At 40.3% G+C, this 72089-nt stretch overlaps 2 protein-coding genes across 2 annotated transcripts in view; both read right to left on the bottom strand.

Annotated features, from left to right (window-relative positions):
* Window positions 1–20313, bottom strand: part of GOLPH3 (golgi phosphoprotein 3) — a 32841-nt gene extending 12528 nt beyond the window's left edge. Inside the window, exons 1-2 of the mRNA XM_042028563.1 lie at window positions 19950–20313; window positions 399–530 (exon numbers count right to left, since the gene is read on the bottom strand). Coding sequence (XP_041884497.1) covers window positions 399–530; window positions 19950–20168 — 351 coding nt within the window. The 5' untranslated portion in view covers window positions 20169–20313. The remainder of the gene's footprint in view (window positions 1–398; window positions 531–19949) is intronic.
* A 17954-nt stretch (window positions 20314–38267) lies between these two features.
* On the bottom strand, window positions 38268–71636 carry MTMR12 (myotubularin related protein 12). Its single transcript, XM_042028561.1, has 16 exons — window positions 71475–71636; window positions 63584–63638; window positions 62316–62455; window positions 60462–60534; window positions 59142–59272; window positions 58419–58512; window positions 55859–55982; window positions 54652–54727; window positions 51606–51712; window positions 49354–49478; window positions 46690–46768; window positions 45018–45088; window positions 43850–44022; window positions 42956–43123; window positions 41976–42137; window positions 38268–40985 (listed from the first exon to the last, which is right to left on the bottom strand). Exons 1-16 carry the CDS (start codon window positions 71628–71630, stop codon window positions 40410–40412), a joined length of 2310 nt encoding a protein of 769 aa, XP_041884495.1. The 5' UTR covers window positions 71631–71636; the 3' UTR covers window positions 38268–40409.
* Window positions 71637–72089: the final 453 nt, after the last annotated feature.

The raw sequence follows: 72089 nt of genomic DNA, 5'->3' as shown, positions 1-72089 counted from the left end.
CATCTGGCATCTGGCAGTTATCCATTCCTTTTAGCCTCAGCCCACATCCCACTGGCATTGCAAAAGCCAGTTCCTTTGGCAGATTACAGCTGGTGCCACTGGCAGTAACTGCTGCCACTGCATCCTGGCCAGAGCCACTGCCAACGGTTGGTGCAAGGCTCCCAACAGTACCAGCAAAACATCCAAAGAACAAACAGAACAAGTACCAGAGATCTTCCAAGGCACTTCATCTCACGACTGAAACACTTTTTACCTTTGCACATCCACTTTATGTCATTACTCAGAATCATCACATAAAGAAAAAAAACCCCATTCCTTTTCTTAGAAGCAGTTGTAATTTACAGCTCCTATATTGTGTGGAGCATGACAAGTAAAGGTGATCATTTTCCTGCACTTACCTTTCTTGTTAGCAGACTTTTGCGCCTCATTCCACAGGCCTCCAGCTGGAGACGCCCCCGCAATGCCAATTCAATTAACATACAGCCACGCAACCCCGAGGAGATGCAATCGTTCCAGAACGATGTGTAACCCTGTGAAGAATGGAAGACAGTAAGATATGTCCATCTCCGTCTGAAAGTGAACAGAAAAAAGGCCTTGCCACATTCTCTAAGCAGTTCTCCTGCTTTCATACTTTTGAAGTGGCATCACTAGTCACTATCATTCCTGCCCTGAAAACATGAAAGAGAAACAGTATCGTCCTCTATTAGTTTTGACACTCAGTCTCTGCCTTTTGAAGAACGGGGAATCCTCAGGAAAATGATACAGAGTGAAAGCAGGATACACCAAGAATGGTGAGGTATAAAGTGTAGTTTTATACATAGTCAAAATAAACATACGACATTTTTAAGACATCAAGCTTTTGGCATTGCTGACATCACACAGCCTTCTGAGTGACTGAGAAACATTAACATGATTTTACATGCATAAACAGCATGGCACTGATAAAGCAATAATAACCTGAAAACGGATATTAAGTTAACTATGGAGTATACTGGAAAACACGAATGTGGCAATCAGCACAAATCACAGAACAGATTATTTTGACTCAGACATTGTAAACTAAAAGACAAAAGCTTTCAAAAATATTTGGAACAGCTACCATTTTGCCATTTAAATCCTTTGAAAACATATATTTTTACAGCTTGAAGCATCTAGCTCTTATACAAACTGCAAAGCTGCAAACCACATTTATTTTACAAACCACACCACACCTACCATGATTTATCTCTATTTCTGCATTGATAGCTGTCTGCTTAAATGGCAGAACAGATCACTTGACCCAACACATTTACTCATCAGTATCTAGAAACACAACTATTGGCTTCTGTACTCCATTGTTCAAAAGTTAGGATCAAAAAAACCTTACAAAAAGAATTCTCTTTTATCTATGGAGTAGCCAGTGTTCTTGCATACTTTAAAATGTTTGAGTATCTAAGACAAAGCAAAATCATTGAGAAATATTCCGTCTTTTGAGAAATGTCCGCAGAAATGTTTGATATGATTCATAAAGATCTTTCTAAATTCCTCTAATGAAGCACTTCTGAAAATACTGACTTTGGGATACTTTACAGAAAGGTGCTCTACACAGGACAAGGCAGGGTGGAAGAGAGCTCTGCTTCTCATAAATTTGTCTTAACCAATAACCAAGACTAGCTTAAATCAAGAGCAAGTCAATTTTACTCTTTTTGCAGACAAAAGCTGCCAATATATAAAGATACAATGCCCATATCCTAAGTCCACTAAATTTAAAAACCAGTCTCTAACTAACGCCATCAAGTACAGATTTCCAGGAATGTGAGACTATTTGCTTCAATTTTGCACTTAGCTATTTTCAAGAGCTGTGTTATATAGATGACCAATACTTCCAAAAAGTCTACAAAAGCCCTGAATCTCTAAGGCAATTACCAAAATAGGTCCCATATATTTATTTAAAACACCATAAATATAAGTTTGGAAAGGCATTTGAGAAGTTATCTAATCAGCCTTCTACTCTAGAGTTGACACTTTGCAAGTATCAGCTACTCTTAGAATGCCATTCGGTAGTTAGGATTATGGTTGGCACCAGCTTTTCTTTGTCAAATAACAGACATGATAAGGTTCAGTATTTGCTTGAGCAGGAAGAGATATGACTACCATATTCTATCTCCAATCAGTCTCTTTACATAATAATTTCTGAAGTCAGACAATATATACACAAACTAAAAATCTACTGCACAAGCTCACAGGCACAATGTATTTGCACTTCTTTATATTCACAGAAAGTTCCATATTATTACACAAACAATTAAAGTGCTGATGCTTTTTCCCCTTCTCAGTAATGAAAGCTGAATTTATTTTTTATATTACTATTTTTCAGTGAAGTGACATTAACTACACCACTCCCAGCACCAATTACCAGATGTAAATTCCTCTGTTCCAGTAGTTAACATGGATGGCCATAGGCTGAGGATTGCAGAGAAATAAGGGCTCCTAAGATAATTCAGGTCGAAAGTGACCACTGGAGTCTCTAGTCCAACCTCCTGCTGCAAGCAGACTCAGTTACAAAGTCAGGTCAAATTGCTCAGGGTTCTATTCAAGCATGTCTCAAAAACCTCCAAGGAGGGAGACTGCACACCCACCTAACAGCTTTTAACCAAGTGATCCTGAAAGACAGCTCAAAAAGATTATATCCTTCATAAATGGAGCTGCTTGCTCTGGTGGGTCAGAAGACATTAAAATCATGAGACTGTGCACTGTGTCACAATCTTCTTGTTTTTTTTCTGCCCCCCAGGCTCAGAGTTCATAGGCAATCCTCTAGAGAAGGAATATTATATTTCCATACACAGAAAGTGCACAGCTATTAACAGTTAAGAAAGAGATTCTTTTCAATCCATTAAACTGATCTTTCCTGATTATTCAGGTAGATGAACTAGCTGATTTTGACACCTACTGCAAAGATACCAGACAATCGAAGGAACCTTCACAGAATATTGGTTTAGCACACAACAGTCTAACTAAATCATCCTTTAAATTAACTCAAACTTCCTGGAGTAACTAAAACTGAACGGAAGACACTTATCTTCGACACTCCAAACACCCTCTTGAGACCTACTTTAAATGGCATACAGCATAACTAGAAAAGGTGCACAGAAGAGAAACAAAGGGGTGGACATTAATAATATACAGAGAGGTGGAATGGCAATATAGAATAATACACTATTTATAAAGGAAACAAGGGCTAAAAGGTGATAAACAAAGCTAGCTGATCGGTTAGGAGTCAGTAGCCAACTTCTTTTCTGTTTTTCCATTAAGTTGTTTTAACAGGAAGGCAAAAGTTTTTTAACAATCCTTTAAAAAACAAGATTAATAATGAAGTTTGACAGACAGCAATGGATCTGTAAACCACATGTGGACCAGGATGAAGTCAATGTACACTGGGGGAATTGTCATCCTGAGCCCACCCTCTCCCTGAATGTGCACTGGCCACTGCTCATTACAGCACATGGGAATGAGACAGGCAAATGGTTCTAAAAACTGTTCAGTTATTCCAAATTCCTAGCAGTCTGAAAACCCTTGACTGAAGATCAAACACCACTATTTAGAAATGCAACTAACTGCACTATTTAATGCTCTTAAACAGCACTAATTTTCTCACAAATACAACACCAAGTATTTTTACATCACCTGTCCTCCTGCAAGTCTTATAGTTTTATAAACTTTCTAACTCAAAGAAATACTTATTTCATTAAAGTTGCTAAGCAGCAGGGGGGAAGACATACAAAGCAGGAGATTATTTTTATCTGACAGCAATCACACTAGAATAGCACTTTAAGCTATGAATAGCTTGCAAGACAAAATTTTAAATCTACAATGACTCAAAGATCAAAAAACTGTTTACAACTGTCATGTTTATTTACACAAACACAGCACAAAAGCATTTTTCATCAGATGTGACCTAGAAACTTTCAGCTAAAAACTAGTTTTGCTAGACAAGCATAAAGGGAAATAAGAATAAAGTTTACACCAAATACTTGTTACCATATTAACTTTGAAAGCTCAGACTTTCCACCCAGGTATGGCAAAGCAAAGACCTAAGATTCTCTTTCCACTTTAAGAATAAGTTATTCAAAATCCATGTTCATTAGGCCATTTCTTTCCCACCAGCTATGGGATTTATTCACTTTCTCTTATTCCCTTCCCTTTTACCTGACTTCCAGCTCACACAGGTATTCCTGTTCAGTTATTCATTAATCACCTGAAACTCCCTATTAAATAGTCCATTGTATAACAAAGGCCAATTACGTAAACTACCCTACTTTCCACTTCCTGCTTCTACTTAGTCTCTTTAGAGCCACAAATTTACTTGAGAGATTTTAAAATTCAAAAGGTTGTTTGTAAATTTTTTTTTTCTTTAAAAGGCTAACACCTTATCTCTGATCCAACAGGGCACTGCAGCCATGACCACTGTAACTTCACAAGTATGTCAAAAAATCAGTGTGAGAAGACTAACGTGATCAGATGTGCCTGAAGGTATTTGGTGCCAAGTATGTTAGTGACTTCTACATAATAAAGGCTGCTTTAAGACTTGCAAAAAACTTCAAAATCATTTCACTTAAGCACGAAACAGCCGGACTTCACAGAGCAGTGACTCACCGTTACATCTCACATTGCTACTACTCAGCTTCCAGGCTTACTGTCACACTAGCTCTATTTGAAACAAACAAACAAAAAATAACTAAAAAAATCTAACAAACAGAAAGACCACACTGAACGAACATCACTATTTTCTGTATCCCAAGTGCAATTTAGAGGTACCCAGCAGTAACAGTGCAAAAAATGCAATTAAGTTGTAGATGTAATTTTACGTTTATACATACAGAGAAGTAACCCCTAATGGATTGCAAAGTTGAATAAAAAAAAAAAGGGGAAAAAAACCCAACAACTTTCTAAATAAAATATAGAACAAAAGACTCACAAAAGACAGGGTAACCTTTTACTCAAGAATACTTTGTTTCATATGTCAGAGTTGCTAACAGTTGCTCTTCCCACTACAGAAATACACATTCTCTCTCCACTTCTTCAGTTAACTCAGAATAGGTGAACAGCAGTTCTACTACACCTGGCACAGACAAGAAAGGAGAAGGCAGAGTAAAAAAATCCATTAAAATTACCTCAGATTCAAGAGAAAGGAAAGAAAAATGCTTGCAGAGTTACAGCCCTGAGGCGTCAAAATACAAACACGGTAATATAAATAAATATGATGTGTTTAACTCACATGGTTAAGGGCACCTGTTTACAGAACACAGACTGTAGCTGCCAATGCATTATAATCCAAAGAGTCTCAAGCTACTGCAATTACTCTGCAGACCACAGAGCCATTGCAAATGGCAATCAGCTTCATGCATCTTTTAAAAAAGCATCATAAACTCATGTAATGGTCTGCAAAGATAACTCATGGGTTACAGCTGCCTACTCACCAAAAAATTTCAGTGTTTTTTTATTTTAGCACAACAGGCCCCTCAGGCCCATCCTGAGATCCACACAGACTCATATTCAGTATCACAGGTCAGTGTTAGGTCAAAGTTTTGGCCGACTCAGACTCAATTTACATTTATGAAGAACCACAACAGAAGTTTCTCTGGGATAATGCACATAACACTGCCCAGTCTATGCTTCACTTAGTAAAAGCCTTTTCATTTTACATTCAAACTTAATAGTACTCCTTAGACCCTCACCTAGCAACCTCTACTTAAACATAAAACTAAAACATCCATGGTAAACAAATAAACCGAACAACTGAAGGGAACCTTCTAAAGGAGAAACATCATTGCAGCTACCCAAACCCCTGAATTCCTGTTCTCAGGAAATTCCAAATTTTTCTTTTATGAAAGACACAAAAAAAGGACTTTGAAATTTGGTAAATTTCTGAAACTTTGTGTACAGACAAATAAATAAAATGTTGGTTAAACTCTTTCCAGACATGGCAGCTCAATCAGAAGGGAAGATGGCCAACTAACAGAAAGCAGAAATGAACAATTACAGCTTCTGAGGAGTTCAGAAGTCCCAGCTCCAAGGTATTACACCTTACAGTCTAGTCAGAAGACATCAAATCCTTAGTTTCAGGGTTTATCAGCTAGGAGGTACAATCCAGGTTCAAGAAAGCTTTCACATTAGCAAACAGTAAATTCTGAATTTACAGCTACCCTGTTCTCTATCAGAATAGTATTTCAGACAAAAAAAATGCAACAAGTTCTACCTGGATGATGAAAGATAAGAAAAATTAGACTTCCCAAACTCACTGGAGTTTGCTGTTACTTTCATTACTTCTGCATAGATGGCCTTCAAACATTCTGTTGAGCAATATAAAAGCTCTGAGACACAAGAGCTACTGGTTTGTTTATATACAAACAAGTGTTGAGCTTTCCCAAACAGGGGTTTCTTCCTTGCTATCTATTCTTTCCAACATATGGCAGACTATTTTCATGGTATGTTCTCTGAGATCACAGATGACAAACATACTGGAAAATATCCCATGCTTGCTGGGATCAGGGGAAGTTACTGAGGACAATTATCTCCAGGTCCACTTAGGGACCCTCACCAAATACACACGCCAGAATAATAAATATACAGTTTGGAGACACATAGAACACACGACGTTCAGTTCTACTCCTCAGATGAGGATAAGAGGAAACAGTTGTCAAGACATGTAAGTCTGAGATACACTAACTAAAATGGAATTTGAACTAGGAAAAAAAAACTTTTCAAAGTCAGTTCAGGTCATCTGTAGGACTGGACAAGGTAAATTGAGTTATCAGCTGGTATAAATTTTATATGAGCTGCTTTTCATGTTGAATAGCACAGTTAGCAAAGAGTCTACCTACATCTAGCATTTACACAGCAGTGTCATGGAGGGAAAATGTACCTGCATGCTCACTGTGTGTAGTTAATTCTGAGAAAGACTCATGTTCTATACATACATAAACTCAGATTTCTTTTCTTAGAGGCACTAAAAGTGGCAAAGAGGAACACCAAGGGAAAAACAGCAGGAAAAGAAACAGGACAAAATGATACCCTAGTGTTCAACTACCTTCCCAGCACAAGCAACTCTTGTGAATCACTACTTTTTATCTTGGAGAGATTCATTTCAGTTTTACTGACCCTTCAAGTCAGTATCACCACATCTCATTTTAACCTTGCACAAAACCTTGCAATTTGGAACTGGAGATGGTATGTCCTCCAACATATCTTCACTTTTAGCTGTTTGAGGACTAAACCCAAGGAAGTAGTCCAAAGCCTGAACTGCTGCTGAAGACAAAGTATTTCTTCAGTCCAGGAAAGCACATTGCTGTTCTCTCTCCTGAGCCCACAGCAGCATTTGTGAAGTCATCCAGATGAGAAAGTGGTCTTTCTGAGAGCTAATGGCCAGTTTACTCACCTGATTCACCATGCAGGTGAACAAATTTCAGAGACAGCACGGGAAAGGGAAGGAATGTGCTTGGGACAGACAGCAACATGTAACAGCATCTCATTCAGTGACAACCCACACTTCCATAGATAAACTGCATGAAAATCCTGAACAGTTTTTATAACCTGAATAGTTTCAGTTAGAACTTAGTCTTCGGGACAAAGAACACTATCAGGATACGTGTGCTAAAGCCATTCATGACTAAAATCTGCTCAGAAAATACAAAAAGCATAAAGCTTAAGGTATCACGCACTATTCATCATTACCTTCAGCTCCCCGTTTTGGACTTCAGCAATGACTACCCTGATTATCATGAATTGGAAGTTATATTATTTAAATATGACAAGACAGCAATAGCATCCCTTTTCAATTCTCTGAAGCAACAGCAAGTTCTTTCAGAGGCACCTACTAGCCTATTATTAGCCAACACAAAGCACAGAGAGAACATAATAATATAAAATCATCATCTGTCACCCATTTAAAACCTACTGCAAAAGACAAGCAGAGACAATTTATCTTGAAATACAGGCTGTAGAAAGTTGTATTTCATAACGGACTGAATCACAATTGTGACAGAAATGTCACTTTTTTAGTCAAGGAGTTCCTCCCTGAAGTAGTAGTTTTGTGATCACAGAAAGACAGCTGGGGAGAACAGAAAGTAAAGGATTAACAGCATACACTGTCCAGGTGCTCTGCAGCAGGTGAAAAGTTATTAGGAACTTTGGTCTGCCACAGTTTTCATGTCAGAGATGACTGCTTCCTTCCCCCTGTACCCTATCTCGAATGTGAGAATTGGTCACAAGAAACTTTACAACTTTAATCTGCTTCACAGATACGACTGCTCATGAAACAATCACTGCCTGAAAGTATTTTGATTTTAATGAAGAGTACTAGTGGAGTGAAAAGCATAGGGCTTTTTATTCCCCCAAAAGACAGCAACCATCTTAATACCTTTACGTAGTCTCTCTACAACTACTAATATTACTGTGAGTTTTTGAAAGCACTTACCTAAAGAACTTCTACAACACATCTTAAAACTGCTCCCAAATTCAAATAAGTGAAGTACAAAATATAAGCAGAACATATAGAGAAAGGGTAACAAAACTACTTGGTTTATTATAAATAACGTTTTAGCATAGAATTTAAATTCATTCTGTTGACCCAAAAGCCTAATTTTAAGAATTTCAAATGCATCTATTACCAGCACTCTTCTACAACAGAAACACTGCATCCTCTTGGATTAAACGGAGATACCAGCTGACAGCACTAGGAGAGGACAAGGAACAGTATGGAACATTGTCTCCTAACACCTGCACATGATTCTGTTGTTCCTGTCCTTCCTAGCTGAAGGTGAAACTGCTGATTGGAACTGCTGATTGCAGAAACAGAAACTGTCTGATATTGTTGCACGTAAGAAACCTCTTCTTCATGATAACACAACTACAAGCAGTAATCTCAGGCAAATCAAAGTCAGTAACTGAGCTACTGGGAAATAAAATTAAGCATTAAGTTTACGGATTCTTTAGATATGAAAACTCTTAAAAGTTAGTAATTTATTTAGGAACATCATCGTTCTACAAGGAACAACTAATACACTTTTGCATGGGGTAGGAGTCAGCAAGAGTGATGCCATAGATGCTTGATTTAACGCTTAGCGTGTTTTATAAAGCATTTGTACAACAAATCTGACACCGGACTTTTTCAGTCAAAAAATTCAATTACATTATTTTTAGATTATCCCTTAGAAATAATGAACTCCAAAAAAAAAAAAAAAAAAAAAGTAAAAAAGGAAGTATTTTCTTCCAGCATGCTGTTACAAGAAGCTTCACAACGTAATAGCAGGCAAACTGGTCTTGGAAGAATGAACACAAAATTCAAGAAAGTCCACAAACTTTTCCAAGTTCCCAATGACAAACAGAAATGCTGGTCAATACTAGAACTTCTCTTCTGCAGCCAGCCAGCATTTGTTCCACCTCAGCTAGATCCTTATACAGACTTCTGTGACTCTCTGATTCAGCTTCAGTAGCCTTGGACAGACTAAACAAATAAAGCACCTTGAAGTCTAGTGAGAACCAACTAAAAAGTCTTTCTGCCAGCCTAAGTAAACATATTTATAACAATGTGGGAAAAATGCAAACAACAGAAAACAATTACAGAAGACAAGAAAAAGGAAAACCTATTGCAACATTTATTGAAGACAGGCTGGAATGTCCAAAATTACTTTAATTCTCAAGGTAAAAGTAGACTGCTCTCACCATAGGTATCCCATATGAACTGATCCATTTTCATCTTCAGGGAACCAAAAAGATCTGTTCTTTTCTTTCCAGTGCAGGTTATTGTAATTCATATCAACCTGAACGTAAGCATAGTAACAGCACAGAAGCTGCAGCTGACAGTAGGCCTCAAACAAGACAAGTTGACATAGTCAAATTATGCATGTGCTTTAACGACCCAGAGATTCTCACTTTCTAATATACATTAAATATATGTATTTCATTTTACTAACTCTAATAGCTATCAACTTACTACCTTTAAGAAAATCTCATACTTCACAACGCTACAGTACTGCACAAAGCCAGATTTAAACATAAAACCAAATTCAGCTTCTCTGGCAGCATTCTTTGGCAAGTCCCAAATCAACTTCTTTTGGCAAGGAACTGTGTGGTTTTAGCCCAAATTGAAAATAAAATGTTCAGGGTTAGGGTGTCTTGCTTGAATAACTCTTCAATAATAGTTTCAATCTTTTTCCTTCTCAATGGACTTATCAGACAAGAGAGACAAAAAACCTCCACAATTCTGGAATACGAGCATGATGGTTAAGCTGAGAACACATTCAATTACTTTTCTTCATGCTTAGATTCCAAGACAACAAGCAATCCTGAAACACAAAACTGAATTTTGGTTCAGACAGCAACATGATTCAATAAAATTCATAATTATTAGCAAATTACTAAAAGACAAACCATCTACTGTCTATCATACATTGATTTTCACTGCTTCTACAGATCAACTTGTTTTAAAACATTTGGTTAAACACATGACCCAGCTTCACTTGACATGAATGCATTCAGAGAAGGCTATTTTTTATGTATTATACAGACAAACAATGTATTTAATAACCAAAAGCAACAGTTTCACTTTTCAGATATCTCTAAAATGGATAACAAAGAAATTTCAGATCCAGTAAAAGAAATAGCTGGAAAAAACATTTTGAGGACATTATAAAGACAAAATAATTTTAGGAGACATTCATCCCTTTTACCAGTCATCAGTCAGAAATCACAGAATTGTATCCCATGATATCCTGTACCCATAACCTCAGGTGGAAGGGAATCACAAGGATCATCAAGCCCAGCTTCTGGCCCTGCACAGGACACCCCCAACAATCTCACCATGTGCCCAAGACATTTCCAGAATCTCACTCCCCCCTACATCCAGTGTTGCCCCAACCCAACTGCAGAATCTGGCACTTGCCCTTGTTAAACCTCATGCAGTTAATGAAACCCAATCCCCTGATTTGTCAAGGTCTCTCTGCTGGGCTTCTATGACTTCCAGGGAGTCAACAGCTCCTCTCAAGTTGGAAACTCAATAATAACACTAAAAAGATAAAAACAAGATGCCCAAAACTTCCCTTTTTTTTAGCATTTACTTTAGTAAATGCTAAAAAAATATTCAAGTAAAACACTGCTATAGAAATACTCTGGATTTTCTCATGTGTCAAAGGAAAAATATTCAAACTTCAAGTCATGTGCAATTTAAATAAACTGGATTCCTCTCCACATTAGACTAGGTCTTTTTCAACCTACACCTAGCTAGCTCTTTCCTGCAGATCTGACTTTTCAAGTAAGCCACCACCTTCTCAACCCAGAAACTTGCAGGACATCTAATAATACATCCTAACCTATGAAACTTTTGAAAATTAAGAAGAAAAAGGCAAGTCAGACTGCAGGGGTGTTTATTACTGGAATACTACAAGGCAAAGACTTTGATGTTTGACTCCAGTCCCTCCTGATTTCCTCTTTTCATGCAAATGAAATCATTAGTCATTTTACTGGAACATAAATTGTACTCTAGTTATAAATAGAAGGTAAGTTAGTGGGGGAAATCTCTGAAACGTTCTGACAGTCAAACACAGAAATACTTTAGGAAAGCACGCATACATATTCTACAAAGCGCAGTATTCTTGACAAGCAACTTGTCAGGTATTTGATTAACCTGCCACTGCATTTAGGAATAAGAAACACATAGCAACTGCTGTCAGGCGCTGAAAGCACTAAAGCCAAATGTTATTGCCCACGTTTTCAAGCATGTACACAGGCAAATGTTACACAGGCAAATCTCTCATTAAAATGAAGATAATAAACCTAAATTTGCTAAGGAGGAAGCAACTAGCACACACATACTGCTGAACCCTTATGAGGCCTCTGATTAAATCAACATTTAAGAGTCTGACTGATCACTTAGAAATGACAAGACAAACTCAGAAGCCCAACTTTCCTCATGATTAAGTGTATACACAAGCAGATAACGACTTCAAATATTTGTATGACTCTTGCAAAGCCACTTTCCATCAGGGTCCAATCTCTATTCTGCATATTGGTGCAAAATTAAGACGTAATTAATTAGTTTGTTCAATAACCTTTGATTTCAACAAACAGATTTCTACTCTACCTCCTAAAGGCACTTAATGTAAAATCTGGTATTTATATGAAATAAATGTTTAATTAGAATTTAGTGTCTCCTAGTGCTGGGCTGAGCCTGGGTGGCAGCTGAGTCCCACATAACTGTTGCCCCAGTCACTTTGGCATGGGGGGAGAGAATGGGAAGACCTAAGTGAAAAAAACAAAAGTAAGTGATGCTAAACGCTTAGTACCTCCCACAAGCAGACTGATGCCCAGGCAGTCCCCAAGCTATGACCATCTACCCTGCTCTCTCTACTCTCTTTTTATTGCTGACCATAGCACTGCACAGCCGGGGGTATCCCTCTGGTTAGTTGGGGTCTGCCATCATGGCTGTCCCCCCTCCCAGCCTCTTGCACACCCTACTGAGGGGGTGGCAGAGTGACAAACAGAGATGGCCTTGATGCTGTGCAAACACTGCTCAGCAACAGAAAACACAGGGTGCGTGTTATCACCACTGTTCTGTTATCAACATTGTTTTGGCCAAAAATAAAAAACATGGCACCATACTGGCTGCTATGACGAAAATCAACTCTACCCCAGACAGGTCCAATACATTTCTCTTAAAAACAGTAGGAAAAACTGAATCTGGTATGTCTTTCTAGTACAGACAAAGCAGGTCCCTTATTGGCTAAATAAGAGATAGAGGTTTCACTAACTTTGACTAACTAGGCCACACTGATTAAAATATAATTCCCTCCTCCAGTCTTATAAATACAGTGTATCTGCCCCCAAATAAAACATCTACCCTCCTCTCTTCTACCTTTTCTTTTACAGCAGTCACAACTAAAAACACTGTAAAAGAAATAATACAGGTAAAATGCTGTATTATTTCAAACTGGGGAGATGCACAATGCTTAATTTTGAGTAATCTGCATCTGGTCGTTAATATGGATGGCATTCTAGAGTCATATTTTGGGTCTTCAAAAAACAGGGTACATAAGGGAGAGAGATTCCTCTTTTCTTTGTCAAATCTCACCCATCCTTCTTTCAGATTTTTTCAGAACAAGCTTCTAGTTTGTCACTTGTTTCACTTGTCCAGGTGCAAACAATTTTCAAGAAACAGAGTATTCCATAATAATGCCATGTCAACATCTTTGTTGTGAGATTAAATGAAAGTCCACCCACTGCACTCTTCTCACATTAAAAGGAACAAGTTCCTCCATTTAGTATTTAACATATACTAACTCCAAACTGAAAGTCTCAGCCATAGAAGCTGCTAAAGCAGGAATTCCATTTAAATACCCAGCTCAGGCAAAGTTGTTGCAGTTAGCCCTTCCTGAGCGATCAGTACAGACAGAACATCCACCTGACATTCACCTCAAGCTACACAATGAGTATCATATACCTGCCTGGGTCACTGTGCACTGCAGAAGACAGAACACTGAAATTACAACACAATATGTACAGAATGCTTCTCTCGTGGTAGAAACTGCCCAGTGTGGAAGCACCACGGTAAAACCAAGTGTCTATTGAAATAAAACAAATGAAAGTGCAATGTGCTGTGCTATACAAGAATGACAAGCTAATACAAACCTTCTTCTAAAACCATGTACAAAAGACAGCCTAGCAGCTAAGGACTCCAAATAACATAATTACATGATGCTATCTAGTAAGACCATAAAGGCAGATGACTAGAAAGCATAGAGCAAAAAGCAGCTCACAAGTGCTTAAAAGAGTATCAGCAAGAGAAAGATATGCAAAAAGCCTGACAGCTAATTTCCTAGTGTGATGAATAAATCATGTAACATCCACAAATAAAAAAAGAGCTTTGAATGTAACACCTTTCCCATTACAAAGATCTACTAGCTTACAGGGTGTATTATCTCAATGGCTCATCACAAACAGGGAAGGAAAAAGAGAAAAAAAAAGAAAAAAGGGTGAAATGCAGTAGTTTAGTATATGTTGTACTGGGAGAGATGGGAAAGACTTGGCATGCACAACGCTGGTTCACATAGACTAGCAGCTTAGCGATAGTACCACACACCTTTGTGCTCCTATTCATCCAGGCTTACATGCAGTGCACCTGGAGGAAGAGAGCAGTTGAGAACTGTGCAATCTCATAATTTTTATGTCTGAAAAGCACATGAGAAATCCTTCCGCAGTAAGATTTTATCAATAATTCTGAGAGAAAGCAAGTTACAAAATTTATCTAAGACCTCTTTGCAAGCTAGAAAAAAAACTAGTTAAAAGTGGCACATGGCTAGTTATTTTCTTCTTTTACTAAAAGTTATGAAAAAACCGACTGAGAATGTTGTCTGTGCAGCAGAACTCAAGCCACACATTTCCTCCAGACTAGCTTCCCCTCTTCCCAGTAATGCAACACAGGGATGAGTACGTGCTGTAGAAATTATTTGACCTGTAAGAAAGTAATTCTTGAATATACTGTCTGCAACACTTAGTCTGGTCATTTTTTACCCTTGCAAAAAAGTCCCACTACATGGACCTTGACTAACTGAAATAAGTGCTGTAATACTTTGTCCACATTAGGATCAAAGAACACCCGAAAAAATACCACTACTTCTTTAATACAAAGTATTATTTCCAGTGTCATGGTTATTTCCCTTCTAGCAGTAAAGAGCAAAACTTTCTTATATATACTTCATGCAAAATTTTTAATAAAAGCAGCTTCCTATAGGGAGAGGAGGAAGAGTTATGGTGTGTTTTTATGAGCACTCAAGTTAAAGCTTTGTTTAAGAGCACTTAAAAAAGTGGAAATCACGACTAAAAACGCTCTGACAATGTTTTTGTCTTTGCCCTACTCTAGACAGCTTGCCATAAAAAAGGGACTTTGCCACCCTCAAACTTATCCATAGAAAAACAATATAGATTTCAGATCAACCATGCTATGAGAGCAGGGATAACCACACCAACTGCATGCAAATGATTCAAAATCAGCATATCCTCCAAAGAGCCCAAAAGCAGGATTTATTCAGCAGCATGGTAAAGAGGCACTTCACTCATCTTGTAGCAAAGAGAATTGGGGTACTCCTCCTCTCACACCTCCTATCTTCTCCTAGTAATTTATCTACGTAATTTCTCCTGTAATTTATCTATGGACATGAGATAAAAAAATTAAAAAGACCAAAAAGGTAGGCAACTATGAGAGAAAGAATTTTTCACCACAGACATTACACACTTTGTTGTTACTAGGCCCTGAACATTTGAGAAAAAGCATGTCTTTGTCCAGGTTTCAACACATTCATACATCACTCTTCAACTGCAATGCGAATGAATTCCCAGTAGACGCCTCTTCAACTTACACTTGTTTGCCTCAGAAATTTTCCACCAAAACTTGGGCGCTTCTAAGTTGACATTCAGCCTCTTGCTAAAACTTTTTTTAATGAGAGGAAAAAAATACTAAAAAGGATACAAAGAAGACTTTTCAAAATCTGTTAAGGCAAATCCCCTCAGACTTCTGCATCATACTATCAGTTTCAGTAAGTCAAATCTTAAGAGCAGGAAAAACACCACCCACACTTCAAATGTTTTCAAAATTCCTATGTCACCTTTCACAGAAGTACCTTTAGGACTAAAATATAACATTCAGAAACCAAGTCAGACACTCATATTTGTAAGAATAATAAAGAAACTACATTTTAGTACTAATCTGATCAATACAGAATACCCCATCTGAAGCAGGCACACTAGTTCCCTAGTAGCTTATTTCAATACAATGAAAAATATCATAAGCTGGAAACCTTCATGTGACCTCTGTGGACACAACGCTATGCTGCAAAACCAAATCTTCAGTAATAAACGAAATTTTTGAAGGCCAAACATGAGCAACAAAGATCCAAGATAATTTCTGTACCTAATAAAGTGATTTAACACTACCTCACTTCCACAAATGACATCTAAGTCTTCAGCTAAGAAAGGGTAAAAAATCCAAGAAATATTTAACATTGTGGTAGACTGCAGTAGCCAGATATTTTTCAGCATACTTTACATGAGTATTCTTTCAGCAAGTAAGGAATTAGTTACAGATCAAATAAATATTTTATCTTAGTGTGCCAGGTCTCTCTAGCTGCTTCAATTTGTTTAGCTGTGGCAATTGCATAGACGATAAAAGCAGGTGAGTGCACTGCTGTATTTGAATAGATTCCCAACAAGTACCAAGAGAAAATTTCAAAAACGTGGGGGAAAAAACCCCAAACCCACAAGCAAAAGAAACCCTACAAGGATGAAATTCAATGGAGCAACAGTTACACAGCAGGGCCACCTCACAACCTCTCAATTTTTATGGGATTGAATTACAGGATGTCTGGAGGACCTGTAATGAACTGCCTACCATGTACTCATCCCTTAGCTATCATTTTTAAGTAAGTTAGAATATAACTTCTAATATTCATCACTCCCTTCTGTTGCTTCAGTAGTTCTACACTGTAACTCCCTTTTCCTGTGGCTTTGACCTATCCTGTCACAATACTGGTTTTTTACCTAATACTGGTTTACTTCAGTGCATGCTTTTTATTCCTACAGCAACTGGCTATTGCTCTGCTTTAAATGGATGAACCTGACTCTCTTTTCCAGACACATTTCTAAAGGGTTTCCAAATACATGCAGGTAATTGTGATGGTTCCCTGAAAAACTTTAGTAATGTATTTTCTTCCAGTTTATTACCTGCTCCTCCAAGGACACCGCATCTGTCACGTTATGCAACCATGCAAATATTTCAGCACATATCCCTTATAACCTGTCTTGACTCTGGAACACAGAAATAGTTAGGTGTACACAGAAAGAAGATAGCGATGTGAGAAGAACTGTTGGTGGAAAAGAGCAACCAGAACAGACACGTTATGTACAATTGAATTAGGCCAACCTGGTGGGGGACACAACATTAACAAACAAAAAGGCCATGTCCAAGAAGCATGTTCAAACGCATTTAATTGTGTTCACACATAAGGAATCGGATTGAGGGGCAGTGTGTTTGTTTTACAGCTGCCAGAAATTCCCATGGCTGAATCCATACTGCAGCAGCAACCAGACAACAACTCAAGAGTCTTGCCGTGGTTGTTTATGACCATTGCACGACCCTGAAAGCAGGATTCACATGAATATCTAACAATCTCCTGGAAACACTGAACTCATCAATACATCACTAAATGGATCTTCCTGAAAAACTGTTTCCTAATAGCAAAGACTCCTCCATGTACACTTAGAAATTATACAGGTAGCTCCATATATGTGAGGTATTTTGTATACGATTTACATGAAGTTAAGCCATATTCACTAGTGTTTAATTTCATTTAAAAAATCACCTGAAAATCTGAAAGCTATGTTATCAATGCATTATCACTGACTTTTCTGAGAAAGCAGCTTTTTTTAGGGAAACATGTTCTTTGGCAAAAACAGAGTCCTTGATTGGCCAAAGAATGCTCTTTGGCCAATCCAGTCTACTTTTTGTATTTTTTTCTTACATTAAACATTAAATTGCTCTATCCTGTTGGAATAAACAGGAAGGATGTTCTCAGCTTTAAATTTACAGGCTTTCAATTGAACTTGCATCTCAAAAACCTGCCTTTGCCTGTCCCTTAGACTTTGTATAGTTTCACAACTACACTTTACAGACCCTATATTCCTCTCCTCTGCTTGCTCTCTTGAGAAAGTCTCACTCAAATGTTACGGTAAATCAGTTCTACTGGAAGTAAATACTTTGTAAAAAACATTTCCATATGTGTAAAGTAAGTTAGTTCTGCTTACTTAACATTAGAACAACAGAGAACAAAAAATACTCATCTTGGAAAACGAGCCTATAGTTTTACTTCCAGTTTTGGAAGGAAAACACATGACAAGTGCTTTGAATAGTGTAGCCTGTACATAGGGGCACAAGCAGACCCAGAACCAAAGCCCAAATCCCCATGCTTCTTGTCTAACAAAGCTCACAAACAGGATATGCTACAGTCCCAGCATTTAAGCCCCCTGTCCTAGAGATGACATTTTCATTCTTTTTGTCCGATGTCTCCACTGCAAAATCCCAAGGGAGTTATGGATATCCATGCCACTGTAAGCATTCAGTTCCTTCTTCTATACAAAGGAATATTAGGTCAATGTATGTCACTGCTGTACTCAGCAAAGTCAGATAATTCATAACTTTGATGCCCACCATTGCAAAGCTAGACTTTTAGACCCAATGTTAACTATTGCCTTTTGATACACCACGAAGACTTGTGCCACATACTCCTCCTAGGCAGACACAACGCTCCCTACCATGAAATCTTTACAGCATAATGCCCACAGATTCAGCAAATTTAACACACAGTCCTGGTTAAAAAACAAAGAGCTGTAAGATCACCCAGTTTATACCACCTTCCCAAGGTAAGGCATCCCAAGGCAATCCTGACAGCAATTGCTCTTGCCACTCCTAGCTTACTTTCCCCCAACTACTCAGGCGTGTAGAAAGAGAAATGCTCATATGCACAAGCCTTCAATTTCACAGGTAGAAGAGATCACTGTCTACTGAGGTTATCAGGATGCCACGGCAAGGTCCACCTGAAAAAATGGGACTACAAGAATATGCCCTGAAACACACAGCCTGAGAGAGAAAAAAAATGGTATTGCAGCAGGTACACACAGGTCACAGAATAAGCTGGGTTGGAAGGGACCCACAAGGATCGAGTCCAGCTCCTGGCCCTACACAGCACCATTCCCAAGAGTCACACCATGCACCCAAGAGTACTGTCCAAACACTGCTTGAACTCAGTCAGGCTTGGTGCTGTGACGTGTTAAAAAAGCAAATTTTAATCAAGAAAGCCACTCTTTATTCACTATCAACCAGTAAATTTTAGATGCAATGCCCTATCAAAGAACATATAACTTATCAGCTTCCCTCCCCCATTATTTTGTCTTCCTGAACATGGAGAGTTTCAAGAGACTTCCATTCAAATCAACGAACTGGATTAATTTACTCGTCACGCAAAAAAGAAAAGCACGTTGCTTAATCAAATCCATACTATATTTCATATCTAAAACAAAGGTGTATTACACTTTGTTATACACCACGTCAAATTAAACTGCTTCCCTGACAGAACCGACATTCTGCAGTGTGTGTGCTTTCTATATTAATTGCCTCTTTCAAACGAAAAAAAAATCCAACACACCGGTGGAAGTACACGCTCCCCAATGACTTAGTCACAGTATCATGGTAAACTTTTAGGCTACTAAATCAGTAAAAACACAGAATTATTTAATAATGCCATTTCTTCATTTTGACACACTTCTCATTACTCACGGCCCATTTTTGTCATATAACCCTCCCCCCAATTTTATGGTATTTTTCACATGCATTACTCTGCAAAGTCTTAGTAGAAAAGGGCTGCTCAGCATCCTAGAGCACCGGAGGACCTCGTAAGTACCAGAGTCCTGTCTGACAAAACCCACAGGAGTAGAGGGATCTCCCACATTAGAGCTATGGGTAACCTGAACGAGGATAAATGTGCCAGGTTCACCCAGGCCTTCATGCCCAACGCTGGCCTGAAGCCCCGGCTCCCATATCCAGGTCCCTATCTTGCCCCAGGCTCTCTGTATTCCCTCCCATATGTATTTATATGACAGCTCCTCTGCGAACCCCGCAACCGAAGGGCAGCGCTACAAACTCTGCCGGGTTCCCCCTCCCCAAAATCCGTGCACCTTTTCCCTACCTTCTCCAAAACACCGAGCTTATTACAGCCATATCACGTCCCCCGTCCCCTCCGTCCCCAAGCCCGCAGCCACACTCACCTGCAGCGCCCTTGACCCCATCCCACCATCAGGCTCCTCTTCCCCAAAGCACCCCCCAAAAACCGGTGTCCCCTCGGGCACCCCCTGTACAGCGTCCCCGGCCGCACCTCACGGTCCTTGAGGCCCAGCAGCAGCACCTCCTCCATGAGGGTGAGCCGCGTTTCCTTAGAATCGCCCTTCTCGTCGTCGCCGGACTCGTCCCGGCGCCCTTCATCCTCGGGGCCTCCACCGGCGCCCCGCTCCTTATCGGCGGCGGCGGCCGCGCTGCGGGAGGCCTCGGTCCGGCGCTGCACCAGCCCGGAGCTGCGCTGGGTCAGGGAAGTCATGGCTGCGGGGACAGAGCGGGGCTCGGCGGCGGCTCGGGAGGGGACGGGCCGGGCTGGGAGCCGCTCCGCCCTACGCGCGCCGGCCGGGGGCAGTCATGGGGAGCGGGCCGGTCCCGGGGCGGCCGCGCTGGCGGCGGCGGCGGCTCAATATGGCGGCGCGGGCTGATGTCAGCGGAGGATGTGGCAGCGCCGGGCGGGGCGGCGCCGGAAAGGGACCCGCGGCTGAGGGAGTGCGGCCGTGACCCGGGGCGGGCATTGCGCTGCCTTCGGGCATTGGCGTGGGCTTGCACAAGTGCCTCGTTTACACAGCCGCAAGTCCGCTTGGTTTCATACGATCATGAAAGTTGGAAGAGACCTTCAAGACAATCCAGTACAACCGTGTGCCCAGAACTGCCCCTGTATCCCTTAAGCCACATCACCCAGAGCCGGATCCAGACGGCACTTGACCTTCAGGGATAGTGACTCCAGCACGTCCCGGGACAGCCTGTTCCAATGACTGACCATTCGAGTTTAGCCACAAAACCGTGTCCGATTGCTGGCACAGCCCCTACCCAGCCCCTTTCCCTCCACATGGAAAGCGTTCAAGGCCGGGTGGATGTGGCGATAAGCAGCCTGGGCTGGTGGAAGGTGTGTGGCCGCAGGACCAGGGTAGTGACCATACCCTTGGGTTCGGCACTGCTGAGGCCACACCTCGAGTGTTCCGTGTCCGGTCCGGGGCCCCTCACAAGACGCTGAGGAGCGGGTCCAGAGAAGGCAACGGAGCTTGGGAAGGGTCTGGAGCGCAAGTCCTGTGAGGAGCAGCTGACGGAGCTTGGGGTGTTTATCCTGGAGAAGAGGAGGCTCAAGGCGGGGCCTTATCACTCTCTGCAACTCCCTGACAGGAGGGTGTAGCCAGGTGCAGGTCGGTCTCTTCTCCCATCCAACAACTGACAGGACAAGACGACACAGCCTTGAGGCTGTGCCAAAGAAGGTTCAGGTTGGACATTGGGAAGCATTTCTTCACAGAACGGGTGATTCAGCATAGGACTGGATTGCCCAGGAGGTGGTGGAGTCACCATCCCTGGAGGCGTCTAAGGAAAGACTGGATGTGGCACTCAGCGCCATGGTCTGGTAGACATGATGGTGTTCTGTCATAGGTTGGACTGAAAGATCTCAGAGGTCTTTTCCAGCCTGATTTATTCTGTGATTCTGTGCCCCTGCCCATGGCAGAGGGTTGGAACGAGATGATCTTTAAGGTCTCTTCCAACCTAAATTCTGTTATTCCATGATTCTATGTATGTATATATGTACCTGTCAGGTGAACTCAGTTGAGCTCTCAACAGTTTTTACTTCAGATTCTGGAGATGGAGTCCCTCGGCTCTGCTGTTGATGAGCACCTTTTCAAACCTTGAGCCCTTTTGTAAGTGGCACGCCAAAAACTCAAAAAAATTCTTATCAAGGCTAAATCCCATGTAAGTTTCCAGGCAGTGTAATTTATTGCAGAATAAAGGTGTTTATGGTGCAGGGATGCCCTGCACTTTTCAGTTCACAGTTAGAATATTGCATTTAACCGTACTGAGATACATAAATACGAACATATGTAAAATAGGTATTTAATACATAAATAAAATACATGAATAAATAGAGGGTTGTTTTTAGTGTCTGAGGGTTTTATTTGTTTTTTTTTTTTAACGGGACCCTGTTTACCAAGAGCTCTGAGTCACTCTGGAAGTGACTTTACCTTTCATCATTTTCCATGCCCCCAGTCCTTGCATCCCCTGCTATTGTGACTTGGTGACAATTTGATGCAGCATAAGACAGAATAGCAGATGGACAGTCCTGATCCCCAGAGGATCTGGACTGCTCACACAAGGGATTGCTGATTGTTCCTCTTCTGGTTTTTGAGGCCTGCTGATTATTCACAGTCCACTTACTGTGCGACATTCCGATTTTTTTTTTTAATCTTTCTGGGTTTTTAGTTAATTAAAATGTCCTACTGTACCAGCTCAAATGCCAAACCAAAGCTGAAGGATATAACATGACTGTTATTTTTATCAAATAAGTGTTCGCTCCAAGAAGAGATACCATAATAGCACTACAAGATCTGTTTCCTGAAAATGTCATTTCTGAGTTGTCATTAAACTCTATAATTTATTAATTTAATCCTGTATGAGGAACTTGGATCTTTTCCTGAGGATTACAGTCAAGATGACAGGCATGTAATTTAACCTGGGTCATTCCCTTTACCTTCTTTTAACATAGTCGCTGTATTAGCTTTCTTCCTGTTCTTTGGAGCTCCCAAGGTGTATTGAGAATCATATTTAGAGATCAAAAAGAGGTTCCAAAAAGCTCTTTCAAAAACCTGTATGCAAGCTATGCTGGTTTACTGATACAAATTACAGCTGTAGTGCTGCTGTTTAAATTTTTTTTAAAGTACTGTTACTGGAAAGAATTTAATCTTTGTCTTGTCTGATAATATTTACCTATTTCACTGAAATACAAAGCTATTTGTTGAATACATTTTCTGACAGGACTGTTAACAATTCTTACATTTCACTTTAGTAATGTCATTGGTATAATTTGCCTTGTACCTACATTCAGTTCACATTGAAGCACAACTTACATTTTCTCCAATTCCTATCTTAAAGCAATTTTATCATCTCCATTTTTATCAATAGAATGCACTATTTGGGCTGTTACAATTATTTTCACTTGCCCACTGGATAGTGTGGCATTTAAGTACGTTTGCATTTTGTCCTGATTGAATTTTAAAGGTTAACTAATGGAATGTTCGTTATGAACTCCTAATTTTTTTCTTTTGAGGTTTTGGGGGGTTTTTTGATTCTTTTCTGAAGGGCCTCATTACTTTCCATTTTGTAAAAATCAGTTTTTAAAAATAGTTGCTAATTACATTATTGATTTGCCCTCTTCTCTGTATTTTGTTACAAAAGCAAACAAATTAGGATCACTTATAGGTTAATAATTTTTTTATTGATCAATTTCATTTTTATTACAATGAGGTGTCCAGTGAAGTTCCTTATACTTAGCAGTCACTTTTTTTGATTTAGAAACTCAGGTGTTTACAGAAATTGCAATGTAATGATGTAATTTCAAATGAATGTATTTCTTCATTATTAATTTCAGTTCTGAGTCATTATCTGATGAACATAAACTAAGAAGTTCAGTGTGAATCAAATTAAGAACACGTGTACTTGAATTTTTAGTCAATTAATTTTTTTTTTACACCAATGCAACTCTGATACACAAAAGCAAAATCTGAATGAAAAGGAGAGCAAACAAGACATGTTTCAGCACATTATTTTGTTGGTGTTGATCCCTTCCACACAGCAGAGAGCTGGCATGCCAGAGAGGAGCACTCCAATACCCACCTAGGAGATCCTTTGTCACGACCTTCATAACTGCAGTTTATTTTACAGTGCCAAGCAGTATTTGAAAAATATTTCTGAGTCCTGCATGGCTTTATCAGGAGTTCAGAAGGCTGTAGCCCCGATACTGCAATGTGTGGTTGATGTTGTTTGGGTTTTCACTGGGCATCTCGTTGGCTACAGACTCCCCTTCCTCCCCCATCCCAATGCCAATGGTATCCAGAGAGCTGAGGCCCGAAATCTTCAAAACACTCTGTTAAGAAGTAATAACGCAAAAGGACAGGCTGTGGTCTATAAATAGTTCTGTTCATCTTGCAGTAAATTGACCTTGTAATGCATCCTAGTTTATCCTTAAGCCCATCTCTGGCAGAATGCAGTACTGTTTAATTGCTGCTAGCCAGCTGGGAGGTTGAAATAAAAGGGAAAAGAGCAAAGGCGTGAATCTGAGAGTCATACTTTCTGTTGTGCTAGTTGCAGTTGCCATGATTTGCTTCTCCTTGGGAGCAGGGATTACCCCAATGATGTCAGCAGGAAAGGTGAGTGGCCAGCTGGTTGCAAGTGTGTGTTGGGACAGCAGGTCAGGCAAAGAGTAACTTTATTTAACACCTGACAGAGGAGCTCACATGCTCTTAATTACAATCAGATATTTCACAACTTGAACATCAGGAGCATGACACAGAGCTGGTTAAAGCGACAAGTTGGCAGAAACCTCAGCCTAACAGATGTGCCGGGCTCTGGAGCTTCAGGCGCAGTGGGTGAATCCTACTGCTCCTGCCACAGCATCATCACAGGATATAGGTGGGCAGATTTTCTCCTGAAGAACAGTTAGATTAATAGGATGTGCATGTTTTGAAGCTGACAGCAAGAAAACAGGATTTGTTTTCCATTTATTGCTGGCTCTGCTATGGCTTCACCATCTAGCAGTTTCACCAGTCAAGCTCGTTTACATTCCTGCCTGTGTCTTCCATTCCCTCCCGGTGAAAGTGTGACACTCCCAATTAGGCCACTAAAAACAAGTGTCTGGTGGAGCTATGGCCTGAATCTCTGTGACGATCTGATTTAAAAACAACAAGTCAAGAAAAAGGCCATGTTCCCCTGTATCGTTTCAGGGATCTATTGATGGGGCAGTCTCACATATAGGCACAGGATCATTGCTGATGGAGCACTGTGCTGGACTACAAAGTACGGAAACCCAAGGACCAAATGGTGACAGGAATTCCTTAAGGCCAAAAAGTCTTCAAAACCATGCTGATTACAGACATGGTGCTTGAGTGCTAGACTAGATATTAGTGGCAGAAAAGAAGTGGAAATAAACTGTTTTGAGATTTTTTTCTATCCAATATTACCGGTGTAATCTCCAAGAACACAATTTTCACTGCCAAGAAGAATCAAGATGCTGAGAGGTACAGAGTGAAGAAAGAAGAAGATCAGAGATAAGGGACAAGAAAAGTGAGCGGGCTTGCTTGGTTACTGTATGTGGAAAGAAACCAGAGTCAGTGATCAACTGACTGTAGAAGTCATGTCTGGTACACAGCGATCATGTAATATTCTCTCTTTCAGTTTCAGCTGCACCTGTTTTACTCATGCTGTTGCTTTGGTTACTAAATAAATCCTTCATTAGCCAGTGCAGACCAGCTGGGTTTTTCTTCTTGGTTTTAGGAAGGGATTTTCCAACACTAACACCAAATTTTCTAAGTAAAAAACACTGATGACTCTTTCTATCTGTACAACAAACTCTCATTTGGCTTTTAATGCCCAACTGCTTGGACATCGTTTAAATTGTCAATTTATAAAGTCAAAATTTGCCAATGTACCTTTTCCAATAGCCACTTTTTAAACTTCTCCCTTAGGATGATTCAAGGACAATGTTCTAGGCTTCTCAAAAATGTGTAGATTTAATTACTACTTTCAGCATCATAAATGCCAGTGTTTAACACTGAGCTCATATAAAATCAGATGCAGCCACTAAGTAATAAAATTTATCTTCAAAGGACTTTGAGTTAAAAACCAGCACATGCTGCTTTTAAGTTTTGTATCTACAAATACAATAAATTGCGGATTTTTAGAAAAAGAGTGTCTGGCATTATAGGAAAACCAAAGGCAGACATGAGAAAGTGCTGTGCACGTTTGCTCATTTCAAAAGCATTTTTTAAATTTCGAGTATTTCCAGATAGTCTCATTTTCTTATCTCCAGGAGAGTTCAAATGATTGCTGGTTCTTGAAATCTTTTTATTGTACTAGCATCTTCCTCCTTGTATCTGAGTGAAATTCTTCAGCACCAAGAATTTGAACCGGTTATTTTAGTATTGCAGTTATAGTACTGAAATCATACGGACAAAATTATCAGCCAGAGTGCTCTTTGTAATTGAGATGTCTTTTCGTTTCTACCCAGGGGTCCTGTTCAACCAGCATCCCTAGGAAAAATGTGCAGTTTTCTTGACAGATGTTCATTGTGCAAAATGAGTCCTATGAAATCTTCACCAAAACTTTCTTTGGTATTTTGGCAAAATTTAAAATGTTTAATGCAGTTAATTTTTTACAAGTTCAGCTTTGAAAAATCTTTACTTTACATCCTAATGTAACAAATGCTTTACTATCTGCTCCTTGTAACGTATATAAATACTCATCAACTGATTAAAAAATACATCAAGCCAGATGGCGCAAAGGAAATGTTTCCATAAAGTTGTAATTTACAAGATAACTAGTGATTAGAGCAGCATTCATGTTGTGTAAATAGAGAGTACTTGTGTGTATTCAGAGTGTGTGTAGAATAAATGTTGAATACTCTTGGTAGGTTTACACCCTCTTGTTATGACCAAAGACCTGTGCAGAGAGAATCAAATAATGACTGGTAATTTTAGAACTGTGACTGTGAGGCAAACAGAGCTGTAGGGTCAGTGAGGGAGAAAAGTAGATTCCAGAAACTAGTAGTCACATAAACTCAGAAAAGGTGTGTGAGCAGCTGGGAAATAGAGGAAAAATCTAGAAGTATTTGGCAGCAGCCATCTCTGAGCCTCTATAAGAACTGTTGTAAGGGAGATAAAGCTGCATTTCCAAGTTACCTTGCTCCTGAGAAATCAGCCAAGTGCGTTGCACTCTCTGTGCTGCTCCTGGCAGAGGTGGCACACCCTGCTTGTGCTGGATGGTTTGTTCTCCTGATGGCAGCCAGGAGGTTGTGATTGTGGGGAATGCCAGAAGGTTTTTAAGTCTAGCACAGATGTCAATACCTTCCATAGTACCTTCTACTCAGGGAGAAAGAAGTACTGATAAACATTTGTAGATTGAACACATAGACATCTCTGGGCTGTCCTTCTCCCTGATTCATCCAAGCACCAAGCCAGGATGGAAGCATGTCTAATTAGTTTGCTAAAGTTATCTTTGAAAACATGGAAGAATAAAATCCAAGTCAAGTCCTAGGCAGCACTCTGTCTCACCATCTTGCTGTGAACTGCCTTGCATAGGTGACTGTGATAATGGGAGAAAATTCTGGAAGATGTTTTTTGGAGGGGATGTAGTTGCGCGTAATGGGGGAAGTTCAGAAGTGAGACTCAGCATCAGAGCACTCCACAGCACCTCCACCTTTCTGTGTTGACCTGTAATCCAGGTGCCTCTGCTGACTGCAAGGCAGAGAGCTTGAGAGTATTATCCTGTGAACTGTCCCCAAAAGGCTAAAACAAGCCAAATATGGATTGATTTTTTGGGGGTTTAATTCTGCACTGGATCATATCTGTGAAATCATATCACTCCTGTATCATATCATATCATATCATATCTCTTCTGTATTGTAAAATGGTATTATTGCTATATCATTTCTGTGGGATGGCTTTTAAAGCAATTTCACTGGCAAGCACTTTACCATCTATGCAAACATATAAATCTGCTGCAAAAGAGCTTCTATTGAAACGGAAATCTATTCATAGGGGATCTTCAAAGAATTTTTTAAAGTAAATCTACACTGCAGACCACATTCTTAATTAATTGAATGGTTGGGACAAAGGCCAAAGGTTTAGGACATTCCCTGCATAATAGAGATTGATGAGCATTTTAGCATTAAACACAGTATTGTTCCTAAGGTTAGCCAGTTATTTAAAGATTTGTTGCTGTCCAGTTGAATAAGTACATTTTCATAAGTACTGATCGCATTTTACAGTTCATTAATGAGCTACAAATGTGTAAGAACTACTGCTATGTACTAATATAGCACCAAACATAAGACTGCATGCACAGAACTAAGTAAAGATCACAGAATCACAGAATATTCTGTGTTGGAAGGGACCCACAAGAATCATCAAGTGAATGGCCCATATGGAGATCAAACCCACAACCTCGGCATTGTTAGCACCATGCTCTAAGCAACTGAATTCATCTCAGGGTTGAGAAGTACAATATTTAACCATGAGACAGAGAGCAAAGTGATTCTAGAATGTCTCCTGATTTTTAAAACTAGTATTTGTAGCTATCACAGTGAATTCAAACTGAGCAGAAACCTGACTAGTAGTCAGGGACTGTCATAAAACTCTGAAAAAATGATAATTTTGCCATCAGCCTTGTACCTCTATAGCATGCTCATGTTTCTGCCTGTTAGTTTATTTTTTTTCTCCCCGAAAACTAGATTGGGGAAGAGGACAGGGGATTTGAAACTTCACTGTTGAAGGCAAAAAGAGCTAAAACAACACCAGAAATACAAAGCAGAGCTGGAAAGGTTATGTGCATGACTCTTTTCCTAAGGATGCTGGTATGGGAAAGGAGAACTCCCTATCCGAAAGCCTTGCTGGCTGCAGAGTGAAGCGGCAGCTTGGTGCATTTCCCTGCATGCCCAGACATGCAGGAGCAGTGAGCCTGACAAAAACCATCTTGACAAACTTGGCAAGAGAATGGTTCCCTAAAACGCTTCTGTATCTGGGAGGAAAAGGGAAGAAGGTGTGAAAAAGTGCTTGCATCACTTGTTCAGTTTGATGCACTTGTGTCTCGCTGAGGCCCACTTACTTCTGCATTGCCGTATTTATTTTTTCTAAAGGTTGACAGGCTAACATCTTGCAAATGTTAGCTTTGATCTGGCTGGAAGAAACTTTCCTTTCCCCTTGAATCCATTTACATCATAACTCCAAGCCAATACAATGATATCTGTCTGCCTCAGAGCCTCAGGCTTTGAGCAGCAGCAGCGTGTGGCAGGTGACCCTCAGATCATTTTCCCATGCAGCTGCAGAACTGGCTACACAACACAGCCTCCCAAAAATCTGCCTCCCACAGCTCCTGGGGGCACTGGGATGCTCACAGCAATAAGCTACGTCAGTGAAGCCAGGATTAGACCTTCAGGGCTCCAATGACTTCCCCCGGGAGGAGAGATGGAAAAGGATTAGCAGCTAAATTATCGCTGGTTGCAAATTAAGATGAAAGTTGGAAACAAATCTTAGTGGAGAAACTCAGCTGATGACTGGTAATAAAAATACATCCAGCAGCCTAAAAAGATGGCCCTGGTGTGGTCCAGAAACCTCCAAACAACAGGGATGCACCCATGACAGGGGGCCCTTGGCTGCAGCAGAGGAATGAGAAGAGCTGCACAGTGTATCAGTGTTTTCACCTGCAGACAGTAAATCAAGATCTCTGCCTGGTTTACAAGGCATCTTTGGAAGAAAAAAAATAAAAATAAATCTCTTTCTGCTCTTGTTGAGGTACAACAAATGACATCTGAGCTTTCCATATTTATCACAGAATATGTCACACTGATGAGTCAGCCATCTGCATCAAGGGGCCCTACTTTGGTATGTATGGCCCTTTCTCACTAAGTGTTTTCCCTAATATTTATTTAGACATCAGCTTAATTCTCTTTGCCAAGGGATAAAACAATGGTTTTAATTAACAGCTATTTACTACACAGTTAAGCCCTTCAGAAAGAAAATTTAAAAAAACACCAACCCAACTAACAAAAAAATCTGTAAAAGATTGCCCCCTAAACTAAAACTATTCTCATCGTTCATAGCTTGTAAAGGAGCAGCAAAATACAAATCTTGTGTTTCTGCAGAACAAATGCATGAACAGGAGACACTTAAGCTTTTACTGGCCTTAATGGTCAAAACACACCTGTGGCTGAAACCCAGCAAGGTGATCTCCCACTGCTCACAGCAGGAGAGCAGGACCAGGCGCTGCGCCAAAGCAAACAAAGCACTCCTTATCCTGGAAGCATGGTCCCACTCTGAAATACAGCTCTGCAAAAAACCCAAAAACCAAACAAGCCCATAACCAAAATTAGGACTTTCCGTCTTCTTTAAATCGAATGGGTTCTGTTTCCCTCGCTGCAAACTCAGCCTGGAACTGCAGAACCAACTTGGCTCTTCACCATCAGTCATAAACATCCTGCAGCCAGAACCAAAGCATTACTTACATCGGCACGACCCCAAGGTTATAAACTGGCCTCAGGTATGAATGTCATGTTTGACTATGCGTTTGTTCATCATTATTAACACAAGGCTAATACAAAGTGCTAAGGGTTTCTGACATCCTGTGTCATGACAGGAGCTATTTCTGATGTTTTGCAAGGCCACATTGCTCTTAGCTATACTACTGCATCAGAAGTAGAACTTCAGTAAGTGATTTTTATGAAGGTGTGCTTCAAGCAGACAGTAGCAGGGACTTCATTGTGCCATTAACATCAGGAAATCCAGCGTAGAATATGGAGGACCAAGACTGTTTAAGGAAGAAGATGATATTTTTATCACTTTCCATGTTTGTATTGGAAGGATAATGTTGCACAGAAATTACTATAAAATTTTAAAATACATAGGCAGATAAAACTAGTTCAAAGTAGACTTTTTACTGTGTCTCTTTAGCACAACTGACAAAAATAAAAAATATCAAGATTCCTAATTCTGCTTCATCTGCCAGTTTGTCTTCCACAGGAAGAGATCTTTCTTGATCTGGGTGCATGGCCAGCTCAGTATCCAATAGGTTACTCCAGTTAGGAGTAAAGCATCTTTGATGCAGTTTGGTTTATTTACAAAAATGTAAGAAGCCCTGCTGCTTTGAGCACAGGATAAATCAAACAGCTGGACACAGCTTCTTTAACACAGCTCTTTGAGCCAGCGCCTTTTTGCAAGGCTTCTCCTCTGCCAGTTCTCCACAGAGCAATTCTTCACTTCATGCTCCTCACTGCCATTGAATACATCTCAAAAATCTGACAGAATTGGCCAAAGTGGCCAGTGAGTGGTGGCACAGCTACTCCCTGCCCCATTATGAGACAGACTGCTTGGACTGCCACAGCTCAGCAGTGAGGATTTGGTGATGGCCACACTGAGATAACTTGGTTATTAATGCAACATGTACCTTCTCCTAGCAGGCTCAGGGAGACATTCAGGAGGCTTGGGAAATATGAATCAGTGGGTGCTTCTCACTAAACAACATCGTCCTACAAGTGTGGCTGCCTAAGTGGCCCCTCAGTGGCAGCCCAATAGTTAAACTAATTGAACAAAAGCTAATATAAACACATGAAATACATTGTCAACACCTTCTAAACTCAGCCATACCTAAAGGGACTGAAAATCCTGCTATAAAGGCTTTCAAAAATCTCACACAGTCGAAGAGATGCTGTTAAAGGATGCAATGTTTAAGTGTTTGTGGTGGGTTGGCCTTGGCTAGGTAACAGGTGCCCATCAAGGCCACTCTGTCACTCCCCTCCTCAACAGCACAGGGGCAGAACATATAATGAAAGGCTCATGGGTTGGGATGAGGACAGGGAGAGATCACTCACCAGCTACCACCACAGGTGAAACAGACTCGAGTCACAGATGTTAATTTAACTTACTGCCAATTAAATCAGAGTAGGATAATGAGAAGTAAGAATTAATCTTTAAAAGGCCTTCTCCACATGCACGCTGCTTTTCCCAGGCTCAGCTTCAGGTTTCCCTACCTTCACTCCCTCAGTGGCGCAAGGGGACAGGGAATGGAGGATGCAAGCAGTTCATCACATGTTGTCCCTGCTGTTCCTTTTTCGTCATGGGGAGGACTCCTCACACTCTTCCCCTGCTCCAATGTGGGGTTCCTTCCAGTGAGACAGTCATCCATGGACTTCTCCAAGGTGAGTCCTTCCCCGAGACTGCAGTTCTTCATTAAATGCTCCAGCATGGATCCCCTCCACAGGGTGCAGTCCCTCAGGAGCAGGCTGCTCCAATGTTGGTCCTTTATGGGCTCACAAGTCCTGCCAGCAAACCTGCTCCAGTGTGGGCTCCTCTCTCCACAGGCCACAGGTCCTACCAGGAGCCTGCTCCAGCACAGGCTTCCCATGGAGTCACAGCCTCCTTCGTGCATCCCCCTGCTCCAGGGTGGGGTTATCTGTGGGCCGCAGGTGGATCTCTGCTCCCCCGTGGACCTCCAGGGGCTGCAAGGACACAGCCAGCCAGCATGTCTTTTCCTCCACCTGTCCATGGAAGGAGTTAATCCTTCTATCCTCACTTCAATTCAGGTGTATTAAAGAATTCCTTTTCAGTCCTATGATTAAATTTACTTTTTTTCAGCTCCAGTTTGGCACACTGAGGTGTTATTTTACTGACTAAATGTAACTTTTCAAAAAGAAATTTCTTGGCAGGGAACAGCCATTTACAATGCTCCTCTGATAAATGCAAAGATGTCAGTCAAGTTTTCCCTTAGTGCGCTGCAGCTGGGGACACATTTGCCTTCTGAGGCTGGAAGGCAGCATGTTGTATATTAATAACTGAGAGGGAAAACTTTCAAGGAGGAGAACGATGTCCATCAGCCTAGACAGAATATTAATGTCCGCAACCAGAACAAGGAGGGCTATTATTACTTTAATAACATCCAAAGAGTATTAAAAAAGTTTATATTCAGTCATTTCCTGCTGCCTAAATCACTCCGGGTCCCTGGTAATTGTGTTTCAGCTGTTTCTAGCATTCATTATTGCCTGCAGAACTCCAGAAGTTTGCCATATTAATGCAGCCTCTACTTAATACCAAGCTATTGAGTAATGGTTTTACTATTACTGTATTTCATTTCACTAACTTGCCCTTTTTATCATCATTTCTGCCAGACAGCTATTCAGCTGCAATTTGAATCATGAAAAGGACCATTGCTTTCAGAACAACATTAGGTAGATAAATTTTCATGGAAAATTAGAGAAAGTACTAGATTCTACACCTGAGAGAGATAATGGGCGGATTATGGACAAAGCAGATCACCTGCATTAAATCTAAATACAAATGAGAAGTAAGCAAGTAAAATATGCTGAAGAAGTGTGTGGGAGTAACCAATCAGCTCACCTATGTGTGGCTGAAGCTTTGAAGAGAACAGCAGGAACACACCAGGAATCCAAAATCACTTTCCGAGCGATTGCTGGTTTTAGATTACAAGTCAGAACACGGTATTTGCTTTTCAGCAGCTGCCCTCAATCACTGCTTACTCACAGCCCAGGCAGCATATGATGGTATTTAAGACTCTGCCAGCCCATCCAAAGCACAGCCTAGGGAACTACAGGCCTGAGGAGCATCAGAACATGTTTGATGGTCAGAGACTGCATTCTCTGGGTTTGCTCACCTTACTTAGACCTTCCTGCTGTGGCAAACAGGTCAGATCCAATGCAACTGTACTTTAAATCATCCTGTAAGGTTGCCTACAGGCAACCTCAAAACACAGCTGGTTTGGATTGTGGTTTTTTCTTCCGTCTTTTTGTTTTCCCTCCGAAGTGTTCAATAGTTGGGGTTGGCTGTGTGTGTCATTTACAGCATTTCAGCTCGATGCACATTAGAGGTGGTTCCCAGGATTTCTCTCTTTTTCAGCAGCACAGCAGCTGGAGAGTGACTTTCCCTGCACCTGTGGTTCCACCTTTCACCTCATCTGCTCTGACTGGGGACTGCCAATTGAGAGGGGCACCCTCAAACAATCTGCTCCTGTTGTTTCCACCTGCATCCCCACAGGGTGGTTTGGATCAACGAGCTGATCTGATGGGCAGCTAATCCACAAAAGCAAAATACCAATTTCCATAAAATCAGCTGGCAACAGTGTGAGGGCACCGCTGGGCAGTGATTAGCAGGGCTCCCTCTGTCAGCTCCCTGCATTTGCTGCACATTGGGTGTAACCCAATCTCAAACCTGCTGGAAGAACAGACCATCGCTCTGCTGTCACTTGTGCAGGCACCATCACAGCAAAGTGCTGAATCTACAGGAGATATGCTGCACTAGAAAACACCTTTTGGGATTATCACCCTGCTTTTCCTTCGATGCAGTTTTTGTTTGTAAAGAAAATGCTGTGCAGGAGGATTTTACTTACTCTAAATAAAAATAATAATAATTATTATTATTACAGGACAACTTCCAGAACTGCCATGCTCTGTATTGGCAGGGAAGTGAGAGACCTTGTACTCTGAGAACTGTTTAAGTCATCTGTAGTACTCCTTGTCTGGCTTTCAAATATTCCCACCACCTCCTGCAACAGGAAAAACTAAGTACAGCTGGCAGGTATGAAACCAGCCTTTTCCAAAATTAAATAAGCAGCCATCAGAAAAGCAACAAATATTTTCTAATGGCGAATCCACAGTGGAAAGTTTGGGATGGGAAACTGGAAAATAAAGGAACTGGCTTGTAGGGAACAAACTGGGTTCATGTGTATAGTGAAGTCAAGGAGGGTGGTGAGGAACATCTTGTTTTGATTTATGAACTGGGGTCAAAGAGTGGAAATATCTTCTTGCATCACCAAAATGTGAAGAAATGTGCACTTATACCCTCTACATAAAATTAGCATCTCTGTCATCACATTCATGCATAAACGTACTTTAAATTAATGTCTCTAAAACAAAAGGAAAGGAGTCCCACTGATTGCAAAGTGAGCCCAAGGAGTTCTGACTTTTAAAAATCTGAAGAAGACTTGAAGATTTACACTCTATTAGCAAAACCTAATTCTAGCAGTGTTAGCTGTTCTTAGTTGGAAATTTTCCTCATATAGGAATAAAAATAAGGTTTTAAAGTGGCCTTTCAGAACTCGTAGAAATATCAGTTGGTTTCCAAGAAATTCAATGGTTCCATAGACTGAATTTTGGCTCCTACAATATAATGAAAATTTTATTTCAGGACCCAGAAACAGATAATATGCAAGACAAAAAAAAAGTTGGATTGAGAGAAAATTGGGATACCTGACTTGACTATAAATGAGCAGATTTGCATTCTCCTACCCTGATGTCCTTACTAATGACACAGGGCATTGTCGCGGGTTCGGTTTGTAACCGGGCAGAAACACCAATTTAGTGTAGTGGTTTGGTCCAAAATACTCATTACTGTTTATCTGCTGTGAGATAAGAATTAGGAGAAATGCAAAACAGGCACCAAACTTGAAAGAATATAAAGAAGTTTATTAACAGACCTAAAAGAAGAAAAAAAATTATACCACCTTCAGAACTCTCCTCCTCCCCCCACCTTCCTCCCTTCTCCCACTGACAATGTGAAAAGACAACCCTTAAGATGTTCAGTCTGTTTACCACTTCCATAATAACCTTGTTCAGTCCATTTAGAGAGAGAAGTCTCTTCTTGCTCATGCTATGAAAACATTATCACAACGAGACAGCCGCCCACTTCCAAATATTGTTCAGTCCATTTAGGAAGAGGAGTCTCTCTGCCTGCGTGTGAGTCCTTTCCCCCGACTTGCAGCTTTTCCCGCAACTGCTTTCGAGGGTCCACTCTTGAAGTTTTTTGGGGTACAATTTTAAGGTTGAGCCGTTCAGAAACAAAAACAGAGGCCCTTCTCCTTCCCTGGGAGCAAAGGGTCTTCATCATCTTCATCTTTAGGACTATCTCTGGGAGCATCTCTAGGAACTGAGGTTTTCTCCTTTCCCATTTGGAGCAAAAGTCCTCATCTGGTTCATCTCTACGGACTGAGGTTTTCTCCTTTCCCCTTTGGAGCAAAAGTCCTCATCTGGTTCATCTCTCCCTGTCCAAACTTCTCATGAAATTACAGCTGCGTCAGCATCTGCCTATCTCAGCGCAGGTGCTTTTGCTCACGAGTTGAACACTCCACCCCCCATATCTTCATGAAATTACAACAGGATACTCTGATATATCATAGCTTCACAACAGAATTTCAGCTTTAAGCATCTCCTCTCTCTCTTCCCTCAGGTTTTCAGCTCTTCACAGCAATAAAAGGGTTAATCTCACCTCGGCCTTGCAGCTTTGCAGCTGGAATGTTGAATTTTTCTTATCGCAGTGGAGAGGGGGGAGAGCCGAGCCGCTCCGGCTGCCCACGGCAAGGCAGTGGGGGGGGGTTCCATGGCTGGAACAGGTCCATGGCTCCAGGATGGCCGTGGCCCGGCCTGGCCTGGCCCAGGCAGGGCCTGGCCGGGCCCGCTGGCCCCCACACGGGGCCTGCAGCCACCTGTGCCAGCGCCGGAAACGAGAGAGAGCTTGGAGGGGGAGTTTGCCTATTCTTAAATGTGGATCACAGAGGTGATCACAACTTTAAGTGGCTTAGAGAAGTGTCCATATTCAAACTGGCCAGCTGATAGGTTCTATCAGTTCCCAGAGGAAACTGTAAGCACCCCTTAGCAAGGACATCCCTTCCGGGACTATGCTTGCTAACCTATGACAGCATCTAATCTATGTTCTGTCCACCCACCTGCTTAGAAAACCAGTAAATAATTTTTACGGTATTTGACAAAAAATTATTTCAGAAGGTGCTAGATTCCAAGAGGCAGTCTGGAGGCTACATGGCCAGGCCATGCCAAGTCACGAGCATTTACTTGATCCCCCAGGTACCAAGACACAGAGTTTGAGTTGTCCAGCAAGTCAGCAGCAGTGACAAACCCATAAACTGCTGGTATAGGACATGACGTAGGAACAGGGAGGAGATGGATGGAGACTGAAGATGCTCTGGCATGAACAAGGGCAGGAAATGCCAGAAGAAAGGACAAAATTGAGTGGTATGGCCGGACAAGCCAAGGCCACAGGAAATCAGTCTTCCTAGATCTTTTCACAAAGTAAATTTACAAATGCATTTCCTAGGCATGTGTTATCTGCCTGCTTTAAGCATCCAGGGATAACATTAAGGTAAGTGTCTATTTCATTTTACTGGGTTGCTGAAATGAAAAACAGGGAAACCAAATGCTTGCTGGAAGCAGAATAACATGCTGCAATATAGCGCCAGTCTTTACTGCTCTACGGGGCTCCACAGCAGCCAAGCCATGGCAGCACTGAGCATCCACTGCCCATCCAAACACTTGCCAAGGTAACAGCAGTCTTCTATTAACCTTTTCTCAGCCTCCACAGCAAGCTTTGACTGGGGTCAAGCTAACTTGCCTCCCAAGCAGAGGGAGTCCTCTGGGGCTCAGAACTGTGTGTTAAGTCTCTACCATGTTCTTCTAACACGGGCTGAACAACCCCATTGCTCCTGCCTTGGTACTCAACACCGTGGTGCCCTCCTCACAGAACTGTCTCTCCAGCTCAAGTATCAACTCTCCTTGTCTTCTGTGTCCACTCCTTTCCAAGTTAACTCTATCACCCCACCAAGTTCTGCCATCCTGCAAATGCTGGCAAAAAGCATTTGTCATGTTGACTTTATTACAAAACAAGAAAAAGGACGCAAGACCCTAGGAAGGGTTTTGCCCCTTCCACTCCCCCTCCCCCGCCCCACCCCAGATCACCCTGGAAGAGAATGTATAGTTCTGTACACAGAATGCTCTTCTCAGACTCAGCTAAGTTCACTACTCAAATCTCCTTCCTGTCCCAGAAGATGAAGTCCTTCACACAATTACTTTTTAAAATAGAGTTTTATGCAAAACTTAGCTCTTTGTGAAGGAGCACTGAGCCGTAAATACTGCATGAGATCTCCAGGTAGTTTAGAATGAAGGTGACCACTGCTGTGACAAAATTATTCCATTGGAAGAAATCCTCAGCAGAGAGTATTCTGCTACCTCTGGAAAAAGTTATGCTTCCGTGCTTTGAGCACAAATGGAAAAAGCTTTAGCAGGAGCAAAAGATTAGGAGGGCAAGCTGGCTGCAAGCACCTTAATAAAGTACATGTTTGCATTCCATTATGCTGCACATCAGTAGCTGAACCTTTTCAATAGTGAATACAGTCTTAAATCAAAGCCAAGCGGTCAAAGTACAATTGCTGGTCTTTAGCAGGTGTGGGTGAGGCAGAGGCACACCTTGTGGTACAATGTGACCCACAGCTCTTGCTGTGTGGGGCTTCAAGAACAAAGCTGGCACAGTCTTGTAACATTCATGGCATTTTAGTGTTGTGATTTGCACTAAATCAACATATTTGTTTGTGCTGCCTTTGACCAGGGGCTAGCAATTTGTAGGGTCTTGAAGAAAGGGGAATTTTAAAATTTGTACTCCACAACTTACTGTGGTCACCCCTCAGTCCATCTCAAACACGCATTTGGTTTGAGAAACACCCCCTTGTGGCAATTTCAAGAAGTTGCTTAGTGTGACAATGCAAGAACAACTTTTGTCTTGGACACGGGGAAAGTACATTGGTAAGACAGAAATCAACAGTGTTAATAACCCCCACCACTACAGATACTCAGCAGACAGTTCCTAGATCCCCTTTAACTTCCCTGCACTGAACTTTCCTCCCTCCTGCACCGATGGCACCTCTCCAAAAGTACAGCGAGATCAAAACTGCACAGCTTCCCCGTAACAGTCTGCAAAACCAGGATATAACCAGAAAAGCCTTGTCACTGCAGATTGTCAAGTCTGCTGTGATTTAGTTATTTAAACATACATTCTCATTTCAGGACAACTATGTCAAAATGTATTTTTATTAACACTCTTCAAACAGCCTGTTAGAGAGAAGTAACAGTATGTGACAAAAAGAAAAAGGAAAAAAAGAAGATAAAAACCTGTAGAGCTGCTAGCTTGCATTCAGTGTTAAAACCTGGAGGTATAAACAGAAGCCTGGAGTAAAAATAGGAAGTATATTTTAAATCCTTCAGTGCAGAAAACCAGCAACAATGGTATTTACTCTACATTAGAAGTGTTCCCATGTTCAATTCCAGATATATGCTTCTCTTCTATATATATTTCTGATAACTTATGTACAAATAAGATGTCCAACATCCATTCTTTAATACAAATATGTGATCTTCATGACTGAAATATTACAACAGTTTGATCAAAAGTATAGAAAAATCATTTTAATATCTTTTTTTTTTAATGGCAGCATTTAAAAAACCCCATCCTTAAACCCAAATGACCTTAGAATGACAAGTATTTCTTCACTGTAATAATACACTGCTCATTCAACATGCAAAGTATTATTGCATACATGAGTCACATGAATTACATGAATTAAGTCTGAAGGAAATGTGCCGTACAGCCCATTCTAGCAAGTGCTAGCTGTAAAGATCATATGTATCACAGAAGAAAGCATAAGTACTAGTGTATTTTTAAATAAACCACTACAAACTCAAGTATTGTCCTCGCACTAAGACTTTAAGGCAATTAAGAGCTGGGAAGCTTCAGTTTGGCACAGCTGCATCAAGCTCTCCCCATTTCCCAGTTACGAGAATCTATTTTTAGAGGGCTGCTGATGAATTGTTGCTATACATTAATACAACTCAGTATGAAGTGATAAGTTAGTAACGAAAGTTTAATATCCCCAGTTTCACCGAGCTGATCAAATTTAAGCAACAGTTTATCCACCAGCTAAGTTTTCCAGCATGGATTTTTGAATTATTATGAGAACCTCTCAGTGTAACTCATTTTATGACTTGAATCTGTTCTTGGGGTATTACACAATTTAAGGGTTCAAAACAGATCTGACAGTCAAATAATATTCAGCTCTATAGAGGATAATTATTTGCAGTAAAAATACTTTGTATAAACATACACACAGTAGATCCAAGTCAACAGGCATTTCTTTATGGCTTTTTTCACTGAGGTACTGTTGTAACATCCAGCAACAGGACACAAGTGTTCTATGGTATAAACACCACATTCATAAGCTCTACCACCAACTCAGGACAAGTGGCAACAGACTGCAAATCCTGCAGGATTACAGGAAAAGAGTCATCCCTGCTATGTGGAGAGTCTCAGTGCAAGCTACAGAAAGCCTTAAAGGCAACTGGCATCAATGGGGGAAAGTTAAAATGAAAGTCTCACTCCACTTAAAAGGAGAAAAAAAACACTTGTGGCAAATTGAAATCTCATTCCTCAAAATTAAGAGCAAACAATATTCCAAGGCAGCAAGGGCATGTAGCATAGCAGCCATACATTAAGACTTGAAATGTGTCATTAAGCTCTTGCATCTGACCTTTGAGTTAAGTGCATGCACAGGCTCACAGCAACCAACCTGTGACCGTGACACCACACAGAACAACAGTGACAAAGGGGAGGGGGCATGCACCTGACTTCTGCTGATCCAACAGCAGACAGAAAACCCCTGGTGACCACAAATGTGTTCTTCAACTGTCAAAAGCTGATCTGTGAATGCACAGTTGGTTGCTTCTTTCACTGCTTACTTTACGTGGGGGGGAAATGCAAATCACAGCAGTCCATTATTCCCAGTACTCTTAGCATAAGGGGAAAGAGTTGTTCTGTAAAGATAGCATGATTGTTGCCATATGCGTTTATCATTCCACCTTTATAGCAGGAATTTTATTTGCTGTTTTTTAACAGCGGCCATATCATTACTCCAGCCAAGACTCCCACTTTTATTACACCTATGCTAAAAATATGTTTCTGCAATAAATATTGTTGGGAGTGAAATTGAAGTTCAAAACATGCTCAGTTAATTACAAGTAGTTCTTTCCAATCAAGCTTTTTTTAACCCCACAAACTCATTGAACATATTGCAGATCCTCGAGTGCCTTATATGAAGATACAGCACAACATTTAAAACTCAGTGCTTAGCCATATACAATCCATACTGTAATCTATACACGTTATAACATATCCCCACTTAGATCAACAAATTCATCATCCCTCTTGACCAAGTCATCTTCATCTTCCAAGTCTTTCCAGGTGCTAGTGGGTAAAGCTGGTTTGACAGACTGTCTCTGAAGTAAAGCAAATGGAAACAAGGATGACAAACGGGCAGAATTTCTCAGCATGGGAGCAGAATGTACATCTCCAGACACAGCCTGACTGTGCTCTTCATCCATTTTCACCTGCAGGCTTTGCACTTCCTCCATCAAGTCCAGAATCTTGGCAGCTGTAGCTATTGTTCCACCTCCGTGAAGCTGGGCCTCAGGAATCCATCGTAGGTAACGCTGTGCCCAGACTTTGATTTCGGGGCCATCGATGCGTGGTAACAGAAGACCATGGTAGTCAACAGGTTTGCTATGCCAGCTGTCATAAAACTCCCTTAAGTTATTAGGGGGCTCATCTGAAGAATTTATGAACTTGCCAATTCTTTTACCCAGAATGTTTTTAATTAAATGATCTGTTTCCTCCCTGAAAAATCCTCTCTTTGTGGAAGGCTTTGCCTGTGTCAGTGGCAATGAAAGTTGCCGTTGATGCTTTAAGAGGAAAGAAAAATATTCAGATAAATATTAATGGAATTTCCGAAAGCAGCTTTAAGAGGAAGAAAAAGTTGTATTCAGAAACTATTTGCAAGCAATAGTCCCTTGAACTATATAGCAAAGCAGTGGCTGTGTTCAAACTGTTATTTTTCAATACATCAAATACTTCACAGAGTGTACTTATTGCCAGCTACCTTCCCTGCACTAACCAAAAGTAACACTGATAAAGAAACTTTCTTTGAAAATGCCAAATCCATTGCTTACGTTCAAGTATTACAAATGTTCATGTTTAGTTTAAGCTAGTTGGAAATCAGAGAGCACTTGAATTATAGGTTTTTATCCAGTGGTCCCTCGCTCCATCTCAGATTAATGCTATAGATCATACTGGCAGTGTTTCACTTGGGAGTGCTTTGTACAGGACTGAATTTAACCAATAAATTACAATTGAAAGAGGCTACTCCAAACAAACATTTTTCCCTGAAGTAGTGCTACTTTCCAGCAATGAAGTGGTCCATCCATAATCCTCCATACCCCAGACAGTTTTTTGCTGTTGTTGGTCCCCCTCCCACTCCAAGTGCAGACACACACTCCAGTTACATTCAGACAAAATTAGGGAGTCAATAACAAACCTGCTATGTATTGCAATTATGTACTCCATGGAACAACTAAATGAACTCCCTTCAGACATGTCAGTGCAACTCACCTGAATGTTAAATCTCATGACTTACCACTATACTTGCACAGAAGTATGAAGAAAAAGAATCCCTAGCTTCATGGCTATGAATAGTTACTGTAAAACAGTTATTTTCAACTGAGGTGGATGCAAATTTGGTTCTTAAAACCCAGGTGGGTCTGAGGTACACATGCATTTTGTCAATTAAAAAAAGTCTGCACCAATACTTTCACTGTGAGTACATTTGAAATAAGAGGTGTGCAAAATATTTCTAGAATTGAAAAAATAGTTTAGTTTAGCAGCACGTATCTTACTTTGAATCGCGCAGTCTTCCGTTGACTTTTATCTGGTTTTGGTTTCTCTGCATAAAGAGGGTTGTTCAGAAAAGCCTGGGCCTTGCGGTCAAACTGCACAGACCAGTCCCACACAGTAAGGAATCTGAAAGGACCACCTTGTGTCTTGAGGCTTTCCCCACTCTGCCAGAACAAACAGGTCACATTTAATTCTGCTAGAAGGGAATTCTGACCAAGTCAAGGTGAAATTAAGAAACTGGCTTTTCAGAAAAAAGGCCACAGAGTTGCAACAACACTTGTGATTTCTATGTGTTCAAAAACCAAACAAAAACAGTGCAATTAAGACTTTCACAGATTAAAATAAGGTTAAATAATCGCAGGAAAAAAATGGTTTTGAACCTTGGGCAGGAGACAGACACTTGGATTCTTCAAACACAGGGGGAATGTTAGGATTCCAAATGACAAAAGTTAACGACAGTCATGCAGTGCTACTGGTCTAGATTTTGTGATCAATGATTTATTTGTATGAAAAATAGTTATCTTCACTTTTTCCTTTAGTCTCTGTGCAGCCCTGCAGAGGATACTTCCATTGCTCCCAGCTTCTTAGGCTAGAGAAGAGCATGAACCAAATACAAATCAACATTCAGGAGATGCTGATTTTGGAACACAACAGAATATACGATACAAGAATTTTGTAGATAACTTATTCTGCAGGACAGCTGGATAGTCCTCATAGGTTAGGGAGCTCCAATTTCACTGAAGAATATTAAAACATGAAACTACAACCACACGTTACAGGTTACGTATTCCTTCTGTTATCATAAACTCCAAGTCCTGAACTTGACTCCTTATGGCCAAAATTCCACTTGTTCACCCTTCAAGGCACTTCAATGAGTAAGGAAAAAGGCACTGTTGGGAATTAGCTTTTTTTAAGTGTTCCTTGTTTGTTGGTTAAACTCATTGTCCAACAACAATGCGTCCAAGAAATACCAAACCCTTACCTTATTAGTGTCTCTTTGATGTTGAGAGTTGAAGAAGAAAGTGCTAAAAATAGGCACATAGAGGCTGTCTGATAAGACAGTTAAGTAAGTTTCTGTGAACTCGAATGCTGGAGGATACTGTTGTACCAGCTGCCAAACACAATTTAGCAGGAGTAGAAAAACAGGAGCCTAAGTAAATAAAATATTTCATTGGTTTCAAAAAAAGTTAAAATTGTTCCACCATGCAGACTTATTTATTTTATAGTATTTAGTGCCTCCAAATACAAATCTTAAGGCAAGAAGCCTGATTAACTACAGAACTGCTGCATATATACTTGGCTGAACTCTGAAAAAGTATTATCTGAGCTACCCTTGGCCAATTGTTGACAGAAGAGGTGAGCACTTTCTACTCTGAATTTGAAAGTTGCCACCATGCAGCATTTTAAGGGTGGCAAAGCAAAACTAGTTTATAACAATTCTTCATCAGAATGAGTCAGTTTACATCTATTATTTCAATTCTGTATAGCAATCTGATCTAGTCCCAAAGCAAGACTATCTTATATTTATTATTTATACTATGTATAAAGCTGATCTCTAGATGTGACAGGAATAAGGCAATTAACTTGAGTTACTTCTATGGATGCTACTACCATTTAACACAGTTTTCAAGGGCACAAGATATGACTTCCAAAAGACTCCAAGACTGGGAAATTTTGCATTTGTCCTCCTCAATAATAAAGCCACTGCTGACCTCTGAACAGCAAAAACAGCGTCACTGTACAAACATCAACCCATAGAACAAAACACTAAAGATCATCAGAGTAACTGGATCTTCTGGACTAACAGCTAAATCCCTCCTTGTGCTGAGTAAGCTTGTAAATAGAAAGTAAAGAAAGCAATTTAAAAAAATCATACCTCCTCTTTTTCACTTTTGTGTAAGTGGTTACAGCGATCCAAAAAGCCATGTCCTCCAATCACCCACTCCTTCTGAATAAGGCTCTGAAACCCTGACTTTGTTCTGCTGTATGAATCCATCATCACTTGAACCAGACTCGAGATTACACAGCACAGATCAGTAGCACTCTCTTCTACAAGGGAGAGTAGAAACAATATTCTTTACTGAGTCATTCCTCAAACTTTGTGTATGAAAGCAAAGCATTGCCACGTTCACATAAACAAAATTGTATTTCAGGATCAGAGCAGCACAGAAATTTTTGCAAGTCATAGAGAAGTTAATCCATGATTTCAAATATAAGGTTACTTACACATTTATCCTAGGAAAACACTTTGACAATAAAACCTGCAAGCCCCAACCTTTACCACTACAACTTGCCTGTGCCATTCAGTCTCCCACAAAGCACACCCTGCCCCTCAGCCCCTTACCCTTCCTATCCTCCATGCCTTTTTTCACAAGGTGTGAAACTGTCTCCTCGTGCAACATATATTCTTCACCTTTCCAAAAGGTGCCTCCAGAAAACACCTCTTTCCTGTGCTAGGTTTCTCAAATGGCAATATAGGGAAATACCCAACTAAATTTCCAATCCAAGAGTCACTTAATGGTTAACATTAGGTTTGGTTTTCCATATGATTACTTTGTCTAGAAAAATAAACTGCTCAACATGTTTACAGTAGGCATATTCTTCCACATATTTTTAATAAAGAGGCTACAGAATATCCAGCATATATCTAGAAAATATAAAGGTTGTTTTGCAAAGTTTTCTTATTACTGGTCCTTTGTGTAGTTATGGCTCCCCTTCCCCTTAAAGGGCAGCAAAGGGTCTAGGAGACCCTAAATAAAATAAACTGGGCAACAGGAATGTTACCCCTTCTTTACGCATGACTCTCCTGACAATTTATCAGCAGCTTTCTCATTCATATCCTATCTTAGCCTGGAACAGTGCTTACCATATTTTTTTAACTATAGGAAGCATTTCCAGGAGTGTGAGAGATTTAGGTGCTTTACTCTTACTAGTACGGTACGAATTTTAGCAAGTCTCTACTGTAATTATAAACTTACAGCTTAAGCTACTTCAAAATTAATTTTAAAAAATAAATATATAGGACTATCTCATTAAATACGTACCTATGAGGAGAACATTTGTATGCTGTATTTCCAGACACTCAGCAACTTCTATTGCTTTCTTCAAGACTCTCCTGTTTGGTACAGGAAAAGTTAAGTGAAGTTTCTTGTATTAGTTTCCCCTAGACAGGGCTAGAATGCCATACTTGAAACTTGACTAGTTCTTTAAAACACAAAACCCATGCTCAGTTTGTGTAAATGAAGAACCGTTTAGCTTCAAGAACATTTTATTTGGCCATTAACCATGCACTTTCAGTTGCTATGATACAATACTTTATTTTGGATCAGCAGCAGCCATCACACCCTGAAGTGTTAAAATTGCTAAGAACCAGATCTTTATCCTGGAAAGAGTCAACATCACCACATTTATGTTCTAATGTACTACATACTACATTTCTTCCAAAATCTGGTTTTAAGAGGCAGATGGAAGAATGACCAATCACCTCTTTTAAACACTCAGACAAAATTTATTCAGAGAACGTTATTACACAAGGAAGACTGAGTAGACTTACAGATCACATAAAATCAGATGTAACACTGTTGGTTTCTAGATCTAAATCTTCATAAAGTTAATTATTTTTTGCAAAAGCCTGCACACAAATTAGAATTTTTGCAATAGCTTAGGCCACTAATAGAAGCTGACAGTTTATTTCTTAAGTGTGGAGTTGTCAGATTCTTTGTTCTATCATCTAGAACATGTGAGAAGGCATTCCTACTAACTGCAAGAGCCAAGAACAGGCTGATCCAGGAACCAACTGGATCCAAGTATGGAAATGACCAGTCTCAAAACAACCTAAGGATAGCAATCTGGCCTGGCTTTTACTTCCAACTACTTGTGATCTTGGTCATGTCAATGGATTTCTCAACATATGGTCTTCACTAGAACTTTCAATAAACACATACATTTAAATTCTGGATTAACGAGTTAATAACTATCAATATTTATTAATTGTTATTAAGACTAGAAGGGACTGGAGCTGACTGCAGAAGCACCTCATGGTAATTAGCTGATCACAGAATAAACTGACAGGCAAAAGAGCTAGCACAAAGTAACACTGAAAACAAAATTCCTCAGCATTCCACTACAACAAGCCTTAAGTTAGCCAACACCATTCCAACACTTACTCACTCTGGACTGCTGAAAGAAGAAAAGAGAACTTAAGGAACAATCAGGACAGGAGGGGGACAAAACTGAGAAGAAATGTCATTTTATCAATCTTTGGTGGGCTAACATCTCAAACACTGCACTTCATCTCATCCTAAAGGACATTACAGAAGTAGAGAGTACAGAGAAGAATGGCAAGGCCAGTAAGAGAAACAGAATAGTTTCATGCAAGGAACAAATAGGATTCTTGAGCTTGGAAAGAAGGTGACAGTGCAGGACAGAAATTATCTGGATCTATAGTTTTAAAAAGCTTTCTGGAAAAGTTGTAATTGGAATGGTCTGCTAGTTCTCACATCCTTTAAAGTGGTAGGCTTAACACAAGTCTGCACTGTTAGAAACACTGTCTCAAGTTGCAGAAATAAGATATATAAATGGAACCATAAGCCCGTCTTAATTTTTTTCCTACTGGCAGTAAAGAATGTCATTCAATTTCAAGAAACTAGCTAGAAAACCCACTACAAATGCATTTACCAACAGTTTGAAACACAGAAAGCTGAAGATAGAGCAAACCTGATTATTTCTAGCCAGTTTGTGCTCTCCAGTAATGAAAACCATTTCACATCAGTTGCCCAGAAGTCTGTACTGTTATCTGCAAAAAGAAGAGGAAAAACAAAAAATTGATTCTTTCACACATACATACATACATAGTAATAATTAGCAGCCATCCATTGTATTCCCCTTCAGTTATGAACTGGTACAAAACAACCAATACTAAGGAGTCAGCAAATCTCAATCACTGTTAAAGCTGACACCTTACAACTAAATAAGGAAGTGAAGTAGTCCTACAAACACCAGCAGGTTTATAGCACCACAGCCTTTTAGAAAAGGTATGTTGAAGGTTCATGGCAATCAAACCAGGTAAATAAATCTGTTGACAAAATGGAAAAGAAATACAAAAGTTTAATCAGAGATGATGATCCACATAAAGCTTAACTATAAAGAGGCTGGATTTTGAAAATCATTACCATCGCAGCCAGAAACATCAATGGGTTTTAGAAGCAGCTTATAAAAATCTATGGAATTTAAGAGCTACCTGAAAAATGTTTTAAACAGTTTTTGTTGCAACTAAAAAAAAGACATTAAAATACAAAAACAGGGAGGCCAAGTTCAATACCACAAAGTCATTAAACTCTTATGTATTTCGCTAGGACTTTTGTAGGTTTTTTGAAATGCCACCTAAGTCTCCACTGCTTTTATTTCTATCAAAGCCAGTCAACAGACATTGGAAAGCTTTCACAAGCTGATACAGTAAATTAAAACCAGAATAGATTACATTTCCTGCATGAGACAAACCTTGAAGCACAAGGCCTACAAACAGTTCTACTAGTGAGAAACCAGATACACTCACTTCCCTCCTCCCCTACCCTTTCAATGATAGCTTCAGTTCCATATGTTTCTGTGTAACTGCTCACCTCCCCGAGTCTCTTTCCATACACATCTGGTGTTCAATTCCAGCACATACACACACACACACTTCTGTCTCTGCTGCATCTTTCACGTATGCCTCAAATGCATGAGCATATACATGTTTTGTTCCTGTAGCTGTTCTGCGTCCATACCTCTCCCCCTCATTTGGCTCTTTACTCATTTAAATTCCTCTCCCAATTTCTTTCACCCTGGCCATAGAAACTAGTTCTTCACAAAAGCACTAGAATGCATCTTCAGAATTCTGTTCCATTAGATGTAGTTTTCACCAAATCCTACCACACTCACAGTAAAGAATTTCTGCCTAATATCTGATCTAAACCCACCCATTCTCCCCTGTCCTATCATTTCATGCTCTTGTCTGGAGTTCCTCTCCAGTTCTCTTGTAGCCCCTTCAGGCACTGAAAGGTGCTACAAGGTCTCCCCGAAGCCTTCTCTTCTCCAGGCTGAACAACCCCACTCTCTCAGCCTTTCCTCACAGGAGAGATGCTCCAGCCCTCTGATCATCTTGGTGGCCTCCTCTGGACTGGCTCCAGCAGGTCCCTGTCCCTCCTGTGCTGGGACCCCAGAGCTGGATGCAGTGCTTCAGGTGGGTCTCAGCAGAGTGGAGCAGAGGGGCAGAATCCCCTCCCTCCCCTGCTGCCCACGGGGCTCTGGATGCAGCCCAGGACACGTTTGGCTCTCTGGGCTGTGAGTGCCATGGCCAGGACAAGCTGCCTATACCATATTAACTAGCCAGGACAGGACAAAAGTAATGGTTAATGTGTTCAGACTTTAAAAGATGGTAATAAGGTAGCAAATTTCTGTAAGATCTTATTACTTCTGCAAAAGCTTACCTGAACATTTTTCTCAGACTGCAAGTGCATAGTGCTATACTCAGTGAGGTACAGTCTACTATCAAACCTTATTTAAAAAGCTCCAAGAACAAAACACTTACTGGATTACAGTTTTAACACATTCTCCTTTCCATGAATATAAGACAATGAATGATACAATTACATCATCAAAATACACAGTATTTCCTGAGACAGGTTAAATGACTTAAATTCAAGCTTTGGCCTTTTTCCTACAGAGGGTGAGTTACCAGAAACCACATAAAAAGATAAGTAACTATATTTAGCTCTTAAGATTCACTGTGGATTTGACAGTGTATTCTAGACAAAATCCTCGGTGTGAAACTCTAATATCGTATATTAAAAATGGAGTGGATCTTTTTTCATCTCAGGAGATGAGGTCGAAGTGTTTCATTACAGCAAAATAGTTGGAAAGTCTCAGAAGAAAAAGTCTGAAAGCCTAGAGCATACTTTCACATGGCTCCCATTTTATTGCTTTCTAAAGGACAGAATTTAAGTAGCTTCATGTTTTGAGATGTGACTAGTGGGTAACAACACCTAGTGCAAAAATGAATTAGCATTTAGTCTGCACTCTTGACAGAGCATAAAGGCTTTTTAAAGGTTGACCACAGTAGACTGAAAAATCTTTCCCACAAACTTCACTCCAGCTAGTGTGTTCCAACTAACAGTTAAGACTCTGCTCCCTTTTAAAGTAATTTTCAGATACTGTGACAGCTTAGCAAGCAATGGTTAAGTCAAAGAACTACAAACCTCCATTCAGACATAAGCAGAGTCTTCAGTTATGTATTTTAAAATCTGCTTTTAACCACCTTCAAAATCAAGACACCAATCAAGAAAATTACTGCACTCATGAGACACAGCACATCATCATGCTTTGCTTTAAAGTCTGACTTACCTATCAAAAACAGCTGTTTAAATCTTGTGTATGCAGTCTGGATATCTTGCAGAGATGGAAGGCTGCTTGACAAGTCATCCATCTTCAGGAGCTCATAGGGAGGTTTGCTAATTGTCTTACAGATTCTAAATCAAACCATCAAGAGATTAAAGCCTTCTGCTTCACAAGTCAAATAATACACCAACTACTATCACTGAAGACAAAATTAACAGGCACGGTTTGTGAAAGAGTTGTAATACCAGAAGATAGACACTCTAGAAAGCTAGTGGCCTCCATGCATTTTTAAGTACTGGCTGGAAGCTTGCCTACAGGCTTATAACAAGATTTGAAGCTTTTAACCATTACACCAATAAAACTATATTTGTGCCTCAGTTATGAATATTGCAAGCAGTACTTGATTTTTACTACTGTTTTCTTCACTAGATACACCAAAATCACTTTACTAGGGGGCTGCTAGAGGTGTATCCAGAAAGAAGAGATGGATAGAAACACCCAAACCTCCCAGCAGAAGCTTACAATTTCTCTTGACTTTTGCCAACCAGATTCTGATACCTAGCTGCCAGGTCTTCTAATGAAACACGTGAGTAAAGGAAATTACCTGGATTCAAACAAGACAATATATCTTGCACTTCCCTATATATCTACTATTTTTTTCCCTTGAAGGAGAGGAAAAAATACCAGGCCAGATAACGCTTTGGTTTGGACCCAGCACATCTCCTCTCATTCAGGTTCCAGAGCTCAGATGAACATGAACTTGGTAACTACATCTGCTGTCACTCTGGCCTCTTATGGTCAAGACCTGGGAAAAATTGCTCTAGCTCATACTTCAAAAGTGAGACCTTGTGGGCACTTTTCCAGGCAGGACAGAGTGCTTTGCTTCCTGCAGGCTGTAGCACAGAAACCTGCTTTAGGTGAGAACTACAGGGGTCCAGATCAGAAACACAGGTTACCAGACCTCCTGAAGATGCATCAGATCAGAGGTGAGGGAAAGCAATCGTTGGCCAAATACAAATACTTCTTCCAAATGAAGCAGTAAAGAACTTGTGCTGGAAGATCAGACTCTGAACAGCTTTTTAAAAAAGATAAACTTCTAATTGTAAACATCTGCTCTGTGCCTGAGTTCAGACCATTACTATAATGGAACTTTAACACACCCTGATGGCCAATTTGTAGATACATTTCAGACTCCAGTGATTAAGCACCAGTACTGCACAGCAAAGAAAACCAGCAATATTGCCCCAAGTTCAAACAGCCACAGAGAAGGCATCAAAATATCAGAGGATGCCTTGTTTCAGCTTACTGCTAGTTTTATTTACTTTCACATCATGAAATAGTATTAAAGACAGTTCTAAATCATGTAATCTTCCCCATTTCAGGGTAAAAATACTAGAGAATCTGCAGGAAAGGCCACAAGCTCTTCCTGTGCAAGTATAAGGAATTTTATAAACAAAAGCAGTTTTAAGAGCCCAGTCAAGCTGTTTTCTGTTAGTTCTGTGTGATTAAAAGGCTCTCCATCGATGAGGAGCAAGGAGGCCATGTTCAGTGCACAGATTATACATATGAGTCTGATCTAACAGGTGGCTGCTGAGAGAGAAGTTCTGTCCAGGACACACAACAGGTTAAAAAAGCACCAAAATTAAAGGGCAAAAAGTCATTGCCATAACATTCAGACAGCTGTGCTCCTTCCTTTAAGTTAAACTTGTAATTTTTCAAACTGCTGAACTAATTCAGCTTACTACCCCAACTGAAAAAGTGCAGTCTCCCTTCACATCTGAAAGCTGCAGTAGTGAACTGCTTAGGCTGTCTCAGACATTTTAGATCACCTTATCTCAAATTATTTAAGAACATGTACCTAGCTCTCAGAAGATGGCAGAGTCTTAAAAGCTCAGTTTGCAAATCCACTTTTAGAGATGGAGTCTAGATTTCTCTTACTTGCTAAACAATTAAGCCCATTAAACCCTACAGGCTTTGCTGCTGCTTTACCTAAATAACACACCACAGTTTGTACAGATTCCTCAGACATATATCTGTACGTAGTTCCACAGAAAAAGCCTTCAGTGAGGTTCCAGTCCTGCACAAGTGACCGGTGCCATTAGGTCAAGGGCTTAAACACATTCCACTACAGAAAACTACTTTCAGATACAGAACTTGTTTCCTGATGTGTGAAAGCTTAAAAGATATAGCATATATGGAAAAAGAGAAGCAAGGTCCATACCAAGCAAAGTGTTGTGGACAGAATAGCTATTACTGACCCATCCAAGAAGGCTTTTTGCGTTTGTGAAGTGCTGTCATCTTGTTCTTTGGGAAACGCAGACATTTTGAGGAGAGCAGCACCATTATGGCAAGACCAACACCAAATCTGCAGAAAGACATTTACCAGGTGAGAAAAATTAGTAAATTGTCCTATACAAGGTATTTGATTATGTGACTCAGCAATTTCAAAATTTCTCTGTGCTTTTGCTTCATTGAATTTTTAGTGTGTTTAATAACACCATCAATAGAAGCAAACTCCTACACCTGAACCAAAATTACATGCCTGAGTACACTATGTTACCACTTGCAAGTTTTTACACAGGCACAGGGAAATATAAAATGTCAGATTAAGTCAAAACATTACTTTCTCAACTTCCCTCACAGGTGAAAAAAAAATTGATCAAAAAGTCTATGGCCAAATTATGTCGGCATATATGCCACAGCAAGACAAGTAACATATATATATATATAATCCATCCTTTTCTCTACACAGATGGTAGGTTTTTCTTATAGTTCAGCCTTAAGATAACTCGCAATAGATGCGCTGATGTTTTTTCATGTGAACTATGCATAAAGAGTAATCTAGGCATATGAAATAAAGTGTTAAACACTCCACAGCTGAATCAGATTGCATGGTCACAGGTATTCCTTGTGCCAAATCAGTCCTCAAAGCTTCTTAGTTCCCCTTACACGTATTTTCTTCATTCATACCTATTCCTTGAAGCTCTTGAGATGATCTGCACACTTGCATCGAAACAGGGAGTAAGAATCATTTTCATCAGGAATACTACACAAACGAAATCAGGAAGTTGAAGTTCTGCTATCAATTTACAGTAACCATGAGGCGCACCTCAGAAAGATGCAGAAACCTCAAAATCATGAAGAGTGGAAAAAATTACTACACTGTCCTTCGACTGCCTTCTCAAACCAATTTAATGGTCCAGCTATCTTGACACTAGCTTCACAGAAACAGTTAGGAAATATTTAGAAGAGTTCTGCAAGGCCTATGAACAGTGGATAGCTACAGATGTTGTCATCTATTTGGACATTCGTAAGGCCTTGAACATGATTACCCACAACATCCTTCTCTCAAACCTGGGGAAATACAGATTTGATGCATGGTCTGCTCAGGGATGAGGAACTGGTTAAATGGTCACATCCAGAGAGTAGTGGTCAATGTCCCCATGTCCATATGGGGATCAGTGATGAGTCTCAGGGGTCTGTACTAGGACCAGGACTATTTAATACCTTCATCAACAACACAGTCAGTGAGATCAAGTGCACCCTCAGCAAATTTCCAGACACCACCAAGCTGTGAGGTGTGTTTAACACACCTGAAGGACAGGATGCCATCCAGAGGGACCTGGACAAGCTTGAGGAGTGGTCCATGGGAACATCATGAGGTTTAACAAGACCAAGTGCTGGTGCTGCACCTGGGTCAGGGCAACCCCCGGTATCAGCACAGGCTGGGCATGAACAGACCCAGAGCAGCCCTGCCCAGAAGGACTTCGGGGTGCTGTGGGTGAGAGGCTGGACATGCCCCGGCCATGGCACTCACAGCCCAGAGAGCCAAACGTGTCCTGGGCTGCACCCAGAGCCCCGTGGGCAGCAGGGGAGGGAGGGGATTGTGCCCCTCTGCTCCGCTCTGCTGAGACCCACCTGGAGCACTGCATCCAGCTCTGGGGTCCCAGCACAGGAGGGACAGGGACCTGCTGGAGCCAGTCCAGAGCAGAGACACAAAGATGGTCATAAGACTGGAGCACCTGTCCTGTGAGGATATGCTGAAGAAATTGAGTTGCTCAGCCTGGAGAAGGCTTTGGGGAGACCTTTTTGTGGCATTTCATTACTTAAAGGGGGCTTAGAAAAAAGATGGGGAAAGACTTTTTAACAGGTCTTGCTGTGATATGACAAGGGGTAATGGTTTGAAACTAAAAGAGGGTAGGTTTAGAACTACATATGAGGAAGAAAGTTTTTACAAGGAAGGTGCTGGAAAACTGGATGGACCAGGTTGTCCAGAAAGGTGGTAGATGCCCCAGAAACATTCAAGGCCAGGTTGGAAAGGGCTCTGTGCAACCTGATCTAGGAGAAGATGCTTCTTTTCATTCCAGAAAGGGATTAGACTAGATTATGTTTAAAGGTTGAAACTATTCTACAATTCTGTGAATGCAAGATGGAATAAAAAAACCCCAAACACTTCTGTTTCTATGTAAGAACCAGTGTAATAGGTCTCTGACTCTCTGAGAAAAAGTGAACCAAACTACTTTGACCTTTAGGCAGGACAACAGAGTACTATCTTCTCCATGGACCAATTAATTTAAAAGCATGAAATGAACATGATTTTCCTCGGCAAGTTTAATGGGCATACAGCAGCTAAGGTAAGACCTCACAAGTGAGATTACTTTGCTCCTTGTTTCCATCTCCTCTAATTGGTTCTTGAACTAAAAGGCAGAAAGCCAAACCCAGCTTGCTACAGGGTGCAAACCAGTATATTTAACTTCATTTTCTGTTGGATGGCTAGAACTAGTTTTTCAGTTGGGCTACTTGACTTTGCAAAAACACTGCATCATCACAGCCACAGCACTTACCAGAACCCAAGCTAGGTAACTGGAGGTGTTCAGCTACACCTTACATGCACTGTCTTCACCTCAATATCCAAACAGCATTTCAAAGCCTACATATTGCCCCAGCCAGATGCCACTCAGTACAGTCTCATGAAAAACAGGCTGTTGGACAGACAGGCTAGTAGTGTATGTAGGCTGCAGGACATTAGTAAATGAGAACTGTGAACAGTAAATACATATTTTGCCGCTATGTTATGTGTATGTTATATATATGTTTTGCTACATATGACACTTTTCAGTGAAATACAGAAATGTATCAAGCACTTCTCCTTCCAACATCTGTTTCCCTTCAGTAGATGACCAGGTATACATGTAAGGTGTTAAAAACAAGATCTGAAAACAATATGCAGTAACATCTGCAATACTAATTGAAAGTCTGCCATCTCAGTAAGAGTCTTACCCTCAGCCATGCACATATACTTACAGGAATGCCTCTGCCTTCGTACTTCAAGATACTTTCTTCAGAAATGCATATGGGAACAACAAAATACAACGGCAGCCTAAGATAACAAAGAAGAGTTTCTTGGTCTCAAAAGTGAACAATTTCCAAGCTCCTTTTAATGATGGTGAGTGTTCTAGCTCAAATTCTAATTATATATTCACTCTGCTACAAGTCTACTAGATAATTATACTGTCATCAAAGCTGTCCCTTTATTTTCAGCTGAATAAGGCTTTTTCCCAACCTTGAGGTCTTAACTATTTTCATTGCAAAAATCCCCCTGCCTTTGCAAAGGTGCAATTAATTGTAACCTCTAAGACTGATTGCTAAGACCACCTTGGTTCTCTCACGCTTTGTTGTTTCAAAAGATACCCTTGCAGTATTAAATGACTAGTTCTGTTTCCATGCCTGTTAAGCAGTTCACATCCTAATTCAAGAATATCATTTAATACATCAAGGATTTCCAGCATCAGCCAACACTATTTATGTTCAAGGCCCAGAGAAGCAACAAAGGTAAGTACTTAAACTCAGTTTGGGTCGCCCAAGACAGAGTTCTAGAGTAAATAGTTGAGACTTTGAAATACTAGTTTCCACAGTCTGTGAAACCTTTCATGATATGACTATGAAACAACAGTAGAAGTACACAAATCCTTGTATACATCCTAAAGGGCTCACCAATAAATGCTACTCAGCTAAACTGGTGGCCAAGCTCAGCTAAACGTAGCTAACCTTCTTCTAAAGGCAACACAACTTAACTTCCACCAGCACATTTTGCAGATTTACTTTAAACCAGTTACTCTTTCCCCACCCAGCCCCTCCCCCAACTAAAACAGTGGAAAATCTCCAGTGCATGTAACTTGAAATTTTATCAGAGTAAAGGTACGGGACTGAGAAAGTGTCATCCTAAAGAGTGTGACAGGAGTGTAGGTCCCAGACCTACATATTTTCTATTCTTCACTCCTAGACATAATCAAAGCTTGATTTGGCCAAGGTCCTGAGTAGTTTAAACCTAATCTTAAAGTTAACCCTGCCTGAACAGGATCAGCTCCTGAGATTACAAACCAAACTATTCCATAAATAAAAATAGAAACCAGATCCTAAAAAAAGTCCTAAACTACTTATAATCCCCAGCATCCAAGGTAGCACTGATTTTCACAAGTCCAAAGTTCACTATCAACAAGGGCAAGCTTACTTCTCAGAGACTCTGTAGCCTTCATTGGTGGTCACTGCTTTGTATTTCACATTCCCTTTGGTCCGCTCCAACTCATCACGCCAGTCCTGGAGTGTCTCAAACATCACAGTTTGGTTTTTCCCATCTGTCAGACATCAGTAATATTAAATTTGCAGACTATCAGGAACTCTAACACAAAAGCATTCCTAAGTAAACCTGCTAGTTGCCATTAAGGTAAGCAAGCAGAGCCTCTTGTGTACAGAAAGCCTTGAGTCAAAGATAAAATGCCTTCGTACACCACACTGCCTCTGTCTGTTTAATCACAGTAATATTCTGTCAAACACTGCTGTGACTAATAACTTCAGGAACAATTTCTCCTGCATTAATTAGTTCTTACAGAACTTCCATACAGCTGGGGCTGTCCTCACATCCAGCCTAAAATCCAGGATACTGTGCAGCAAATATAATTTTATACTAATGCAGCTGACTGGTATCTAATACTGTAGTTTAAATGTAGAATTAACAATCATACCAAAAACCTTTCTACAAAAATTTCAGATACTGCATTTAAGGTTCATTCTTTTATGAATAGTTTTGCATTGACTAGAACATCTCAGGCACTCAGTAAGAGCAGAAAATTAATTACAGCAGTTCAGTCTCAATACTTTCAACTGAGAATCTTCTCTGTAATTCTACTTAGCTAACTCAGAGACAGTTAAGGCAGAGCTTGATTTAGCCTCAAATCTTGTATAATAACCATGTAATTTATGGAGTAATGTCAATTGTTTTAAGCACACATCCTAATTAAGTAACATTCTACAACATCAGCCAACACTGAAATACCAAACTGAACTATAATTTTCGTGGAAGATACAATGGCAACTTGAAACTTTCCACTGTAAGAAGATAAGGTAGATGAAAAATTTACAGCTCAGAACAGAACATTACTGATGAGCTCCTGGAGACAAGATTTTAGATGTATCAGACTGTAAGAGGATAAAAAACAGTTTCTACAGTCTGCTTGGCTTATCCTGTAATACTTTTATGAAGAATGACACCTAGCCACTTACTATTGAAAACAGCTATTAAAATATGAAAGAATTGTGGGACAGCACTTTGATGTTGCTTTAAAGAGTAGGCTTCTCCCACATTCGCTCAGTCTCTGCCTGGAAAAGCTTGCAGTTTTTCCATTGTTTGTAGCTGAAACAGAACACCAGTTACAGGTGAAGCCTGCAGGAACTACCTGAGCCAGCAAGGTGCCCTTGCAGCAAACAGACAATGCGCTCCTAGGCTGCGTTAGCAAAGCCATTGTGCACCAGCTGAACAAAGTCACCATTGTTCTCAGCTGGAGGGCTGTGCCCAGTGCTGGGCTCTCCTGTGAAGGCTCCTGGACCAGGCCCAGTGAAGGCCCAGTGTGATCATTAAAGGGTTCAAAGCACCTGATAGGAGAGACAGAGCTGGGATCATTCAACCTGCAGAAAAGAGGGCTCAGCAGGGGTCAATCTCCCTTGTGTGTATAAACACTGGGGCTGAAGCAGAGGAGGAGAGTACAGAAGATGGATCTAGACTCAGTGACTTGATGAGAGGCAGTTATGCACAAGCTGAACTACAGCAAATCCCACTTATACATAACAGCAATACTTTTCACTATGAGGAGGGTCAAACTGACTGTCCAGGAAGGCTGTGGAGTCTCAACACTTGGAGATGTTTAAAACCCAATGGGACATGACTAAGCTTGATGCAGTTAACCCTATTCTGAAGAGGGGCATATGGACAGTAACATGACTAGATAATCTCCAGAGGTTTCTTCTAACCTCAGTGATCCTGGAATTCCTTGACATATTTTGGTGTTTAATACCTTGCATACATCAAAACATCCCTCTGTAAAAGGAATAGGTGTTGGTGGTGCACTAAGGATCAGGTTCCTAGTTCAAAGCAGCACCACTATTTCAGCTAAAGTCTGAACTATGAAATGCTAGAAAGTGCACTGACAATTTTTTATCTTGAATTTTGCAGCTTAATGTGTTATTCAGCCAAGTTCGATCAAGTGGGAAGATTATGTAAGAAGTCAGATATAAGAGGAAGTCAGATGCCTTGCAAACCTGTGCTTTTTTTTGCAACTGCTGCGAAGAAGCATATTGCTTGCAAGTAAGAGCAAAAAGGAAAACACTTTCTGATATGATGCCACTGCAAATGCAGTAATTTCAGGATTAAGAGCAGGAAGTCTGGTTCACAGCAGTAATACAGAAAAACCACATTGATAAAATAAGCAAAGTATCTTCTAGATGAACCACATGAAAAGCATTTGCACATTTTTGTCACAGTAAGTTTTTAGTCCAGGGATGCTACTCCTGCTTGGAAAATTTCTGTGCAACTTCCAGAAGGACACAGAAACCAACAGGAGACAATTTAGAGATTTTTAACAACATGCCTAACAAGGTACAACAAAAGAATAATTTTTCTTTTGAGGCTACCTGCCAGCAGGACAGAGCCGTAAGGCAAGCACACACTCAACAGACTCCCCGGCCTGCTTAAAGAACTAACTATGCAACAAACAGATCAAAAATAGAAAAACATTTACCTGCGTTGTTTGGAGCAGCTGATGCATAAGAGAACAGAAACAAACGTTTAAGCAGCTTAGGAGTCTGGCTATGATGAACTATACCACTGACGATCTAGAAAAGGACCAACAATTAACACCCAAACACACACCAAGGCTGTCAGTATATAAAAAAAAAAAAAAAGTCTTTTTTATTTACCAACCCCTCCATCCAGGTTTTGAACAAAACTGATGGGTTCTATCCCCAACAACTGAAACCTGACTTTCAGGAAGGTTTCTCTGTTGTCTGCAAGACACTGTACCTACTTTGTCTAAGCAGTATTATATATGTTCGACCTCTGGAATTACTCTTATTTAAATAAAGTTAGTTGACTCTTAGTTTGGAGTTCAGACTAACTTGTCAAAAAACTGAAGTTACCAGAAAGAAACACTATACTGAAGTCTAAAATACAATGAAATTACATGTCACAAATAAAACAACTTTACAGCTTGCCTGAGCTGGAGCTAATTTCCTGTAGCACTCCCACTCTTTAAAGAGCCACTGCACCTATCTTTTAACTGCTGTGCATAATGAAATGTTTAATGAAATCAGCCTTTTACTTTCTGTCTCAGCTGGAAATGATCATAAAACACTTCCAAGTTTCAGGGATTTCTCAGAGTGAATTTCATCCTTCCCTCATCCCCACAACTAAACACCCAACACCGAGTTAAAAATAGAAAAGCAAATTAAGTTACTATACTTACTCTTTTCACTTCCTCTTCTTTTGTGTATCTCAGGCAGAAGTTAAATACTCTAAGGTCTTTACAGTATATAATTAACTTCTCTGGGTATTTTCTCAGCTGTCCTGTTAGAAGTTTCTTCTTCTCATCATAAACTGCAGAATTAAAAAGTTAAGTAAATATCAAAAAGGTGTATGTTGTATGTTGATAAAGCTGTCCCTGCTTGACTTTCCAGAATTCTCGAGAAACTAATTCAAGCCCAAGTTTTCTCAAGACAAAACAAGCATCCTACAACACAGGCTGGCAAGCTCTTGTGCTAATACACTCAAGCTTTTCTTTTAAAACCCATCAAATTACTTCATACAAGATAAAAGGCAAATCTGCAGCAAACCAGCTGCTCAGTAGTATATCTCTTCACATTCTGATTGCACAGTAAGGTAAAAGTTTCAAGATATATAAAGAACAACTTAGTAGTTTTACCCAAGGGGAAGTCCCCAGGCATCTGAGATCATTCTAAGTTCCTTAAAAATATTTTTTTTAACCACCATGAAGTCCCCAAGGCAAACCTCTGCTCACTTCTCTTTGAGGATGTACCATTTCACTACTTCAAGTGCTGCCAGCTGGGCCACTGCATATGACACTAAACAATGTCTCATAACCAGCTTCACCGGTCTGCCCCAGTTCACTCCTTCACAAATCCACACCACCATTTATAAACATTCTGAATACTCATAACTTGTCCAAGAACAGGATTCTCAATAAAGCCTTCCCCTACTTAAAGACTATCAGCCCCATTCTCATTTATCTTTTTAGCAATATTGGCACACCTCTAAGCCCCAATGCAAAGCACTCCTTGATTTACTTGACAATTAAAACCTCCTTTTCTATCTCTTTAATATGCTGAAGACATCATGAATCTCATAAAACAAAGTTCCCTTAGACAAACAAAAATAATTGTTTGAGAATTTGGTACCTGTACTGCTATTGCTCAAATGAAGTGAATACATCCATATCTACCTAAATAGTTGACACATTGGAAGATCCTTGTCTACCAAATTTAGCGACTTTTCACAGTACATTTTCTGCTTTTAACAACTGCATTTTGAAGGAATCATTTTGTCTGTTTCAGCAGATAATTAATCCAATTAATTTAACCAAATAGATTAAAATAATTTGACAAGCTTGACAGATAAGACTGGGTTCTGATAAATTTCTTAGCTGTCATTTCATCATTAAATACAACTGCAGCTGCTTTTTCCAAATCTATTGGTTTTCTAAAAAGGATGTACTTGTACAAGGAACACCAACACTCTAAGTCTCCCAAGGGGTAGAAAGCTGACTTACCTCCATATATTTGATCTACACATTGCAGAGTTATGTCATTTTCTCCTACAATCTTATTCTTAAATTGTGGCTCCTAGAAACATGAAAAAAATTTTTTTAAATGTCACGCTACAATAGTACCTTCTGCCAAGTAAAGGCTTTCCATACACTGTTTTCATATCAGCATTACTTTTTATTCTTACAAGCTGTGTAAGGCACAGAAGAACACTGAAGAACAGTTATTAAAATACAGACAGATGCAAATTACACACACAGTTTATAAACTGCAAGTATAGCTTTATTTACGTTTCAGCCATGCTTGAAATGTACATATAATTTTTACTTTTCAAATAGCTTCAAAGCATACATTCTATTGAGAGTCATTTTTCTAACCAGAATCACTGCAGTAAACAGGAAATACAGTAACTTCATGTAATCCAAGCCCTTTTATGACAAGTTTCCTTGCTATGGGAACCTGGCAGGAAATACAAAGTCTCTTAAAAGAACAAGTATCCCAAGAACATTCCAACATTAAAGTCAGATTTATCACTGGGTAAAATGAAGACACACAAAGAACCCAATTACCTTATCTACCACATAACCAAACTTGAAGTGATTTGGAGTTCCATTCACTTCTACCATTCCATGAATTCCATTAAAAATGGCATTTGCGTGATGCCCACAACTAAACGCTATTATTTTCAATATTATTACCAAAAGGCTAATGTACAGCAAATTATATTTTACTGTGAACAGAGTTTACCTTATTCAAGTTACTTCCAGGTCTGCAGTACTCTGAACGAAATGGCTAATACCGAACTTTTGTTAAAAGAAATATAGTTGATTTGGCATGTTATAAACACAAGGTCCAAAACCAGCAATGGAACAGAAATTAGCATGGTCATTAACAACCTTCCACAGATCATTTGAGATTTGTGTCAAAATTTTGATACTGCAGCTTTTTCTTAAATAATTCCAGAAGGTCCAATAACCGGTACTTGGCTGCAGAAGCCTTAGTTTAATGCTTAAACTCTGTGAAATTTTACCCCAAGAAATGTCTGACTACAAGCAACGTGTGCCAAATCATATTATTCTCCTTCTCCTTCACTGTCAAGATCACCTTGACCTTGGGAGCCACTAGACTCTCCTTTCACTTCTATTACCTAAATGGACTAAACTATTTCAACACTTAAGATTACCAAAAGCACTGTGGCATTACCATTCTCCTCTGACAGCTCAATTTGAGCACCTAAACCAAAGGAAAAAAAGACAGAAATAATTTTTAAGATTTGAGGAGTTTTTACCTTTTTCAGTGTTTGCAAGCTCAACAGCACTAGGTTTTTAAATCTTTTCAGTAAACACCTGACTCTGAATGAAATAATTCAGAGCTTTACTGAGCCACACAATTTTTCAGAGCATTTCTGCTGAGTATTAGCTTGCTCAGTCTTGTACAGCCGCAAATGATTCTGCAGCTGTAGCCCAAAGTCAAATCAGGCAGATGTTATCCATCATCAGAGCTACATTTGACATTCACACTTCCATAAATGCTACCAAGACAGAGTCAGAAATCAGCTTTAAACAAACTGTTAAGTTTTCAAAACAATGGATTCTTTTAACTTAACTTTCGCTAACTCAAAATATGAAGTTATAAACTATGTCTAATGTAAGTGTCCACACAAACGCTTCCACTGTATTTGCTTAAAGTAGTCATTAGAGCTTGAGGAAGGATCAAGCAGATGCAGACTGATTTAAGTAAGTCTGCACTCATTAGGAAATTTTATACATTTATGTTCATTCTGCATCTTTATCTAAGGGAAGGATACAATTATTTATTCAGAGGCTGTTTAGTCATAATTAGAAGACTTGTTTTCTTACATTATCATCTGAAGCAGAATCATCATCAAGGAAAGAAATCTTGAAGTTTGTGCACACGAGTTTCCCATAAGTGCCACGATTTGATCCATCCTCTTGTATATACTTGTACACAGTGCTGGCTTCACAAAGCAGCAGTTCACCTGCAGAGAAAAAGCACTTGCAACATTAAGTGACATTTACAGTTGAATTATTTCAATTGTTATCTCAAACTCAGCAATAACTTCCTGGCAGTTTCTCAGAACCGTATGCCTAAAGATATTTCATCACTGTTACACAAAACCACCAAGAGGCAGCTCCTGGAATCAGCATATTGAGAGCCTTCCAGGTTACTAACATTATTCCAGAAGGCCTGAACTGCAGATGTTTGGGAGCTCTGTAACCAGAGGTATCTGTGTCATGGCTTACTCCAAATGCAGGAGGAGAGCAATCATTTGAGTGTATACTCAAAAAAACCCCCCTAACCCAGAAAGAGTACTTTATGTAGTCAATAAACAAGTTGAAAATTATTCCAATCTTCCTTACTGGTAAACTCTAAGAATGCTGAAATATTTGAATTAATTATTTCAAGTTCATCATAGTTACTTTTTCATAGCTTTGACTATTTTACAGGTCCCAGGGCTATTTTGAAGTCTCAGACACAGGTCTGCATAAATAACAGTCAATTAAGTTCAAGTGTCAGAATTCACAGGAAATGAACTTCAAATTTAAGAAAGTAAAGCTTTAATAGACTCTCAGTCCTTCCTAAAAAGTGTAGGGAACCAAACAGAAGAATACTGGTTTATTGTAAACTTTTACCTGTATTTTGTCTTTCCTTATCTTGGAAAATATCTTTTAAAAAGAAATAATTGTAAATTATAACAGAAAATATTAACAGTAAATGAAACATCGGAAGGCCCAAGTAACTCACAGTAGAGGCAAAGCCACTAGAAGGTAAATTTCCTCTAGTACTTGTCTTCAGTTCCAAACAAATAAAACCCATCCAACTTTAACTTCTAAGAAACAAGCCAAACTCAAGCATAGACAGTTCTCCACATGCAGCTTACTTGAGGACATGGTGCTCTATAAAAAAATAGTTTTTATAGAATTTTCAACATCCCATGCAGATACAGATGTTAGAAACACTTCAACCTGCATGGGTTGTTAAACCAAACCCTGTATTTTACAACCTGTGATACTCATATCACATGAGTGTTTGCTGCTGACAAGGAAATATTTAAGTATTAATCACTAATTTTTATTACTTACATCTAGTAATACACCATGGTTACCTGGTAATAAGCGAGGATTTACTTCCTTTTCTATGGGTTCCTTTATGTGTATTTCCTAAAGAGAGAAAGAGTAATTATTACTTTGCAAAGATCCTTCAACACATGCTGTAAAGAACTACACCCTCTTTAATTCCTCACATTCTGGCAAATTAAAATTAAGGAAAAAAGCCTCCTAAACTAAAGGAGTATATGTTTGCAATGTGATCTTTCCACTTAATGTCAGAAGTCTATTTGCTAAATAATTAAGTGTTTTGACATCCACAGTGTCAGTTACATGCATTTGTGAACACACAAAAAAATGCACTATTTGTGTAAGTAACAGACAGTAATAAAACACTACCAATACTTTTTAAGTTCTCTCAGCACACCTAAATGGATAAGCACAAACTTAGTATTACAACACCATCTCCCAGGTCATTCATAAGCTTTTCCATGTATGATTTGCTATTTTTCTAATGTACCCTTCAGTTTTTCAAGTTTCATCCATGACTCCCTGTTTCTGATTTTCTTACACATTATTTCAACCAAAATGCAAAAGTTATTTAAACAGCACTAATGGGACTATATGGAAAGGCATTTCAGGATCTTGGAGCTAAGAGGTAAAATCTAGTGACAGGATATCCTTCAGTTTGGACCCAAATTGCACAAAACAAACATATTAAATTCTCAGTGTCACTTATTCTAGCCTTTAGGCACTGACAGTTGGGCTAAAATTTCCAGCCAAAAGACAAACTAGAGGACATGCTACACCCTTCCTGCTCAGCCAGTTCAGAACTTCCTCCTCCAAGACCTAATCACTTTACTTGCACTGGAGTCTTTCTGGAAAATCATTAGTTAACTGGAAACCCCCCTGGGGGCATAGCAGTAAGCAAGCTAATTTTAGTTTGTCATCAGCATCCAGAGTCAGATACCGCAATTCAAGGCAAGCAATCAAAAGAAGATATAAGCAATAATAATTTTGCTGGATTAAATACAGAGAAACAAAAGCCCCTGAGAGTACAAAAATAAACAGCCTCTGCCATTCATATAAACACTTGCTCTCCACACTCAGAAGACCTAGAAGTGAGTTTGAAGGCTGCACAGCAAAGCTAAAACCACCAGGAAACCACCTCCTGATAACAGCAGAGATGCTCAAGATAGGCTGAAAAGAGAAAAAGGTTATAAAATGAGAGTGGCAGCAATGTAAAGAAAGAAATCCATAATGACAGCTGACAGCTAATAGAGAAAACAAACCCCAGTCTGCAGTGTTTTTCTTCTAAATGTGGATGTTGTAGAAGTAAATTTTAATCAAAGTTTAGGCTAGTCAGCTAAAAAAGTTAGCTAAAAATGTTACTATGGCTTAAGCTGAATACTTCTGCATTCAGAGGAGAAATAAATACACCTTTTCTTCCCCCAGTGTTGTCTCCTCACCACTGGTAGCTCTAAGCTAAGCTTTGGGTTTACAAGTGCCTTTAACAGCTCTGCCTTATACAATCACTCTTTGTGTCCAGCTACATGCAACACTGCTCAGAAAACTGCATGCCAACAATCACTTCCACAGAACAGTAAAGCAGTTATACCAGCCAGGTGCTTTTCCAGTACCTTTTACTTTGGGAGATACAATAAAGAATGTTGTAACTTCTGTTCCTGCGTACACACTGCTCATACTCATTCCCATGAGTACCAGATTATGCTACCGTTGGCAGGTAAGAACTGAGGGAAAAAAAAAAATTTGACCCCAAAGAAGTTCTTTGAGCTTAGACCCATCTGTTAAAATGCAGTGAAGCTTTTATAACAAGTTTTGAACGCAAATAATGTTGAACAAGTGGTTTGGGGTTTGGTTACAAATTAAAATTGGTTATATTCTGAAAGGAGTTAGAAGTTTAATCAAATTGCATCACAGCAGATTAGAGACCACAAACACAGAGATCACCTTGTAAAATCCAGTTTCACTTTGTTGACAAAACCCCACAGACATTGAAGTGCTTATTAGAGGCACAATTCCTATAACATTCAATAGATTGCAGCAGTTAAGCCTCCAGAAGAGTTCTATTTGAAAGTCAACATTTACATTCCCATAATAAATTCATAAACATATTAAAGGTGGTTTTGATACATATATGCTAGAGATATCTAGACTTCAAGCCATTAGCGCTACTGAAGAACCCATGCTCCTGCACTCATTTTCCTAGTGAGGGTATTAAAACACATCAGATTTCACTACTGTCAGATTTTGTATTTACCCTTTTCAGCAAGAAGGTAAAGATCTGTAAGAAGAATTAACTCACCATTAGTCAGTTCAAGTTGTGTAGGAACACATATAAGTGGATCAGCTGCCATCTCCACTCTGTTTCACCTTTATTTTTATAATGAATGTAAGTTTTGGGGCAACACAGATCTTACCACTAGGTGAAGAGCCTGCTGACTGTTCAATTCATGCTGCTCAACACCCCTTTAATCAGTCACACATTCACAGTCACCCACCCACTCCTTTATCCCTGGTTTGTCTCACTACACGGTGAGGTAATTTGGTTTGTAAAATCAGCTGGGAAGTATGTACTTGTCCTACATTTGGTTTTGTTGTTAGTGCCTATTGTTAGCAGAACTGGCTCATCAACAGGTCAGATGAGCACAGAAACAAAAGAAAGGGAAGCAGCAGAAGTAAGACTGCCTCTTTATGCAAGCTACTAAGTACATTTGGACCTCAGGAATCTTCACCCTCTGACCATTTGTTGAAGGTAAGCATGCAAGTACTTTCCATATGTGACCACTGAAAGCCATGCAAACCTCTAGACAGACAGTTCTTCATCTGTAGCTCCCCTGTTCTGAATGCCCCAAGCAGCATTTTGTCATTTCTTACTCAAGATAGAACCTGGGAAACCCTACTACCAGCCACTGCTAAAAGGAGTCACCCATAGGACACCATGCAAATGAGGAAAATTAACTTTGTTTCTGTAATTTCTGAGGCAAAGACCTCAATTTTTCTGAAGGTTTTAGAAACTTCTTTTCTAAGAGATGCTTCTAACCTGTGCACTTACCTTGTGCTACATTCCTTCTTCCACGCTCTCAAACCGTGGTAGGAAATATGGCAACACCCTTTAATTATCAATTTTAATAGTACAGAGTACCAAAGCATGCCAAAACTTCATGCTGCCATGCCACACCAAACTAATTCATAATACATCCTCGTTCTTGCCAACAGAAAATCAACTGTTTTTCTTAAGGAAAGTTTTCTTCTTGTTTTTTACCCAAATATAAGGAACAACTGCACAGTTTGCAATACCCAGGGACTACGCTCAGCTCTCCCCCCCAAAAAATTTATTTAAAGGAGTTACAATACTTTCCCCGAGTCTGTCTGGGGAGACAGGTCTTCCCCAAGTGCTGAAGGCATGAGTGAGGCAGCTAAGTTTAGGGCAACAAGGTCAGGTAGCAGCTATGCCATATTAACAGGGTCCTAACAGAGCAGGAGAGGAATCCCAAATGACTCCTGCTCTTTGTAATACAGGCTCACCACAACTGAGAGCAATTCCTCTCACTCCACAGGGAGGTAAACAGCTGTGCACAGGAAATATGTAAAGAGAGAAAAACATTCACTGCATGCCAGAATCCAGATCTTGATAGAGAATCTGTTTGTTTTTTTTTAATCATTATTGACATACATACATGCATACATGTGCCGACTGATACTGATTTTGCTTATCACCCCCAGCAGAGACACCATGCATACAGTCTGCTGTTCCAAATTGTAAACTCTGAACCCCCCTTACCCCACAGTAATGCTTCCACTGATCCATAGCTGGACATTTGTGCTAGAGGTAATTGTGACAATGAAAAGCAAGTATGTTTACTTTTAGTAAAAATACTAAGAAAGCATGTTTGAAGGATTCAAATAATGAAGGAACAAGTTATCACTTCCAGGGTATCAAGGATACTGGTTGAAACAGTTGACAAAAAAGCTGACAGCAAACAGCAGTGCTGCAAGAATACAAAGTACTTTAATGCTTTTATATAGTTTCCCACAAGTAAGCTCTGCACAGGGAAGCTCTACATCCTGGTGACATTTGCTCTGAGCATCTGTTTTTTTCATATTTACTTCGCTGAAAGACTAAAAGAGGGGTGAGATTAAGCTAAATGTATACTTAAAAAAGTTATCGGTTGTAAAAGTCACACTGTGTACCGAAATACTTGCAAATTAGTTGTGGTGCTCCAACAAGTGAATACAGTGCTCCTGAGTAAAATAAACTTGTGTGGAACAGTTCCACTGGAATTTCACGCAAAACAGGAAACACCCGTGCAAAAGCTGAGTAGCTACTTTGCATCCAGAAACAAACTACATTACATGCCTGTTATCTTCTGAAGGACTCCTCGGTGGTCAAACAAGCCTAATCATTGTATGCCATACAATCCAGAGCATATACTTACTACACTTTAATAACATTGCTGAGAATAATCTGTAACTGCTTGTTTTCCTTCCTTTCACAGCTCCATTATCCAGAAGTCTATTAGATCACAGCACATATTTTCCATGTCCGTTTCATCTCTTATCCTTTCCTCTTTCCTTACATTGTCCTGTCCATCTCCTCTGACACCAATGCCTGGCTTCCCTCATGCCAGCCCAGCTGTCCACTTCACTAACTCCTGTTCATTATTCCACCCTTCAACTCCACCATTCCAATTGTGTAGGAGGGAGGTACTTTTTAAAGACTGATCATACAGAACACACAATATTGTACCCAGATTTACAAGCAAAAATTATTCGTGGTGGTTATGAGCAAACAACAGTGCAGGATCGGAGAGACAAAGCACACAAGGTACGAAAGTTACCCTCAGCAGTCTGTGGTGTACCCCAGATTTCAGGGACAAGCAGCATGAAGCAGAATGACCTCTTCTATAGTTTAAAGGCTAACACAGAAAATAACACCTCATAAGAATTAATATGAAGGATTTAGCTTTACAGAACGAATGCAAAAATACCAACTTCAAGCTTGAAATCAAATTTAAAATCTAATTTTTTATGTGAATTAAGGTTTTTAGGAAAATATGATGTAGCTTGTTTGTCTTGTAAATAATTTCAGTTTTCAAAACAGTTAGAAATCATGAAGTAATTCACTGGTTCTTGTTTCACTGTCTCCCCAGACACAGATCCTACATCTGTGATATGAAATGTCAAAACATTGACTTTATACCCCAGTATTCACCCCACTTCCTGCACAGTAGCCAAGTCTGTCCTGAGGGGAAGCGTGTCATTAATATCAACATCCTACGGTCTCACTCCAAACAGACCATTGATTGATCTGCAGTTCCATACAGCAGAGCATAACTAGGTTATATTTAGTCAGATGTTAAAAACGCTGCTTTTCCAGACATTCTGGGGTTTCACAGCAGAAATTACTTCTGTTCCTTTAATAAACAGCATTTTCTTTTCACTCCTTACTTCCATCTGGTCATATATTAACACAGATAGAGTTCCTGTTTCTTTTCATATTCAAATAAGTGCACACAGCAGCTTAAAGCTGACTTGATTTTATTTTTCAGTATATTGCCTACTGCGTGCCTCAGGTATCTGAAGATGGACTAAACAAGGCGGGGATAAACAAAACCTCAGCTCTGCCTGTTAATTTCCCTATTCTAGGGCTCCCCTAACCTAGAAGCAGCAGTTTAAGGTCTTAAAATAACTTCCCAAGCAAACCAAGACAAGACCACAGAAGCTGGAGGCTGCAAGCAAGGCACGATACAACGTGACACTACTCTATTGCTCTGTACTGCATAGTGGCTGATTGCAAATCTTGCTTCAGGCTGAAAGTACAAAGAGATTCAAGGCAAGGCTCTGCAAATTCATGGAGAAGTCCACCATTAACTCCAATCCAACACAGCTGAAATCTCAAGCTCATCAAGTCCCTGAACTGCTGTTTCCCACCTTCCAACAGCGCCTGCCAGAGGAAGCGTCACACCTGTTGCCAATACTTCTTCTCCGAACACCTGGAAATTAAAATGCCTTGATGAAAGTTCCCAGCTAACCAAACTATGTTCCACATAAAAGGAATTAGGAATTTCCACTGTTTTCATCAGTCTAGTTCTACTTTTGAAACTCAACAACATGAAAATTAACCTGTACAGGAAACCTGTGTTCAGGAAGTTGTTTTTCTTGGGTGCACACACTTCTGTGAGAGAGGCTCACTTCTTCTTACTTTAAGATATTTAATTAACATGCTTTTTCTAGATACCAAAATAGCCTTACAGGTGTCATCATATATCTAAAATTTTATTTTTAATCTTCATAAAAGCCACAGAAGTCTTCAGTTTCCTGAGTAACCATTAGGGCAGTTACAGACTGTCAACAGCAGAGTCAAACTTGCTTTACTTGCTAATCACATCAGACCTCAGTTTCACTGTGTCTTTGAAGGTGCAAAAGAGACACCCATTCTGTGGCAGAAGTCATGTCTATAACACGAAGTTTCTGCTGCAACACTGCATGACATTCCTAAATTTAAGTGAAATATGGAGAGGCTTAAAAGCAGCAAGAATACCTAAAAGAGTTAAGGACTGCAATGTCTAGTGAATCAGGATATTTCATAAACAGCCTCATCTTCCAGTGTTAGATACCTTTGTTACTCTTCCTGCAGCCATCAGGATCATATTTGAAGTGTTAAATCACTGCACTTAAATTCAAGTTAAAGTACTCTTTATCATTTGGTATCTTGCTGCACTATGTATATATTTACTTGTACTCTTTCCCACCAGCCATTTTTTCTAGCAAGCATTAGTCATACACCACACTCTTTTAAATGGTGAAATGTCTTCCAGCAACTCCAACAAGTGAAGTGTTACTTTCACAAAATTCAGTTCCTTGTGTATTTGTACAAGGTACTTTCCAAAGGTGAAAAAGTGACCTCAGACAGGGACATATTTGCTGACTCCAGAAATATTTGTAGCTATCACTTCCAGCTGTTTTCACTTGGAAATATAAGAAAGAGATAAAACTTTTAAAGTAAACTGATGAACTACATGCCACCAGGGCTGAACAATGTATAAAACCTTATAAAGATTTGCTATCAAAAACTAAGGACACAAGTTTTAAATACCACAGCTGATTTTGGCTATAACAACCCTGATTGTTCTTTCAGATAGAGTGAGAAATAAAAACAGCAGATTCACCAAGGTCCTATCAGTGACAGACTCCGAACTAACTAACAAGACTGACAAAAATCTCTTCCTGAAGAAGCTCTCAAGAGAATTAACGATTAAGAAGAATCAGTTTGACACAAAGAACTAGAAGAGGAAAAAAACCCCAACACTTATGGTCCATATTCATGAAATGTTTTTCCTAGAAAACACTTGTTTACCAGGAATACGAATGATGGAGTACAGAACAATACTGACCTAATACCATGTGCTAACAAGATGACCTCAGTAAACTGAGCCTAAGGTCACTTTGATCAAACCGTCAACATAAGTTTCGATAAATAAGTGAAAGGACAACAGGCAGAACAACACGAAAGATACACACAGAAAGATACACACTGCCAAGAATTCAACATCGAGCTGTTAAGGAAGGATATCCAGGGCTTTCCAGCGGCGGAACTGATAGCAAGGAGCTCACCGAACAGAACGTGAAGTGATGCTGCTCAGGGACAATAAGAACAACAGGTTCGCAAAGTCCCACCTTACGGGCCGAACAGCCGCAGCCCGACATCTGGCCACCGCTTACAGAAACAACTCCGCTGACCAGCCAGCTCTATTTTTTAAGCTCTTTTCCTGCTCGGGGCAGCCCAGGCAGGCTGAACCCCGCAGTGCCCGGCGGCACCCCTGGCCCGGCCCCGCTCCGCTCCCACCGCCCCGCGCAGCTCTCCCCGCTCCCCGAGCCCCGGCCGGGTGCCCGCGGCTGCCCTGCCCCGCCCGCCCGGCCCCGCACCTCCGGGCTGATGTAGGACACGAAGGACGGCTTGGCCGCCCTGGCCCCGCCGCCCAACATGGCCCCGGCCGGCGGCGGCGCTTCCCAGCGCTCGTCCCAAGCGGGGAGGCAGCGGAAGGAGCGATCCCGCGGCAGCGCGGCGACGCCGAGCCGCATCACGGAGCCGGCGCCGCCCATGCCCGCCCCCGGCCCCAGACCCGGCCCCAGCTCCGGCCCCGCGCGGCGCCGGCCATTTCTGCGGCACCGCCTCCCCGCTGCGCCCGCCCTCACGGGGCACGGCCCGTGTCAGTCACCGGCCCGGGGCGCTCCTGGGCGCGGGGGTGGCCGCGGCTGCCGGGCGTGCCCGGGGAGTGCCCCGCGCCGCTCTGCTGACGGCCTGCAGGTGCGGCTCGAGCCCCGGGTGCCCGCGCTCGCCTTTTTAATTTCGGGGTAGCCACGTACGTTTTTGCGGGGCTGCATGGGCCGCCAGCTCCTGGCCTGTGCCTTGATCCAGTCGTCACTTTCATAGAGTTAAAAAAATCACAGAAGGGTTCGGGCTGTAAAGGACCTTGAACTCATCTGGTTGCACCCCCCTGCCGTGGGCAGGCACACCTCCCACCAGACCAGGTTGCTCAG

Source organism: Corvus kubaryi, unplaced genomic scaffold (assembly GCF_017639235.1).
Source record: "Corvus kubaryi isolate FWS band 111438036 unplaced genomic scaffold, C.kubaryi_AGA036_p1.0 37308, whole genome shotgun sequence".
Taxonomy (NCBI): Eukaryota; Metazoa; Chordata; class Aves; order Passeriformes; family Corvidae; genus Corvus; species Corvus kubaryi.
This window is presented reverse-complemented; position numbering and strand designations above follow the sequence as displayed.

Bases quoted from the DNA above. Each gene is read 5' to 3' on its own strand.
- MTMR12 (XM_042028561.1), bottom strand. From the start codon at position 71,630: ATGCGGCTCGGCGTCGCCGCGCTGCCGCGGGATCGCTCCTTCCGCTGC. The intron at 62,456-63,583 runs GTAACCATGGTG...TTTTCTCTGCAG, and splicing joins AAATCCTCGCTTATTACCAG to GTGAACTGCTGCTTTGTGAA. The intron at 54,728-55,858 runs GTAAGCTTGCCC...TTGTTATCTTAG, and splicing joins GGCTACAGAGTCTCTGAGAA to GCTGCCGTTGTATTTTGTTG.